The 70,649-nt window shown below is 47.2% G+C and overlaps 2 protein-coding genes across 2 annotated transcripts; both read left to right on the plus strand.

The window, feature by feature from the left end:
• Positions 1-724: 724 nt before the first annotated feature.
• ZC3H11A (zinc finger CCCH-type containing 11A) lies at positions 725-17,977 on the plus strand. Its single transcript, XM_065402749.1, has 18 exons — positions 725-888; positions 1,161-1,226; positions 1,355-1,542; positions 2,842-2,961; positions 3,882-4,005; positions 4,845-5,048; positions 5,784-5,900; positions 6,995-7,075; positions 7,713-7,823; positions 8,978-9,040; positions 11,044-11,136; positions 11,308-11,373; positions 11,929-12,450; positions 13,690-13,769; positions 14,371-14,695; positions 15,768-15,937; positions 16,423-16,490; positions 17,391-17,977. The coding sequence occupies exons 3-18, from the start codon at positions 1,489-1,491 to the stop codon at positions 17,647-17,649; spliced, it is 2,457 nt and encodes an 818-aa protein (XP_065258821.1). The 5' UTR covers positions 725-888; positions 1,161-1,226; positions 1,355-1,488; the 3' UTR covers positions 17,650-17,977.
• Positions 17,978-20,797: 2,820 nt separating this feature from the next.
• On the plus strand, positions 20,798-25,491 carry SNRPE (small nuclear ribonucleoprotein polypeptide E). The gene is made up of 5 exons (XM_065403252.1): positions 20,798-20,966; positions 21,718-21,744; positions 22,915-22,977; positions 23,330-23,408; positions 25,096-25,491. The coding sequence occupies exons 1-5, from the start codon at positions 20,913-20,915 to the stop codon at positions 25,149-25,151; spliced, it is 279 nt and encodes a 92-aa protein (XP_065259324.1). The 5' UTR covers positions 20,798-20,912; the 3' UTR covers positions 25,152-25,491.
• The last annotated feature ends 45,158 nt before the right edge of the window (positions 25,492-70,649 follow it).

Here is a 70,649-nt window from a genome sequence, read left to right on the forward strand (position 1 = left end):
TCAAAACTGAGCGTTTCCCTGCTTCTTACAGCTTGCTGTATTTTAGAACTGCTATCTTTCTGCATTTGATTGCAACTTTAAATATCTGATCAGAGCTACAGATTGTTCTTTACAATATGGATATCAGACTATGCATACTTTGAACGCTTTGAGCACATAAATATGGATATACTGTATGCATGTACATGTGTATATTTGTTCCAGATCCAAACTTGCCCATATTATAAAGCATTGGCCTGAAAGTGTATTTGTGTGACACTTTTATAACCCCTCAATTTTTGCCATTCCCCCAAATTTTGAGACACTTTATGATGCATTTTAAGTGACAAATAGCCCAATTATATCATTTTTATTACCACATTTGAATATATTGGTGTGTGTATAAACACATTTGTATATATGTATATACATATGTATGTTTATACATACAAATATGTTTTTGCTATACAGGTAATAAAGATGGGGGAAGGTTTTTGTGTTTTCTTAATAGGTGAAGAAATCTTGAAGACCAGAAATTGGAACTTATTGAGTTTTAAATTAAAAAAAAAAATTTAAACTGTCCGGCTGTGGAAGATGGATCTTCATTTTTGCAGCCGCTTTGACTCACAAGTTCATCTTTAAGTGAACTGTTTTTTGAAGAGCTAACTAACCCTCGCTGTCTCCAGTCTGACAGAGAGTATTCAAATGGACTTGCTTCCTCCAGTAGTTGTAAGATGTTTAAAAGCACAGCCTGTGTCTGAATTGTGGATGAGAGATTTCCTTGGCAATGTGAGGAGAAAATTCTTTCTATCCCTTTATTATTAATTCACGGATTGAGTGTTGGTTCGGCCTACAGGAGAAATTAATTGGAAGTCTTTGAAGACCAACGTTCTTGCCGAGGTTATCCAGGTATGTTAATCTATAGATGTCTAATTTCCCCTTGGAATAGTGTGGGGGTGGGAAGGGAGGGCTCATAACTGAAACTGTATTTTTTTTAAAGAATATGACTTATAACAATAGTTAATCATCCAGAGATATTTCCCAGGCACAATTAATTCCTTCAGAGGTAGGCCCCCAATCCTGCACGTAACTCTGTATGGAGCACAGTTTGTTCTATACTAATAAAACTTTTTAATGTCAATAAGGACACAGAAAAATCATTATTTTATTTTAAATCACAGACAAAACTCATGTGACTTGAAAGTACTTCAGAACTGGGATTTTTTTTGGAACTGGTCAGTTTCAAGGTAGTCAAGTTAACACTGTCCCTTCAAACTCATTAAATGGCATTGTTGCAAGGAAGAAGGGAAGTTACTTGTCACTTGATGATCTGATTTATTTATTTTTTTATTCCCCTCAAACCAACTTCTCCAAGGTTACTTTTTAAAGAAGATTTCACTGATCACGTCTGAAGAAGAAAGGGTGAAGCCCGTTTTCACTAAGAGAGGAAGAAGTCTGTGTGGAGCAATAGCCCTGATAACTTGAGCTTATTCTAACAATCTGTCCAGCATGTCTAAACAAGGAGATGATTGCTACTTCTATTTCTATTCCACGTGTACCAAGGTGTGTTATTTTTAAAAACACATTTAAAAAAAACAAACTGAGATGAATTGAGTTTCTCAAATAATTTAATATGTCTCATAGTTAGATTCGAAAGTAGAATCTATCCTGAAGTGTCATAGCTGATTTCATATCCTGTGTACCCATCTTGTTTTGTTACACCTAGCCATTTGTTATGGAAAGGAATAAATTTCAAAGTAGAATAATAATGCAAGATCATCTGTGTAGAGATAGCATTAATCTTTACCCCTGCTCCTGTTTTTATTAAGCAGTAATACTGATTAACACTTTCCAAACAGTTGGTTGCTAATCCTTACGAATAACTTGTGATGTTGGCATTAACTCTTTATAAAGATAGGTAAATCAAGACATGGAATTGAAGCAACTTGCCCAAGCTATGGAGGGAGTCAATGTCAATAATGGATTGGAACTCAAGAGCGCCTGACTCCTTCAGTCAGCTAAACCATTCTGCTTCTCTCTAGAGCTAACTTGCTTATTGGGCCCAATGAACCAGCTATGGGGGAAAAAAATCCATATCATATTGTGACAACTCTGTATGCTGTTTCATTGTTAAATAAATAAGATCCAGAAGTTATAGACATGACTAAGGCCAATGAACAGATGCAGAAACATATATGCCCTTTTTTGTGGCAGCAGGAAAATAATAGTGGCCATTTTTGCAATGGCATACAGTTTTTCAAGAGCTGCAGGCATCATGCTTCACCCACCCCGTGTTGATTGCTGCCTAATTTTTGAATTTCTTAATGTGGCAAATATATCTCAATTTAAAATTAACACTAATAACTATAGCTCTTAAGGATGATACAGTAAACAGAATTCTATCAAGTGTAAATGCAACAGTAAGATGGTTGAGGTTGGCTGTAGGGAATAGGGATGTAGATGTTAATCGTGTGTGTGTGTGTGTGTGTGTGTGTTTATGAAGTGGTTATTGATTTATCTCATTCTTCTATCCCATCCACAATATATCCTGACTTGTTTCATCATGGCCACCTCTAAAGTGTTTGTCTGATGTTAAGATAGTAGTTTAAAATAATGTCAGGAAGGACCTTTCAAAATGTTTCCATAGAATTAATTATTTCTGCCTTCTCCCTGAGAATGCACTTCTCATCCATTGCTCCGTTTCTTCTTCTTGATTCATCTGCCTTTCCATTCCCCACACTAGGATCAGTTCAGTCACTGAGCCTTTTTCCTTCAGTTCAGAAAGTCCCACTTTTACCACTCTCTTTGTACCTGGGTTTTTCAGGTTGCAACCTCTTATTTGCTTTTGTCCCATTGGCACAGGGGGACAGTTGTCCCTTCCGTCATTGTGAAGCTGCACTGGGAAACGAGACTGTCTGCACACTCTGGCAGGAAGGGCGCTGCTTCAGGAGTATCTGCAGGTTTAGGCACATGGAGATTGACGTAAGTGTTCATTTTGCAAGTACGTTTTCGGACAGTGCTTTTTATCTGGTGCTCAGTGAACTGCTTAAAATTAAACTTGTGTTACTGAGGTTCACTGTTGTGGTAGTCTTGTCACAGATGCTTGTGCTGAACATGCAAACACCAAGAAGATGAGAACTGATTTAGAATCATACAAGTGGATCTGATTGGAGGCTCCTCAGTGCAAGCAGGTTACTTTGACACTTCCTAATTTGGTTTGAATTGGAACAATAATTTACAGTAGGAAGCAAAGAGCATAGAGTGGGTTCACTTTTACATATCAGTTTTGCCTGCTCTAAGCAACGCTGGCCTCCAGTGATCAAAGTAAAGGGATGAATTTAAGAAAATTTAAGCCTGTTAGAAAAACAACTCCTTGCTGTGATATCTACTAGACACTGGAATAGTCTCTTCAGTGGAAGTGACAGTAGTCACATTGGTTTTATTACTTAAAATTGTGGTGGCCCTAGCACTGGGGAATAATTCTGCACTGGCCCTTTGGGAGATGAACTAGATGTGATTAATGTGTCTTTTCCATCTCTGACTTCTCCAGTTTTCTACATACTTTTTGTCAGGGGCTATAATAGACTGGAAAGTGGAGAAAGGAAAGAGGAAGTGTAGTGACAGACAGATGCAAAATTGTCGTTGTCGTAGTTTTTGTAAAGATTGTATATGTGCCCAGAGCACTAGATCGGATTTTTGTTTCAGTTATGAGGCAATGTCCTAACGGTATATTGAAATATTTTATCTTTGTGACATGTTTGACCTGTGAAACGAAGTCATAATATTGCATTGTGATTGTTCTGTGAGCATTCTATGCCACTTGGATGCCATCTGATAACTGCATGACTCTGTAGCTTTTCCAAGGTGACTTTAATGTGGGTCTTTGTTTTGTCTGTCTGAAGAAAAAACGCAGTGAGATCCCTTGCTACTGGGAGAATCAGCCAGTTGGCTGTAAGAAATTAAATTGCGCTTTCCATCACAACAAGGGACGCTACGTCGACGGACTCTTCCTACCTCCAAGCAAAAGTGAGTTGTTTCATTTTTCTCCTTCGGCAATTCTTCCCAGATCCCTGAAGCCTTGTAGAGCCGACCTCTGGATTTTTACTTGCACAGATGTTTCCGAGTGCTCCTGCTATTGGTAGTTGAAAAACAAAGGCTGCTCAGTTGTTCATGATAGAAATTAAAATCTGTGGTGGTTTCAAATGGAACACCAGTCTGACCTAAAATGTCAAAAATATTTATTTAAAAATCAGTTCTGAGACCACTGCAACAAATATTACATTATTTGCTTCATTAACAAACAAATACTGGCTCTTAAGGTCGATATTAAAACTTGTTGGCCCAAGAGTCGAAATATCCCTCACCTTGGTCAGTTTTTCTTTGTGAGACAAGAAGTCTTGATATTATCAAAACAGGAAGTAAATTTGTTACTTATATAGCAGCTTCGGTGCTGTACAACGGCTGATTTGTACCAGCCAGCTGCTGATCCTGAACACAAGAAATGGGCCTCCAGCTGTAGTCAAGGCTGAAATGAATAGCTGTGGGGATTTCACCCAATTTTTTTTTATGCTTAGCTGCTTCTCTCCCTTTTATTAACATTTTCCTTCTGTTTTAGGCTACCTTCATCTCACTCAACCTTTCAGTAGGTGCGAAGAGAGAGAACTTTGTGGGGCTGTAAAAATAATAGCCAGACATCTATGCTCTCTCACCTGGCATGTTCATACTGAGCAGAGTCTCTTCTCTCATAGTGAAGGAGAGTTCGGCATGTCTGGAAGTCTATATGCATTATGGTTTTGGAAATGAATGAAGCGCTGGAGTCAAGGTTTTAAATAGGCAATTTACAGGTGTTTCTCCTGTTCTTCTAGCTGTGCTGCCAAGTATGACTGAGTCTGTGGAAGAGGAGGTGAAGATGACCCAAATCTCGCTGCAGCAGAATAAACTGTCTGTCCAGTCCAACCCCTCCCCCCAGCTGCGGGGGGTGATGAAAGTGGAAAACTCTGAAAACGTTCCCAGTCCCACTCATCCGCCAGTCGTAATCAATGCTGCAGATGATGATGAAGATGATGACGGTGAGCAGATTTTATCTCTAAAGCATATTATATCTCTGATATTTAAATAAACTCATACAGCACTGATGCATTTGCTATGTGCCTAGTAATCAACCTTCAGTTTACATGGTTAGTCGTGTGGTGGTTCTAGTCTAGCATTCTGCACTGTGCAGTGGCCAATACCTGGAATATTGGAGGGGAAAGCTTTTCTAAACTCTTGTTGGACAAGGAAACAGGAAGGGAATTTCGTCCTTAAGCACCATCACCCTCCTAGGCAATCCAGGAAGTAGCCTTGTCTAGCGATTAAGAGCTAGGAACTGAGTCACAAGACCTAGCTCTTAGCTCTGGCATGGCCATACTTGGGCAAGTCACTTAGGCCAAGTGGCCACTGTTTGAAGTCAGAGGGAGCTGATGGGTGCTCAAGTTGAGTACCCAAAAACCCTGGCCATTTTGGCCTTAACCTCCCAATACCTTCACTTTTGCATAATGAAGAGAGTACTCACCCCTTTGCACCACTTAGATGAAATGTGCTGCGTAAGGGCATGGTCTGATATCTGAAAGCACAAGATTTAGTTATTAGTTATTTGTACTACCATTGCACCTAGGAACCCCAGGCATGATCCATGACTCCATTGTGCCAGCTGCAGTATGCAACCAGAACAAAAAGGTTCCTGGTTTTCCCTGCCTCAAAGTGCACACAGTCTTGTCCAATTCCTGATGCTAATTGAGTGTGAGCTAACATTTTGTCCCTTTCAGATCAGCTTTCTGAAGAAGGAGATGAAACTAAAACACCTGTTCAACAGCCAGCTACAGAAACCCATAATGGATTGCGGATAATTTCTACTCGGAAATCCAGTGCTAATTCAAAACAAGGTATTTCATGTTTATATTGTAGGAGCTCCTAAAGGTCACAGCCAGGTTGGCTCTTAGACCCCATTGTGTTAGGTGTTGATCAAATGTAATAAATGACCACCCCGGTGGTTTGCCTGGCAAAAACCTTAATTCTAGCTATTGGCTGAGCTGCTTAGTAAGGTGATCTTTGGATATCAGCCACTCTTCTGCAGTCACAAACAGGATAGTTGAGTCAATGCTTAGCTCATTCTTTTTTCAAACGCTTTTGGTTTATGTTGAGCAATCCCAGTAGGCATTGAAACAGGAAATGATAGTTTGACTTTTCAGGTTACCTTTTAAAAAATTCATCTTGGTAATCAATGCTTACATTAAATCTTGCTAGCTTTAGGAGCATATGGAGTGGTCCATGAGTTAGCATGGAGGTCATCAGGCTAGAGCACCTTATGTACACTGGGTATCTCCACTGATTTCAGTGGAGTTATTCCTGGTTTACACTAGTGTAAGACGGTGTAAGATTGCACCCTAAGTCTTTAAATTACCATGCATGTGTAGTTTTGAGGTTCTTACTCCTTAAAAAGACATCACCAAGGAAGTTCTGTAGGGAAAGGGGGTATTTGTATGGTCATGCAGTAGCATCTTCTGACACCTGAAGAAGTGTACCACAGCTAGTTCAGAAAGCAGCATGTTGTGGAAGAACAGTGAGGTGAGGGGTGGAAATGGGAGCACAGAATGGCTCTGGAAGGTGAGCATCTCTGTGACTTAGCTGTCACAGGAGACCAAAGGGGAGTTCAAAGCCTGGATTTCCTCACACAGTTTAAAAAAAAAAAAAAAAAAAAAACCTTAAAAGTAAGCCAAGTGACTAATAGCGCAGATGTTGGTAATTCTTAAAAATGCAGCTTCTGCTCTCTTGTGAGACCAAGCAAGCCAAATTCTGTGGCCATGAACTTAGGGGTGTTTTTTTTCTTCTTTCATGTCTGTTAATACTGATTTTTTTTTTATTTTATTTTGTTATTTTTTTTGGAAAAAGCAGTAAATGTTGAGAAGCTTGGTCTGCATTCATAGACATGCACCATTGCTTTTAAGTTTTGGGTTCATTCACAATTCTGCATTTTCAGATAACCGTTTGAATTTTGGAATAAAAACACTTGAAGAAATCAAGTCCAAAAAACTGAAGGAAAAATCACAAAAACAAGGTGGTGAGTTACTCTCCCTCCCTCCCAAATTCAATGGCACTCCTGTCTCAAGAGAGACAACAGTTTTTCCTGCATGGGAAATACACAGGATGACTTGCAGGGTTTTTTTGGGTTGGGATAATCTGTATTTGCTTTCAGAGAAGGACTGTATTGTTTGAAAAAAATGGCTTAAAAATAGTTCAGGTGTTAAAAGCAGAGTCCAGATGGCAAAAGCTCTCTTGTATTAGTTAGGCCCTCTAAAGCAGGGAGTAAAGTCGAAATGAGAAGGGTACAAGAATATACTCTAATGCTGTTGTGCATTATGTATCTTTTCCCCCCTGTAGCATCTGGATAGCTGGCCAAGCATTGGCTAGGACTATTCTGTGCAGTCCTTTGTATTTACTCTTCTCTTGTGGCCCAGATATGCCATTGATTGAGTGGGAGATCTGTTCATAAAGGTGTTTTTACACACCCTCAATTGAACGATCTGGGCCTTGATTTCAATTTGCATATAAATAATGTTTTTGTTGAAGTGATTTAAAATCAGTTTGCCAGGAATAAAGTAACTCTTGTCTATTTTTCCTCATGTGGTAAGGGAGTGGCTTTTTATAAACTTTCCCCCCCCCCGCTAACTTAATCTATTTTTGTTTGCTGTGATCAGAAGGCCCCTCTGGAGTTTCTGTTTATCCCCTCCAATCCCAGACCATTCCTGGTCCGGAAAAGGAAAACCTACGGACGGTGATCAGGACTGTAACCTTGTCTGCAAAGCAAGGTAATGATAACTGCTGCCTGCTTCCCTGGTTCCATTTTAGTAGCTCCTTAGACTGTAGTGTTGGTCCAGATGTCCTTGCTCTCTCTGGCCAACATGGTGTTCATCTGCTACTGATGGTGCCGAAAGGTGTTTGAAGACTTTATTTAAAGCTTCGAAACCCATGGTTTTCTACAGAAGGAAGAATCCCTGGATATATCGAAAACCTCTGACAGTGCTGGTACTCAGAGAAGCATATAGATTTTTGACTTTTGCATCAGGACATTCAGCATCTGGACATCACCTTTAAAGGGTTACGGAGAAGTGCTCGAGCTAACCATAACAAGCCAGTGTTACAAAATGTGACCATAATGCTGCAAACACTTGAACATGTGCTTGACTTTACTCCCAACAGGTCTGCTGGTGTGAGTAGAGCTACATATGTGCTCAGGTGTTTGCAGGATCAGGACAAGCGTTTGCACAAGGATATAGCTGCAAAACCAAATAACAAAAGGAGAGAGAAATGAATGGGTGCAAACAGGAGAAAACTGAAGGACTAATGAGAGGAAGCAGCTACAGAGAAGCTCTGTGGCATTGGAGAGGGGGCCAGCACTAAACAAGCAGAGAAGGGTGTTGGTGGGAGAAGTGTATGTTCATGAGGTAGTCTGCAGTAAGACACTGCGAAGTTCCATTTTTTTTCAGAGAGAGACTCGTTGCTGTTTGATAGTTGTTTATCCTAGTAAGGAATAAATCTTCAAAGTGTCTAGTAGACTAGAGCCCGAATATGGAAGCTGTGGTCTCAAGAGGCATTTTGCTTGCTTGTAAGAGTAAAACTTAACTTTGTGAAAACTTCTGCTGTAGGAGAACCTCCCTAACCAGCACAGTATATAACTTGCACACTTGTCATCGGAGCCTTAATAGCAGAAAGCTGAAGCGAGATCTCATACTACGATTTTTACTAAGTATACTACAGTACACTTCCTAGTACATTTCCAAACTGTAATTATCAAAATGTTTTATGATGCAATATTATTGCATTTTTGTTTCCTCGCTAATAGGCAAAATCTCATGATTTACAATAGGAGTCTATCACTTGTGTAAACTGGCAAGATTATCTTATATCTATACATGGCTACTGCTTTTTCCAAATTAAAGATGCTTATGTTTCACTGTTCCAGGTGAGGAGCCTCTGATTCGATTGAGTCTCTCGGAGAGACTGGGAAAACGGAAACCCTCCATAGGTAAGAACTCATAAGCTAGAGAAATAACGCTGGCTAGAGTCAGCTTCCTCTGCACAGCTCTGGTAATGCACTTAAGTTGAAATCTGCAACACCCATCTGCCATTACATCTGTAAGGCTCCAGGCAGCTCTGTTAATGTGGTTTGAAAATATATTTTATAGAACAAAATAAAGCTATAGGAATTTAGTTTAAGGAAAAAATGAGTATGTATGAGACTCTCCCATTACCTGAATGCTGGTCTGTAACATGGTGGCAGTTTCTACAGCCCTGCATAAGGTTGCAGAGTAATTGCTGCTGTGACTCATGCTGACAGGTGGGTCCTTAACTCCAACCAGGCTGCAAAGGGGATGGAGTGTCTCTTTGGAAAATGGGGAACAAGGGACTTGGACAGGTGAGGATTTGCAGGGAAACCCTAGGAACAGCCAAACTTGAGGAGAAAGCTTTTAGGGTAAGGTTTATAGTTAGTTAGATATCTCAAGAAGGGGATAATTTTTTGACTCTATGCAATGTGTATACTCTGAAGCAGTGTGGGTACTCCAGCTGCTTACATAGTCTGCTTCTTTAACTTAAGTCAGAAGCCATCAAGTCATCTATTTGGTAATTCCTGAGCTTGTGGCTTCTTGTATGCTTTACCAGAGAAATATGGTGCCCCCAAAACACCAGAGCAAATATATTGCATTTGCCCCCAGGCTTGTGCAGATATATTGTTCTGGTGCCCTTCTCCTTAAAAATGTCTGCATTTCAGATACTGTAGGACAGCGTTTCTCAAATGCAGCCACTGTGGTTGCATGCGGCCACCAGGGGCTTTTCTTGCGACCACAGCCTCTTGGGCAGTGACTGGCAGTGGGGGTGGGGTGCAAAGCAGTGGTCCCTCCCCCAGGGCCATCAGCAGGGGTTTGGCACTGCCCCCCTCTGGAGCCACAAATGCCAGAGGAACAGGCAGTTGGTATGAGTTCCCCACCTTCCATGTGGCAGTGAGGCTCGGGCTTCAGCCCTGAGGTGGCGGGCGGCAGGCTCCGGTCTTGGGGCTTTGGGCTCCAGCCCTGGACCCTGCCTGAAGGTGCCAGCCCTTGTCTCACCACCCCCCTACATCACTCCTGGCCCCCACTGCCTCCCCTGCCCCCCATCCATAGCCCCTGGTCCCCGCTGTCCCCCCACCCACCTCTTATCCAGGGCTTACTGGCTGAGTAAGTCTGCTGTGAAAATTTATATTTGTATGTTTGTTAATATCACTTTTCACAGTCTCCCAGATAGCTAGTAAGTCTGCTGTGGAAATTGATATTAACAAATATACAAATATATCTTTTTGCAGCAGAGGACTTACTAGCTAGCAAGTCTTTTTTAAAAAGCAACCAAAAAGAAAAAGCAACAACAACAAAAGACTGTGCAAAACACCTTATTTGTGTTTCTATTCTGTTTAGGTCCAATAAAGAATAGAGACAACTGTACATTATTTTTAATTGAGTCTGCAAAAAACCTCTACATAAATAAATTACAATGATTTGAAAATGTATATGTGCATATTTATTTGTTTTTCCTAAAGTCAAGTATTTTAGGAAAAATTGTCAGAACGCCCACCAGCAAAAGTTGGTGGCCGCACTCTGAGGCCACCACAAATTTATTATGAGAACCCCTATAAGTTTGTGAAGTGCTTTAGAACTTTCCACCCTGAGAGTCCCTGCCTTGATTTGGCAGTTGCTTCATAAGGGAGAGTTTCTCAGAGAGCCTCTTACCCTCCTGACATCCTTATCTTGTGTTACTTGGGTTTCAAAATGCTTCTTCCACTGAGAACCATTGTGCTATTTGGGAGCTACAACTTAGAAGCAGAAATAGCAGAGATTAGCAGCTGGAAAATAAACACAGAAAAATTAAACTCTGTGAAAGGTAAAGAGAGCAGAGCTTCTAGGCGACTCCTCTGTCTTCAAGTCCTCCTATGTATAAGCGCTTGTTAATACGTTCAGATATTAGCTGTTGACTTTCTTTCCACCATGTTTGGCTTTACAGATGAAAGTGGCCCTCCATTGAAGCGTAGCCTTGCTGAAAGGCTGGGAAAGAAGCTTGAATCTCTGGAGAAGACTGACAAAGCACCAAAGAGAGGTACTGCTGCTTAAGAAATCTTTGGGTTTGTTGCATACAGACTTCAGTTTGTAGTTCCCTTTTGGTTCTTTGTATGTTAGATGAAGCCTCTCAATATAACTTTGAATTTCCTGGAACTATGTGAGAGACAAAGGAGCAGCCCACCTAACTGCTTTGTGTTTGTTCTTGCAGTTCAAGTCCCCAAGTCTCTTAAGGAGAGGCTAGGATTGCCAGCTGAGCAGACTAGCACGGAGACAGGTAACTAGCATGGAGACAGCTGATGCTCCCCTTTTTCCTGGACCTGCCATTTCTCAGCAATCCGCATGACCCTACCCTTAGCCATTAGAGCTCCTGTATCTGCCAGCATGAGAGTTCTGGCTCTTGACAGCCAATTTGATTCCACTTGTGCCTCAGGAAGCTTTGCTTGCCTGTTTATAAGCAGAAGAGTTTAAAACCAGCTTGGAGACAAGTGAAATAGAAATTGGAAACCAAGAGATGGGATTGGAAATGCCAGTGGAGGTACAAGGTAGTGGTAGAATGGGGCAGATTTACCTCTGTGCTGCAGTCATCACAGTAGTAATAGATTGTTTACAGAAAAGGGATCAGAGTGTGCCCTACAATTTGACATACATGCTTCCCTAAACCACATTCACAAGTTTAGGTTATGATTTGGTTTCCTTTCTCTTTGACACACTGACGTTCACAGTTTTTTGGGGGGCCCTAAGTGGCTACTTAATTTTTTTTTTTTTTCAATGCACAGGTCACAGTCTTTTCTTTAAATGTTTTGGTTTTTTCCTCTTTTGGTGACAACAGAAAGAGCTGCAAAACCAGCAGGTGAGATCCGTGTGAAAACACTAGAAGAAATCCGTCTTGAGAAAGCCAACCAGAGACGGGGAGAACCTCAAACCAAACTCAAGACTGAAGAGACTTGTAGAACAGAAGATCCTAATCCAAGGGTGAAACCCTCCCCAACAATTAGAATCAAAACCTTTTCTGAGGTTCTGGCTGAGAAAAAAAACAGGGAGTTGGGGGAGGAAGATCAGCTAAAAGTGGAGGAAAAGCTAAAAGCGGAGGAAAGTCCTACCAAGCCGAAGACTGAGAGTGAGCCCAAGAAGCAGGGCACTGCAGCTCCACCTATAGCCAGCAAAGGGCAGCTGGAGGAGTCAACAGGCAAAGCCATGTCAATAGGGGAGGTGCGCATTAAAACATTGGAGGAGATCAAGCAGGAGAAAGCCCTGAGGATGCAGCAGAGTGGAGAGAACACCCTAAATACGCCACCGCAACCTGAGCTTACTCCCACCGGGAGGAGATTACTGCGCATTACAAAGCTGACAGGTAACAAATGCTTTGGCCATTCCTATAGTACAGCAGGTTCCCCCTTCTTTGCTGGTATTTTCAGTTTACTCAGAAATCACTCACTCCACTACATATTACAGCTAGAAGACTTTCAAAGTCAAAAGTTAAGAAGTGCCAGAATCAGGGTTGCCCATGTCAACCCTACTTGCTGCTTTGTACATATGTAATTAAAGACTGTCATGCATATCGTTTGCTATGTCTTCTATGGGGCTCCTGCCTCATTCAGTGAATGCATAGTTATTTAATGTGGAGGACAAAATGCAATATTGAATGTGTGGCCTCAGGCCTCAAACTTTGTACTGAATACAAAATTCATTCCCTCCTGGGAGTTTCTGTGATTCTCTCAAAATAATATTGGAGTCACTGTTTCATGAACATTAATGTATGTATCTTCATAACACCCCTGTGAGGTAGGAATGTGTGTGTGTGTTCTGTTTTTTTTACAGCTGGGGAACTGAGGCACAGAGAGAGATTAAGGCCAAAATTGTCCACTAATTTTGGGTGCCCAACTTGAAATATCTAGGACTTGCCTTTTTTTTTTTTTTTTTTTTTGAGCATGAGCACTTTGTATGTTCAAAGCACAATTCCACTGATGTCTGAGTGCTCAGTGTTTTTGTGTCTTAAACCACAGGCATCTCATGTTGGGCACCCAGAAAATGGGGAACACACAATTAGTAGCCAGCTGTTAACACTAGTTTGAGTGAGGTGCCCAGCATCACACAGGAACTCTGTGGCAGAGGCAGGCATAGAATGCAGTTTACCAGGGCAGCATTCAACCGCCTAACCATGAGACCATCCTTTTTCATCCTATAGTCCTCTGCCTCGTTCACTATACACTTTCCAACCTCTGCAACAAATAAGGCAGGGGTCCTACAGACAACAGCCTCATTCATTCATTCCCTGCGCACAATACATAATGTGCACTGTAGAAAGTGTCTTTCAGATGTAACATTAAATGGGAGTCTCTTTGGGTCATCACAGTGCTTGGTCAGCTGCAAGTAAAAGTTCTCTGGTGTGTAGCGCAACCCAGACCTCATGATTACAGTGTGTACAACTGAATGGAAGATTATAGAGCACAAGCTGCAGCCAAATTCTTAGACTATTAAACTGGTTCGTTTGCCCCAAAAAGTTGGAAACCAGTAGTGTGAAATGCTGTTCAGGAGATCTGTGGTGTTTGAACTCTTAGAATTAACAGTGTGGGTTTGGGATGTTTTAAAGCACCTGGAAGAGAAGAAAAGAAGTTGGTGGAGTCGAGCATTCCGCCCCTCAGAGCTGGACCAACAGACAAGGCTGCAGAGGTGAGTCCCTAGAGAATATAGGAAACACTATGTGTCAGAAGGTGCCTTGGATAACATTCACATTCTGTTTACCAGCATGACTTGGCACATACCTCCGATGCAATGGGGATGTCTGTACATTTCTGCATCTAAATTCTGGAGATTAATCCAGAGTCCTGTCTTCTGTGGTAGCATTTCAAGACAACATTGCAATGACCAAATGGCTTTGAATTTCTTGCTATTTATACGTAGCAATGAATAAGAAGCCCTGGTAGCAATAGCAAAAGCCAGGACTTTGTAATCAGAGTAATCTGTCTGTTGAGGGCAGCATTGGCTACTTGTGTTTCCCTTGGGCTCCTACTAAGAATGGACTAGATTGCAGCTAGAGTCTTTTGCTTTGATCAAGGGACAACCCATGCTGGGATTTGTAGCCTCTGTGGGCTGCACTTCTGTAGTAAAGGTGGGGGTGTTTGTGAACCTTGATGTAGGTTGCCAAAATGCAGCTGACTGATATTAGGGTGGTTCTGAGCTCAGAGTCCTCTCCATAGGAATTGCTGATTAGGTTTGTGTTCTGAAGTCACCCTAGATTTGTCCCATCTTGTTCCTCTCTTATTTTCTCTAGTCTTCAGATGAGAGTGCAAACAACTCTACAGTTCAAATGAAGAGTTCTCAAGAAATACTGAGGGAGAAGCGGCAGCTGAAGCCACGGCAGAAGGAGAAGCTCCAGAAGGAAATATCTGCTATGTCATCCCCTGGAGAAGAAACGATTGAAGAGAAGAGCCCAGCGGCCGGAAGTCCTGAATCCACTGTGACGCCTGGGGCAACTCGTCGGTTGACAAAGAGACTGACTGTGAAATCAGAGGAAGCAGTGATGGAAAGTCCAGGAACAGAGGGTTCAGTACTACCAGTGAAACATGCAGCTCAGTCTCTGGAGCGAAAGGCTAAAGGTGAATGTCATTTTGTGTAGTATTTTCTGTAAGAGGGATTTAACTTTAGGGGCTGGATCACTTAATCTGTTCCCCAAATCACTCAGTTATTTTGCTCAATATTTTTAGGGAAAGATGACCAGTGCTCATTCTGCAGTGTAGTCATAATTGGACTTTTCTCATCATCACAAGTGCAGCACAGCATATTTTGTTCAGTTGGCAAAATGGCCAGACCTTGATTCAGAAGAAGAATGGAGTAGTAAAAGGAGATACTGCCGGTCTGGCATTGATGCATTGGCACAGTAGTGTAACAAGTTGTGCAGATCCTTGATGTGGGTGGGAGAGAGAGCCTACACAGAATTTGCCTGTTCTGTTTCTGCCCAGCTCTCGTCTGTGTTAACCCTTTCCTTTCTGAGAGCCCTAAAATTCCCAAACTTTAAAAAAAAAATCTAACTAGAAAATGGCTTTCATTTGTGAACGCTGAAATTTCAGTAAAGTTACCCTAGAAAAGTGGTGGTGTTGCTTAGGATCTTGACGCTGTCCAGATTTTCTCTATATTCTCCCTTTTATTTCTGATTGGTTTATGAATTCATCCCTGACCGTTGAGTAGTGTTGCTGTACAGCTCCTACATTCCACCCCAAAGATGGCTGTGTTAATGGAGGTGAAGTAATTTCTCTGAAATGTGTTAGAGCTGATAAGATGAGACACTGTAAGTCTATTAGCATTTTTATAGATTGCTGACTACATAAGAACAGAACAGCCATACTGGGTCAGACCAAAGGTCCATCTAGCCCAGTATCCTGTCTTCTGATAGTGGCCAATGCCAGATGCCCCAGAGGGAATGAACAGTCTCTGGCAAACAGAGACTAGGGCCACCATTCCTGCCCATCCTGGCTAATAGCCATTGATGGACCTATCCTCAATGAACTTATCTAGTTCTTTTTTGAATACATGTATTTGAACTGCCAAAGGGTTAATTGGGGGTTACAAGGTGCTGTGCCTTAAACTCATTGCTGGCTTTACAGAGGAGCAAGGAAACTGCATCAATCCTAGGAACCAATCAGCTTCTGTTCCTTTCCTTTTATTTTCCAGCCAAACCCAAGGTGACTGTGAAGCCATCAGGCGTGAAAACCATCTCCCCTGCAAAACAGGCCCTGAAACGTAAGGTGGCTGAAAGTCATCCTTCTGCCATAGCAGCTGTGAAACCACTAAGCACCACTAGCAGTGACTTGAAGGAGCTCCCAGCTAAAAAAGCAGCTGTGGTAAGGAAACTGGCTTACAAGCTGGACAGCCTATGGTGAAACCTGAACAGAAGTGTTTCACCCTGCCCCTAAGAGAAGACCGAAGATAGATATAGGGATGTCTTATCTCTCTTACGCAGTTCTGTCCAGATCTGAGTCCCTTACCATACCATGGTATGATTTTGATGCATCTTCCTCCATCTTTTATTAGATGAGTAACAGCACTTTTATAATGTTCTTAGTTAAATGTCTTCTCAGTGGAGTGAAGTACATACCACTTACGTGCATTCCAGAGTGGCTAGTCAACTACTGCTGAAGACTTCAGGCCCTTGATAGGCATTGAGTTTTATGCTCACTTTGTCTGGGAAGGCCCAGAATTGTTTTGGCTTGGGGCTCAGGGATGATATGGCTGTGCAAGGATGGGGCAGGCATTATACTGGAGGAAAAGAAATCTGCCGAGAAATATTTTACTTTTGTACCTTAACTTTCATCTTGCTTTTTCCCAGACTACTGTTCTAGCCGTGCCAGAGGATAGTCCGGCCACTGTACCGGAGAGAGCAAAATCCAGAGACAGGTAATGTCTGCAACTTGCTCCTGTTCCTGTTAGAAAAGGTTTTTGTCACTGGGGTTTCGGTTTGAAACTTCAGTACAGTCTCTGCCTGACATTTGGGAAGATGAGTTTGAGGTCATCAATGTTATAATATACCTGTTAAGCCCTGCAACATACCCTGCTTTAATTTTCTAACTATTTAGCAGACTCTCCTTTGGATTATCTTTTAAAACATTTGAGTTGATTTTGTTAATGTTGGTGAATTGGCATCACTTGCAGTAGCATCTTTCTGGATTCCTGTGAGGTCCTGAAAGAGGCGAGGGTGGCGCTGGAGTGGGATGAAGATAGGGGAAGACTTTCCTGCTGGCTCCTCCTCAAATGCTAACTAGTAGCTGGCATTCTCTGTGACCAAATGCATGTCTCAGCAGAAGGCTCTGTAAGAGAAGAGGGATATTAGGTGAAGAAAATAACGCAGAGCTGGATGAGATAAGTTTATGCAGCACCTGGCTGAATCAGGGCTGACTAAAATCCACTGCTGTCAGCTTCTTACTGTCAAGAGCACCAAATTCATCCAAACGTGTGATGGAAAGAGTAAATAGTTGATATCTGTTTTAACAAACAGTTCACAAAGTTTTATCCATTCACATTTTTATAATCTGTTTAGTAAATTAGTGTAAGTGTATTGTCTTTGGAGGCAGAGCATTTGGGGATCTAGGAAAAAGATGGTTTAATTCTCATGGTTGTGTCTAGGTCCCCAAACTGAGAATGTACCTGTAATATTACGTTGGACTCAGAGACAGCCACTGCTTAATTACACAGCAATTCCAAAGGATTGGAGGTGTGGGGGAGAACACTGCAGTAAGAGAGGGCGGTTGGCAAAATAGATATTTTCAATTAAAGAATTGCTCTCTCTCTTCTCCCAAGCCCTGAGTTGCATATAGGAAGCCAAGCAGCCTCTGTGGCTCAATCAGAGATGTCAAGCCCAACCTCTTCACAGGCAGCAGTCAAGACCCGCAGGCTGAGCTCCACCACAGCTGGGAAAGCACCCTTATCCGTAGAAGATGACTTTGAGAAGCTGATTTGGGAAATCTCTGGAGGCAAACTGGAAGCAGAGATTGATCTGGACCCAGGGAAAGATGAGGATGACCTCCTGCTTGAACTGTCTGAAATGATTGACAGCTGAACCAGACTTATACTTACCTTTTAAAACAAAAAACATTTTAAACTCTATTTTGTTGGATACCCAAGATAAACCTTTTTCTTCTATATGAGGCTTTGCCACAAGTCTTTAAGTACACTTGAACTGATAGAAATTGGCAATATCTGCACTCAATTGTCGTTAATTTCCCTGCAGGTCAGAGTTAAGAGCCTGTGTACCCATCCTGTTACCACAGGCGGCTATTTTGAATATGTGAGGACAAAGCACTTCAGAGTTTCAGGCCAGAAAGATCCTGGAGCCCATCTATAAAGCCTGGGGGTGTAAACTTCTTCCACTGATTTAAGGCTGTGAAGGCTTTAAAAAAAAAAAAAAAATTCTCAGCAAGGTGTGCAAAACTCAGTGTGTTTCAAAGCTTTTGGCAACTCTTGAGTTGTATTTGTCCTTACCTTCTTGTTTTAACATTCTACCAAAAAATAATGAAAAAGTGGGGAGAGAAGGATAATTACTACAGTAATGTGGGCCAAACATACTGCCAAAGGTGCGGGATCGGGTTAATCCATCCAGCCTTACTTCCTTTTAATTTTATCAGGGACAACACAATATCAGTATGGAAAGCAGCAGCTATACAGTACACGAAGACTGCCTTCCTCCCTTTGAATCATACTGTTCTAAATCTTGGGGGGTTGGTACTTTTTGTTGACTGAGTAAGGTCCTGGGGCAACTGGTGTAACCCCTCTTGGTCTGCTGCACATCAGTAAATTGAAAATGGGTCTTAAAAGTGCCTCTCATTTCCAAGAATCTCTTCCCTCTTCTGCTGACTTTTCTTCTACTGAGAAGCGGTAGCTGCTGGCACTGATGGGGAAAACACTTTTAGCTTTCTTTGAACCCCAATTCGCTGTATAGGCTTGTCTGATTTGATGTAGCACTATGCTGGAATTCAGCCAATAGGAAGCATGTGTCAAGTCAGGCAAGTCTTAGAAGTGTCAGAGCAAACTCTGTTCCCTCCCCTGTCCTGTGGATACCTTTCTCTCTTCTCACCCTTCATTTCTCTATAACTCCCCCCTCCTCCCCCCCCCCCCCCGGCCTGAACTAATCATTTAGGAAGTACACACCTGGGGTTGGGATGTTAGGAAAACTAGTCTTCTGTGCTTGACAGTCCATTTGTCTGAACTGTGTACATGGAGAGAATGATTGAGATTGGGGTGTATTGTGTATCCCATCACCTATGTTCATTTTGACCATAAGATTTTTTTTATTTTTTTTTATTTTCTTAAACCTTCAACAAACTAGTCCCTTCCGACTTTGAGCTGTGAGGATATAGGTGTGGCAAGGCTTTTGCTGCTGGCAGGCTTAAAAACAAAAAGTTTAATTGTATTGTAAATATTTTGTCTTTGAAAGAAAACACGTACATGATTTGATAATCCACTGTGATGTCTTAGTTCTTATAGGGAAGATTTGAACCAAAACCAATTTTTAAATTAAAAAGCCCACTCCTGAAGAAACTGCTGTTATAGTTCTAGGAGGGACACCATGCAGAAAGCTTCATCCCAAAGAAGCCGAAAAGCAACAACCCTCCATCCTGCTGAAGGACTTTTCACAATGAGACTTCTGGTTGCTTGTGCACAAATGGAAGCAACTTTCAGAGAGAGACATATGTATGAGAGATTGTGATCTAAAAATCTTTTCCCTGCTGCTTGTTATCTCCCTGTGTTTAAGCAGAATATTCCGTTCCATTGTCAGCTTTGTTCACTTCCTTCTCTGGATGAGAAGTCCTGTCTATGAAGGCAGAATTTTATGTATGCCATTACTTCTGTAAATATTTTATTCTTTCATTTTCTATTTAGTTTGTATTTAAGGCATTGTCTTACATGTAATCTGAACCATACATGTTCACCATGAGTTGGGCTGTTCATGAAAAACATTACTCGTGTTTTTAAATAAAGCTGATGTAGGAAGTCTTATTTCAGATGTTCTCCGTGTATTTGGGTAAGATGCAGAGGTGGGCAGTAGGTGCAAACAAAAGGGTCTTTTGGTTTCTACAACCAATAATTTCTTTAAAATGTTAGCAGTAGAGGAAATGGTATGTCCCAGTGGTAGGGTATGCAGAGAGGAGAGTCAGGGTCAACTTGCAAACAATGGAAGAGGCAGTGTGACTGTGTGGAATTCACAATACTTAACTCCTTTAGTCTCTGTCTCTCCCAGTTTTGTAAAGTGCTTTGAAAGTGAAGTGACTTGCCCAAAGTAACAGAGCAGGTTGGTGCCGGAGCTGGGCATACACTTAAGCCTCCAAATGGAGGGGGTGAAGCCACTTGAAAAGTCTTAATGTATTTGCATTCCTCAACTTCATCATCATATCTTCTGCAAGTGAGAGCGGTTGTATTACTCCAATGTACACCTGACAAACTGCAGTGATAACACACATGTATAGCCGCCTGTGGCTGGGGACAGATCTACTTAGGTGTGAGGAACAAAAGGACAGCTAGGCAGCCACACTTCACCCACCATGCAAAGGTTCATCTTGATCTGAGCATCCATGATCCACTGCAAGGCTCTCAGTGAGGATGCAAGGTCAAGTGAGTGGAATTTAAGGGTGGTGTCTCGCTGAGATGTATGGCTATGAACTATGCAAGTGGCCTTGAGTCTCATCTTTTGGGTCAAAAGCTCTCTCTCTCTCTCTTTTTATTGTTGAAAATTACTCCTCAAAGGATCATGGTGCAAGTGAGGCTCCTGTCCTAGTTATCTCTGCAAATGGCAGCCATCCTTCAGCATTTGGACTTTCCTGCCTAAATAAGGGGGATGTCAGGGTCACTCAGTGCACCCCACCTGGCCTTGCCCCATGCCTGTGTTGCATGCACCCTGCAGGCTCTGGGCCTGTGCTCTGCAGGGGCTGAATTCCCAGGCTGGGGGGGCTGGTCTGCACCTGCGCTGGGTTGCTGGTGGGCTAGCATGCGCTGCGGGGCCTGGCCTGCAGTGGGGCTCGTGCCCCCAGCCAGAGGTCAGCACGGGCCTTGAACCTGGCTCGGAAGGCCGCGCACCGCCGCTGGACGGAGGCACTATGAGAGGCGGGAGCAGTCGAGGCGGGATGGAGAGTCCTCCAGTGTGCCAGAGTGGCCGGGAGAGGGGGCGGGTGGGAAGGGTTCCCAGCGTTCCACCGGCAGGCCCCGGCGGCTTCCGGTCTGCACCGGAAGTCTGAGCTGCTGCGGCGCGCGCGTGCGGGCTGCTGGTGGTAACGGTTTCTTTCCGGTCTCTCTCCCCGTCTGTTGGCTGAGGCTCGCTCGCTCGCGGCCATGGCGTATCGCGGGCAGGGCCAGAAGGTGCAGAAGGTGATGGTGCAGCCCATCGTATCCTGCCGCGGGGAAGTGGCGGGGGGGAGAGGGTGAGGGGGCCGGGGTGGGATGAGATGAGGGGGACTGGCGGGAAGGAGAGCAGGGAATGATGGGGTTGGCTGTGGGGGGGAGGAGATGTGGGGGGCTGGCGGGAAGGAGAGGGGGGAGTGAGGGTGCTGGTGGGGAGGAGATGTGGGGGGTTGGCGGGAAGGAGAGGGGGGAGTGAGTGGGATGGGGATGGCTGTGGGCGGAGGGGGAAGTGAAGGGGCCGGGGGGAGGGAGGAGATGTGGGGGGCTGGTAGGAAGTGGGGGGGCTGGGGGGAGGAGATGTGGGGGGCTGGCGGGATGTGGGGGGCTGGCGGGATGTGGGGGGCTGGCGGGAAGGAGAGGGGGGAGTGAGGGGGCTGGGGCTGGCTGGGGGGGAGGAGATGTGGGGGGCTGGCGGGGAGTGAGGGCGCCGGGCAGTGGAGGCCGAGATCGGGGTTGCCATGCAGCCCCTCACCCGGGCATTACATGTTGGGGGTTGGGGGGTCTCCTCTCCCAAGCGCCTGGGAAGGGGCCGCTTTTTATCAGAATCCAAGGGGGAATCGGTGTGTTCAATGCCAACCAGACTTCTTCCCCTCCCCTCCAAGAAACAAACGGTGATTTGCCTAAAAATAAAGAGCTTGTAGAGTGGGAACTTTGGTTATAACCAGATGAGTTGTTACAGTGACACATGTTGTGCTAGGAGCTGCTTCTGTGCTTTTCCTTAAGTGCCGTGCTACAGAACCTCATCTTCAGGTACCTGCAGAATGTAAGTAATGCTGTCTGTCAGCTCCTTGTGTGATTGTAAATATGATCCAAAACATACTTTTAGCCGTGGTAATGTTGCTGAGGTTTATATCTGATCCATCCTGTCTTTGGGATGGGGAAGGATTCTTTCTTCCTTCCTTCTTCAGCAAGGAGCTGGGATTCATAAACTGATCAGTTTCTTCCCTCTCTAGCTAATAATAGTATTGATAATATTTGACATATTAGCTCTTAAGGGTTTTTTTTGGTGTTTGTACTGAATTAGCTTCCTGCCACCCAACCGCACTGTGGGTCTAAGTTTAATATTTTGTTAGCATGCCAAGAAATAGTAATGAATACTAAAGGTTTGATCCTAAGGTAAAGTGTACAGTGATGTACTTGTGTGTATAGACCCTGGCAACCTGACAGGATCTGAATACAGATGTCAGGTTCAGGTTAGGTTGGGTGTTACTTGTATAACATACATTCAGGCGCAGCTCAGATCCGATAGATTCTTATCTCTGATTGCGTTGGCTGCCCTAGACCCTTGCAACCTGACCTAAACCCAGTGGGACCTGACTACAAGTGTTGGAGTCGGGTATGAAAACAATTAAATACACGTCTACCCCGATATAACGCTGTCCTCGGGAGCGAAAATAATCTTACTGCGTTATAGGTGAAACCGCATTATATCGAACTTGCTTTGATCCGCCGGAGTGCGCAGCCCCCCCCCCCCCCCCCCCAAGAGCGCTGCTTTACCGCGTTATATCCGAATTCGTGTTATATCAGGTCATGTTATATCGGGGTAGAGGTGTACTCTTGGGGTCGGGTTGGGTTAAAATTGGCTGTGGTCTAGTTGGATTTGGGTTGGGCTTTAAAATTAGGCCCGAGCAGACTTCTGCTACTGTTTATCTTCTAAAATTTATTCCTTTACGTGCTCACAAATCCTCAATAATTGGAGAGAAAACATGCCTTTTTATTTATAAGATGCCTCAGGGCAACATTGAGTCCTAATTTGGGTGTCATATCTTGTGTCTTCTTATAGAAACCGCAAAGAATATTTTTAATAACTACTTACAGCGTGTCAAACAGATAATATTATCATGTATACCAATGAGTAACGGTTGCTTGGAGTACTTGTGCTAATAATGTGCTTTCTTATCTTCCCCCTTCCTCCCCGCCCATGATTTTGCAGAGGTCCAGGATTCAGGTGTGGCTCTATGAACAGGTGAACATGCGGATAGAAGGCTGTATCATTGTGAGTGTCATGTTATAGGCACTTTGCATCGTTAATTTGTTTTTCCCGTTCACAAGTTCCATTTGCAACTCCCCAAGAAAGGGTAGTACAGTGAAGTAATAACATCCTCCGCCCCCCCCCAGTTTTCCAAGCAGTCGCCTTACTCAGATCCATTTAATCATAGCATCATAGGACTGGAAGGGACCTCAAGAGGTCATCTAGGCCAGCCCCCTGCACTAATGGCAGGACTAAGTATTATCTAGACCATTCCTGTCAGGTGTTTGTCTGTGCCCCTTAGTGAAAGCAACTCCTGCTGTTGAGGCTTGAGACCAGGCGATTTTGTTCACTAACCACTTTTGTTGTTGGTTCTTAGGGTTTTGATGAATACATGAACCTGGTTCTGGATGATGCAGAGGAGATACACTCAAAAACAAAAGCAAGGAAACAGCTGGGTAAGTCTGCATGGTTTAAATGATTTATGGCACCAAGCTGCATACATGAACCTTATGTGCAGCAGCGATATAAAATACAGAGCAAATGAATAGCTTTGACTGAAGGATAGTGAAACCCATTGGGAAGATTCTTGGGTCTGCTATCTGCTGTAGGTTAACTGTGTTGGGATTAGAGAGTTGATGAATGTTCCATTCTGATTAGCTGTGTGCCAGAATCCAGCACTTCTCAAAGAGTGAGTGAGTCCTAAAATGAATCTGAATCTTTAAAAAGGTGGCTTAATAAACAGCAGCTCTCTGCCCTCTCTTGGGTGTCAGGGTGACTGGAGGAGGCCAATCTAAACTCCATACTCCCATATCTATCTCTGTACGGTTGTATTAATTGGAAGTGTAATTTACCCCTTCACGTAATACTGAAGCTAGGGGTGACCCAATGAAATTAATAGGCAGCAGGTTTAAAACAAATGAAAGGAAGTATTTCTTCACACGATGCACAGTCAACCTGTGGAACTCATTGCCAAGGGATGTTGTGAAGGCCCAAAGTACAGCAGGATTCAGAAAATAATTAGGTAAATTCATGGAGGATATGTCCATCAATGGCTAATAGCCGAGATGGTCAGGGACAAAACCTATTTACTGGGTGTCCCTGAACCTCTGACTGCCAGAAGCTGAGATTGAACAACCGGGGATGGATCACATTTTTAATTGCCCTGTTCTGTTAATTCCCTCTGAAGCCTCTGGCAACAGCCACTGTCGGAAGGCTGGATATTGGGCTCCATGGACCATTGGTTTGACTTAGCATGGCCATTCTTATGTTTTTAATTAATTTAAATACAACAGTCCTAATACCCTCCCCACGCACTCAGTATGTCTACACAACAAATTAAAACCTGTGGCTGGCCCATACAAGCTCACAACGGCTCGGGCTGCAGGGTTGTTTCATTGCTGTGTAGGCTTCTGGGCCTGAGCTGGAGCCTAGGCTGTAGGACCCTGCGAGGTGGGAAGGTCCCAGGGCTCAAGTTGGAGCCTGAGCCCGGACATCTACACAGCAGTGAAACAGCCCCAAAGCCCTAGCCCTGTGAGCCCAAGGTGGCTTGCATGGGCCAGCCACGGGCGTCTAGTTGCTGTGTAGACGTACCACTGTCACCTTGTCCCATCACCCTTCTGAGTCAGTACAGGAAACCCTTTTGTTGCTGCCATCCCCACCATGTTCGGATTTGGTATTCACCATTTGCCAAGTACCAAAGATAAACAGTAAATCTGAAAACAGCGGTGTCTTCCGATTCCCAACCAGGATGGCTTTTATTGCGATACACTCTGGTTTATTTTAAGGAAGCAGAGTACGGGGCTCAAGATAGTACTGATACCCTGCAACGCAGCGAATCTCAGATATATCAGTCATATACTGTGGAGAGAGGTTCACCATAGATTTATAGGCTTGTAGCTCTGTGCTGCATGCAGAGGGATAGTCTGTCTATGTATTATCTTAATTTACTGTACTGAAAGGAAACTTCTGATCTGTACTGCAGTCTTTCCCATGGTAAGTGTTTAATAGAAAGAAGCACTATACAGGCACCATGCAGACCTCTTTTTGGAAGCTTTTCTGCAACAAAATTTTCTGCATGTTAGACATTGCATGACCTGAGGATAATCTCTCTAACTGCCATTTCCGTTCTCCTTTGTGTTGCAGGTCGGATCATGTTAAAGGGGGACAATATTACTCTTCTACAAAGTGTTTCTAACTAGAACTTGTCATTCAGAGGGTGGAATGCACTAAAGAGTGTTCCAAACTAGAATTTTCAGTTAATGTGTGGGGTGGACTAAACATTATTATAAACAAGAGTCACTGTGCTGGGAAAGTGGATGGCGTTTTGAAAATAAAAACTCCAAATGAGCCTGATTTGAAAAGAGTAAAAACTTAGCTGATCTCTTTCCCTACCTTTGATAGTAACATTTTTTACATTGCAGTACTTAAAAATTGTAACTGTGAACTTAAATCTATTTGATCTCATGCCTACATCCCTCCCTCACTGTTTTTGTTGGGGGGAAAATATGTAATCTGAAATAAACCTTTTTTCTTAAAATGGATCTGTTCAATTTCTGATAGGGGAAAAAAATCTTTGTACGTTCTGGAACAATAACAATGCACCATCTGAATTGTTCAGTAGAATACCAGAGCCACATGCAGTCTCTAGACTGTAGAGATCCAGTAAAATTAGGATGGAATTTATCTAGGAACTTAGCATTACTATTCTCTACCAACATATCTCAGTTGCGTGAAGAGAGCTTTAACTGATAAAACAGTATAAAATTTCTTGAGAATCTACATAGATGTACTTGTTGGTAAAGGATTATTTCTACAGTTAAGTATGTTAATATGCTGGGAAGGCCTCCAGGAATTTCATCAAAGCATTTAACAAACAATGCTCAATCCTCACACTTGCCAGTATAATTAAGTATTATCCTCTTGTTTGAGTGGGGAAATTTAAGCAGAGAGGCTAAGTAGTTGACCCAAGATCACAGAGAGGGAGTCAGTGTCAGAGCCAGGATTAAAATTCGAGAGTTCCTGTGGTCAGATCACTAAACAATTTGGAAATATCTGAGATGTTTGGGTTTTTAATATTTTCTTCAATTTTTAATTTGGGAGTAATGTGCTGTCTGTATGGGGATCTGCTGGATGGTTTGCTTGGGGATCTGTGAGATGGATGCATTTTCTTTTGCTCCTATATGCTTCCTGGCTCAGATACCACTATTAGACCCCTTCTGCTGCTTTTCCAATTTAAACAAAAAAAAAGTGTAGGTCTGATACCTCTGTGATGGAGGATTTCTTGGCGTTTGTTTTGAGGGCTTGATTTGAGGGCTACAGTAACAATCATTTAGACTGGAGTAATTTAGTCAGCATTCAGTTATCAAAACATAGTTTTACGTATAGTTGTTATCCTGCAAACCAGTGAATTCAGAGAAATTCAGAAGAAAAAAACTGCCCCTGTTCATGGAAATATAACACATGCAGTTCAACAGTGGACAGTTAAAATACCTGTAATCTATTTTGGCCCAGTCTACGGCAGGGATCATTGGGAAAAATGTTCTCCCTTTCAAGTTTAAAAAAAAAGCCATGCATTTTTTGTTGTTGCTGCTGCTATCAGCTACTTCTGTCTCTCTTATTATTCATCCCAGACATGCAGAAATACAGCAACTCAGGCTTTTCTGGATTGTGTACTATTATTTGTCTATCTTGTTTGCATCTGAAAGAATTTTGATGCAGTTCCAGCATAGGTACTTTCACCCATTTCACTAAACTATTCTACAGAGAAATTGTAACACCTCTTATCAGGCTTAAAGCTATGATGATCGAATGGGACATGTTACCACAACATGGTAGCTGAAACAAAATCAGGCATACTACCTGCTAACAAAAGAATTGGTATTTTTGTATCAGTTTTCATGAGTTTCAAAGTGTTCTGCACAAACAGCAACAGAAAGGTACATGTCTTGTGCAGACACAAATGTTAGACCATCTGTGGATGAATGCAGTTAAACATTGCCAAGGACTAGGTATGGAAGGCATAGAATAGTAACTGGGTTCCCCTGTGTCTGCTTTACATGGATCCTCAAGATGCTCGTTGAAGTTTTACAGAGCAGTAAATAACTACGGGATTCTCTCGATTAATAGTTATGGAGCTACAGTTGCTGGGTATTTATGGTACCTCACAGTGCCTGCAAATTCCACCTGATTAACTAGATGCAGGTGCAAAGGCAAATCAGGGCCTTGAGATTAATCCTTATGCCTAAAATATTTCAGCTCCGTGTTTCTGAAGCAATACTTTTTCTCTCCAAATATGTGAGAAAAATGTCATACAAGGATAAAAGGGCAGTGTGAAATGTGGAGATCAGAAAAGGATATTTACCAGAGGGGGGAGAGCGTAAAGATGCATGCCATGAGTCCAATGAACATAAGGTCAATGAAATAAAAAATGTCTCAGTGCTCATAAAGGGGTCTATCCCTTTCCAAAAAGAATGAGGAGTACTTGTGGCACCTTAGAGACCAACAAATTTATTTCCAGTCGCTGTTGCAGAAAAGTAGACTGGTAGGAGAAACAGCTCTCTGTTACAAGCAGTGCTGCTTCCTGCTCCAAATCACGCATTTCAAGATGCTCTCAATGCTGCATGCTGTTCCTCCACTGCTTGATGCTATCAGACTGATCCTGTATCTTAAATTCATTTGCAGTAGTCCAGTGATGAGTGGAAGGAAGTCTAGACTAATCATAAGGCATGTCATAGCTGATGATAAACATTCTACCAAAATAGACTGATTGTATTGTAAGTGAGCTGCAGGGCTAATTAGAAGCTTCCTCAGAGGGAAGCTGTGAAAAATGCAGAAACCCAGTATTGGAGTGTAAGCATGTCTGCACATAGGGGATCTGGTCCGTGAGTGGGGCTTCTAAGGCACTAGTGAAATACCTGTCCTTATAAGGGACATCTGTGAGAATGGTACAAGTCTTCACAATTGTACCTTGTTTATTTCATTGTATGTTAATCCAAAACCCCGCTTCTAATTTTTTAAACCAAGAGCTGTATACAGCCAGAGGGTCGTGTCTGTGTCACAGATTACTGGATTGGGTGTCTGGGTTCTGAGTTTTATTTTTGGCTCTGCTAGCTCACTTGCTGATGACATTGGGCAAGTCAAGGCCCCACGTTGTGCCTCAGTTTCCCCCTCTCTAAAATAGAAGTCAATAGTACTTACCTTCCTCAAGGGGTGGAGTGAGGTATAATTGTAAAGTGCTTTGCGCTCTTGTAGAAATGAATTGGAGAATATCTATCTCCAATTGAGATTGAGCTCTCCAGGGTAAAACCTGCAGGTTGAAACATGGCCACAGTCTTGGACTACAGAGGGCGCTGCTGCCCCTAGCAACACCCTCCACCACAATTGCAAAGTGTCATAAGCCTCTGCTGGAACATAGAGTTCTCCAGCATTCATACGGCTTTATTGGCTCCAAAACAACCTGGAAGAAAGATAAAGCCGGGCTGTAGAGTGGGGGGCTGCTCTCATCCAGTACAATAGCCAACGAGCGGCCCTGCCTATTTCTCACCCCCACACCTTCTACGATGCCTGTGTTCCCTGAGAACTGACGTGTCCCTGCCTCAGAGAGGGATGAAGAACGGAAGGGTCTGTTTTTGACTGAGCGAGTGGCAGGCAGAAGGAATAAGGTAGAGTGAACTCTTACAATTGGGCTCTGTGTTTAGGAGGCTCCTGTTGCTTGGCTTTCTGCTCTCTTGAAGCCTGTTGTTTGCTTTGCAAGTCATGTTTTTCCGTAACGTGCAAATTCCTTTCCACCGAGCAGAGGTGGGTAAAAACGCCTTCCAAGGAGGATGCACTGAGTGGTGTTAAGGTTCCTGAAATGTGCAGTTAACTCTGAGTGCCGTGGGGTTGACGGATTATTGCAGTTGAATGCCCCACTGCAGGGAGCAATTGCGGTGCTACAGAGCACACAAATCTCTAGGTAGAAAAGTGCTAGTAATGGAATTTGTCAGAGAAACTTTTCTTGCCCCAACCAGAGCTCACATGCTACAGAAAAATCCAAGAGCCAACCTCAAATAACCTGGTCCCTTTGTAGAAATAGTGTTTCCAACCTTTATTTATTGGAAACAAACAGTTCAGCGTTATGAATGTAGGTGGCATGATACAAGCTAATTGAGAGGTGGTCTCTGCCCCGCCGAGTTTAACATCTGAGACTACAGCATTAACTTTACAGAACAAATCAAGCCTGCTCCCAGCAAGGAGCCACATTCCCTAGCAAACACTCGTGCAGTGTGTTTTTATTAAAGATGAAGGTGGCACGGGGTTCAGGTTAAATAGGAGTGCCCTTGTTTTGTCCATGGCTACGGTCCTGTGTACTGAAGTAATGAAATCAAAAGCATTCCAACCCTTCCAGTTCATGGTCTAAACTCGATTACCCTAACACAGACCCTTCCTTTAACGGGATCTTGTTTGCGAGATCTCTGCTCCCTTCTGTGATTACAAGGGGCTTCGGTGCACGGACGGCCTCTTCATTTAACAGACCTTCTTGTTCCCAATTTCTACTGCATTTAACCCCTTGACTCGGGAAGTTCGTTCCTTTTAGGAACGTGGTTTCTGTGGAAAGCTCTGTGTTTTCGTCTAGTGGCACTATACTTATGGTTCTTCCATTTTAAACGCTGCTTTTTTCCAAGAGACTCCACTGGGACGAATGTTTTCCTGCACGATATAAGTCAGAATTAAATCTGTCTGCTGGGGGGGGGGGGGGGGCGCGTTGTCATTTGTGTGAAGGATAAGCTTTATTTTCACACAGACTCTCAGTGGGTCATTCTTTGCCTAGATGGTTATTTAAAATGAGTTTCACTGTGGCTCTTTGATATGATCCCTGGATTCGCACAGAGGCTTTCGTATGTGACTGAAAACAAACCCATGAACTGTTCGGATGCTAAAAATCTCATTAGCGTCAGCGGAAAGACTCAGGGTTGTTTCCTAGAGTAATTGCTTGTTGTCCATATGCTCATATTTGAAGCCAGGAAATGAATGCCGGAGCATCATGCCAATGGGCTCTCTGGGTAAGAGTGCGTGTGCTGGTGCCCTGTGCTGCTGCTTGCAGTGGGATCAACCCCAAGGTACAAGGGCAGAGGCTTTGTGTGGCTGGCTGGCTGCCTGCTGATCTTGGATTAGCTCCACCATTTACACCTACAGCCCCCTAGGGAAGAAGAATCCATTGGTTTAGAACCAGGCGGTGTTGGAAGGTCAGAAAGGATCCTGAAGAGTGGGGGCCAGTGCTTTGTGCAGCAGTCTGGCCTGTCCCAGCCAGGTACCTGCTCACAGCAGCCACGACACAGTGAGCAACCGTAAAACGTGTTGCGGTGATGATTCCTGAAAGCCCCATGCATAGGGTCCTAGGGCCTGACTCATCCTGCTTTGCCTTGCTGCAAACCCAGAGGCCTGATTTCTGCTCCTCAGATGGGCTCGTTGTCCCAAAGAAACGGACCGTGGCAGTCGTTAGTGTCCCCACTCTGTGGCTGGATAGACAGGGGGACCTGGAGAGGTGGGTTAAAACGGAGAATAGGTCACTTTTCATCAAAATTATGGTAGATATCATGCCTGGGGGAAGTTTATTGGGGCCTTTATGATGGCCTTGGCCGCTGTTTCCCCCTTTCCTTCTGTCTAGCCCCCGGCCTAAGCGCTCTGACTGTAGGATGCTAAAAGGCCAGATTCAGCAAAGTTACTTAGCATAGGCAGCCTGTCCCGAAAGGTGGCCAGGATGGAAGGTGGACAGTGCAATCTCCTCCCTGTCATGTACTTTCACATTCTTACCCACCAGAGCATCATTATCCTGGCTGCAGCATTTCTTGGGAAAACAAGTCAAGGGCATGTTGCTTCCTCTCAGCCACACCAGCAAGAGGAACCGCCATGCTCTGCTCCGACGCTTCACGTTCACATAAGCCCTTTGACGCATGGATCAAATGTTAATTCACTGAGCTTCACAAGACCCGGCGGGGAGGTGGACGTTAACCCTAGCTTCCAAATGAGCCTCGGAGCTACTGCGGGACTTGGCCCACGGAGTGGTAGCAAGTCAGTGGCTGAGCCTGACTCCCAGGCCCTTTCAAGGCTGGGACTCAAACTTGGGAGACCTCAGTCGCCTGCTCTAGCCAAGAAACCTCATTCCCTCCTGCAGCTTGGGCTTGAAGTCTGGAGTCCTAAGCATCTGCTGCACTGATCACTCTCCCACACTACTGTGGGTGCTAACACCAGCTGATTCTTACAGCAGGGAGGCCATCTGGGCGGCAACAAAAATGGACTTCTGTGCCCACTGCGATGACCTTTCCACTCAACATTAATGACTCCCATCTACCTGGAAGCTGCGGGACAGAGATGTGGTGAAACAAAGCTAGCACAAGAGACTGAAGTGTACTGTCTTAGGCCAATCTAGCCTTTTGTACCTGTCCTCCATCGTGTTCATGGAGGGGTGCTGCCCGCTGATGCGAGCAGAGGACTCGAAGCCAGACTCTTGGATTCTAGTTCCGGTTCCACCACCGCTCACTGTACAGTGGGGCCAGAGTCTCAAAAGTACCTAGCAACAAGCAGCTGCCATAGGGACAGGTCCAGGTTTTCCAAACGCTTTGGAAAATTCTGCCCTTAATGTCTATTCTTCAGTTCCCCAAACTGTAAATATTTCTCTCCGCCCAGGGGCTTTCATAACGCTTGATAAAGAACTCAGAGATCCTAGGCTGGCTAAAAGGTACTGTGAGGAGCAGTGTATTACTGTTACTTCAGTTTTGCTGCTGGCGGGTAACACATTTGCTCTGTAAATAAATCAAAGCTTTCTAGGGCGGTCCACACTGCCCCCTCTGTGCTGCACAGACCTCTGTTATACCTGTGCCAGGCCCCCGAGCTGCACCAGTGTCAGTGAGAAGGGAACTTTGGCTTCTCTGGCGTGTTTGCTAACTGAGATCAGTGGCTATTTAATAGTACGAAGCTGGTGCTTTGGAACAGAGCTGAGCTGTGTCCTGCTCAGATGTCTCACGGGTAGTGGTGTCTACAGAACCGCTACCGTGCTCTCCTTTCCTTCCAAATTTTGGGGCTTGTCCCCTGCAGCTGCTGCACCTCGGAGCAGAGCTCTAGGCTACCCCTGCTTGCCCAGGTGCAGATGTCTGGGCGGGATTCATAAGGCATCATCGGCGGGTACCAAACTCCTGGTGAAGATGGCCTTTTAAGTCAAGGTCGCAGCAGGCAGCAGCATCCGCTCGTCTTTCAAAGGCTTTGTTCTTGATTGGGGCACATCACAGCGTGTCTCAAAACACCTCCCCCCCGAACAGTGTCTCAGAGGCTTATCCCTTTATCATAAATCAGCAGCAGAGCTAATATTCATGTCTAGGAAGTGAGATCGTATCAGAGCCCCATGCTGGGCTTCGAACTGGGTACGTGGTGAGGCATGCATGGGTTTGGGGTGTGAGGGAAAGGGGGGGACTGCGGCAGGAACTCTTTATCAGAGAGGAAACTGTACTGTACTTAAGCAGGAGAGAGAGAGTTCTGTGTGCATGCAGCACCTTTGTCACGACCATTAAAGAACAGCTGCTGCAGGACACACTCTGCCATCTCTTGTTAGTACCCTAGGCAGATCGGTGTATTGCATACATGCAATAGTGTCAATCACATATCGGCTAGCGAACAATTAACTAATGGCTCAGATTATACTCAACTTTCAGAGGACAGGGTAATTCAAATAGGCAGCACCCAAAATACCAGAAGTTCTGAAGCATAAAGCTACCTGTCTGTGAACTGAAATATCCCTTAAAAATAATTTTTTCAGCTGACACGATGATTGACTCCTATTGCGCTTTTCATTCATAGATCTCGACATGCCATTAGCCCCATTTTACAGAGGGGAAAACTGAGACATGGAATGAGAGGAAGGGATTTGCCCAAGGTCACCCAGTGAGTCAGTGGCAGGGTTAGAATTCAGATGTCCTGACTCTGAGTGTCAGGTCTAGCTCCTTCCCCACACTGCCTCCCTTAACTTCTGATCATACTAATTCTGAAGGAAATTCCGCTTTTGAAACTAGAGTTATAAGCACTTTTGAGGCAGATTCTGCCCTGATTTTCACCCCAATGACAGTGGGATTGCTGTGAATAATGGCAGAATTAGGGGTTTACTGATTTTCTTAGCTGAGAATGTGTTCCTTTCCTTTTAACAAACAAAACAATGTCTTTTTGTGTTTGTGCACAAGAAGACCTGATCCTGATGGGCACTACTATCATATAAATGCTTAATAATAATACATTAGTAGAAGTTCTGCCCAGATGCGATGGGCTGACCACACAGAAGTTACAGATCTTCTGGGACATTTCCATAAAGGTGTAGGAGCTTATGCTTGCTACCTGCTTTCCCAGGGAGAGAGGCCCTAATGCATATGGCTGTATGTGAACAGCGTGCATAACACAGTGGACACCACTATAAACGGGGCATTTGTCTCCAGCGGTCACTCCTAAATTGGCTTCGCTCTTTGCAGCAGCCCCCCCGTGCTAAGTGCCGAGACCAGCACGGCAAACAGAAGTACTATGGGTGACATTTTCAGAAAGGTTCAGCCCCCTGGGAACGCACTGAAACAAGTGGCCAGGTTTTTCAGAAGAGCTCATTCAGCACATTGGCAAATTCAGACCCAGCTATGGGGGCTGAGCTTTTTGGAAAATCTGGCCCCAGAAGATGGTGACCAGTCACATTTTAAGGACACCCACCGGAGCTGTTGTGTTTGCTTGCAGAGTTGGATCCAGTTAGCACAGCCAGCCAGACCTGATCCCCCCAAACTTTTTGCAACACTGAGAATGTGAGGAAACCATACGGACACCATTTGGTTCCCAAGACCTGTATTTACTGACTCTAGACAAAGCTACAAGGCCTAGCTAGGTAAGTACACTGTTGCCCTGTTAGCTTCTGGTGGGTTTCGCAATAGAAGACAGAGGCCCACTAGAGAATCCCAAATTATCTAATGGATAATCCCAGTTCCTATACACTACACTAACCCCTAGGAGAAGCACATTCACATCCCTAAGGTTATTTTTGGGAACAAAGGTGGCAGGATCGGTCCCATGGTTCATAAACAGGTCAGTTACAGCCTCCACCCTGCCAGCTCAATCAGCAGGGCCTGGAAAGTCCAACTTCCCTCCATCACCAGGGTGGCCCCAGGGGCTTATTGTATAGGGCCTTTATTGTTGTTTCCTTCACGGCGCCCTTCTGTCTGTGTCGCTAGGGGGCTTCACTCTGCCTGTGGAGCCAACCCCAGACACCTTCTCTCCAGCAATAGGCGGGCCCAGGTGTGTGGGTGTGGTGGGTGGAGCAATGATGCTAGCCCCATCTCAGGTAACTACAGGGCCACCCGGGGGGGGGGGGGCGGGCAAGTGGGGCAATTTGCCCCGGGCCCCGCAGGGGCCCCCATGAGAGTTTTTCGGGGCACCTGGAGCGGGGTCCTTCACTCGCTCCGGGGGCCCCGGGAAACTCTCGCGGGGCCCGGCCCCCCGGAGCTTCTTCCGTTCCGGGTCTTCGGTGGCAATTTGGCGGCGGGGGGTCCTTCTGCTCTGGGACCCACCGCCAAAGTGCCCTGAAGACCCGCGGCGGGGGGGTCCTTCCGCCCTGGGACCCGCCGCCGAAGTGCCGGGTCTTTGGCGGCAATTCGGCGGCGGGGAAGACCTCAGGCCCCTTGAATCCTCTGGGTGGCCCTGGGTAACTATATAGATGGGATTGCAGGCTGTGCCTCCTCCCTAAGGGGGGCTACCTAGGCACTCCCAAACACATGCCTTCCTGTATCCAGGCTTGGTAGCAGCATCTGCTCCCCACCCAAGGTAAGCGCAGGGGAGAGGTCTCCCTGTATTCTCATCTATATCGTGTTCCCAGTGTGAAGGGGCTGGTGCTGCAAGGTGCAGGGCGCTGTCTGCACTCAAGGAAGTCAGTGGGGAGGGAAGGTGGATTACCAGGTACCTAGGCAAGGTCCAGGGAAGGAGTCCAGGACTGAGAATCTAAACGTGCAGTTCCACATCTCAGCTCGTTAGTGGGCAGCGAGCCACCGAAGAGCTGCTGTTTTGGCAGTGTGCGCATTCAGGGGGGCTGTTGGCTTTTGTTTATGGCTGTTACCCAGCTCCTCTAAAAGGGCCCCTTGGCTGCAGTGAGGGATGGAGTACCCCTGGGGGGTCTGTGTGTGCGTTACCTGGAATGCCACATATGTTCCAAACCGAGGGGGCCTATTGTTGCCCGGAGTCTGGCTCTGAAGTGTGTGGGTGGCTGAGGGTGTAGGTTACAAGGCAAGGCAATGAGGCCATCCCAGGCTGATCGAGTTTCACGAGACCTGGCATTCCCCCTTCCCCCTCAAGTTTATAGGATCACTGCTCTGTCCCCTCATCCTGCTTCTCACATCCACGGCTGAGCGTCTCCCCTTCCCCTGCCGTTGTGACCAGGCTGATGGCAAAAGTGTGCCTGCAGGGAGGGCAGTTTTCTCTCACTGATTCCTAGGGTGGGAGGGACCCTAGTGATGATCAATCCTGGGCCATCATGCTCAGGGGCTGCTGTACAGGACGAGAGGCAGTCCTCACTCTGTCATCGGCCCCAGTCGGTTCTGTTCTGTTCAGGTTTTTGTCCTACACTCGTCACTAGAGTATCTGAGTCCCTGGAGGGACTTCTGAGCCTTTCGCGTGGAGACAGAAAATTGCTCTTGTGTTTATTTTCACCCCTTTGCATAGGGCTCAGGTTTTTACATAGGAGAGAACAATGCAAATAGGCCCTCAGCTGGGGGTGCTGTGCAAACAGATGCAAGCTACCAGGACTGTTCCTCCTTTCCCCTCCTGGGTGAGCCTGGGGCTATAGATCGCAGGGCAAGGAGCCCTTTTTTGGGCAGTGCTCTAAGTGGGTTGGTCTTCAGCAGCTTTTGTACCAGATTAGAAGAGGCATCGGGGAAAACACAGAAGCCAGGCCTCCGCTGGTGTAAGGGGACAGAGCTCCACTAGAGTCAATGGAGCTACGCTGCTTTACACCTGCTGAGGATAGCCAGGTGCTACCAGCAAACTCCTTCCCTGGCAGGCAGGACATAACTCCCTGTTTTCAGACCTTCCCGGACACCGGCTCCCTGGGATAGCCCCAGGAGAGAGGCATCTGGTTTTCATGAGGGTCGCTGGGAGACCACAGTCAGACAGTCCTAGTCCAGCACCCTTCAGTGCAGCCAGTCCAATGCTGGGCACTTCCCTGAGACAGCTGGTAGTGCCACTGAGCGGACTCAGTCGCAGGAAATTGGGGGGGAAGGATAGCCTTGTGGAGAAGGCACTGGGCTGGGACTCAGGAGATCTTGCTGCAGCTCGCGGCTCTGCCGCAACCTGCCTGTGTCGGCTTGGGCAAGTCACTCTATCTCTCTGGGCCTCAGTTCCCCATCTGTAAAATGGGGATAATGATCCATTCAGCCCTTCTTTGTCTTATCTGTGTAGAGTGTAAACTTGGCATAGCAGGGGCTGTCTCGCACTGTGTATAGCAGGTGCTACAGCAGGGCAAAAAGACTATTATTATTTAGAGGAGGAGGGACGGAGAAGCCGGTATCACCGTGATGCACCACACAGGGTCAGATTCTGATCCCCTTAGTTCCATGGCACAGTGCCTTACTTCTCAATGGCACTGCTTAAGCTAAGGTGCTAAATGCCCCATGTGGTAGGAGATCAAGATCTGGCCCTGGGGGGTGTATTAGGGCAATCTGTGCTTCTCAAACTCTCTTCCTTCAAATAATAATCAGCCTTTGTTCTCTCTTGCGCCGTTCATCCCAGGGGCCCGGTGTGCTGCCCAAATGTGCTTAGTCAGCCAAGCTTCCCGTTTTACTGTGAGTTGACAAAATCTCACACCAGCCGGGAGTCCTGATCCCAGCCCCATTGCTTTAGTCACTAGGCTCCACTGCCTCGCAGTAAGCGTGAGAATAGCTGCTCTCTCTCTCCTCTTTCTTCCCACCTTTCCACCTGCTGTTTCTGCTGGCTCCATCTTTGCATCCATTTGTTCTCTCCCCAGCTGGGAGCATGAAGATGCTATGGGCAAGTGCTAGGAGGGACCTCCTGCTGGGATACAGATCAGCTCAAGTGCGAGCCAGAGCCAGCCGGGGTTCCCCTGGATGTTCGCTTGCTCTGACTTACTCCTTACTTCCTGGTGTGGATGGGCCTGGGCACTTCCTTCCAAGCTGTTACCCTGCTTCCTGGGGAGCAGAGGCCTGGCAGGAATCTATTCAGGGCAGGAAATGAGTCTTTTTCACAGGTCTGTTCCTTTACAGCTCATGGCCGGGGGCTCCGTGCTCTTTAGGGACTAGGTTTGGGTTGTATGCAGAGGACCAGATTCTGCTCCTGGTCACGCGGGTGTCTCCACCCCACACTGAGATCAAAGGTGTAATGGAGTGCAGAGTGCAGGCTGGACCCTCTGTTCCTTGGTGTTTCACAAAGGTGCCCAAGTCCCTTTCACTTCCTGGAGGTCCCTTGGAAACTGCCAGCCCTGCTCCTGGAAGGGGTTAATCTCCTACCGGCTGTGGGGGAACTGAAAGTCTCTCTGTCACAGGGAGAAAAAACCAAGGAGTCCTTTGGGCTTTCATAGCTTATGCCCAAATAAATTTGTTAGTCTCTAAGGTGCCCAAAGGACTCCTTGGTTTTTTTGCTGATACAGACTAACACGGCTACCACTAAAATCTGTCACAGGGGTATCCAGTCCCCTCCTTTAACAGGCCTTCAATGCAAAGGGCACCATTTGCATGTCTGTGGGTGTTTGCTTTGGTGCCTGGCCAAACTCACTGCGGTGAGGGAGGCGGGGAGCAGACCCCTGCCAGTCACCATGGGTAAGGAACAAGCAGGGGCAATTTCAAAGGGGTTTCCGCCTTCTCTTTGGTCCCCACACTCATCGGCTGGAGTCTCCCCCGGTGGTAAAGCCATTCCCTTGCTGGGGGTTAATTTTTGAGCAGCTTTTAGGGTGTCTCACCCTTGCTAGGAAGGATTTTGCAATGGGGGGGAGGGGACATAAAAATCTCGCTCATTCAGACTGCCATGGATTACCTGCCTTGGCACGCTTGCCCCTGCACCAGGGCCGGCTCCAGGCACCAGCCCACCAAGCTGGTGCTTGGGGCGGCACCTGGAGGGGGGCGGCGCGGCGCTCCGGCCCGAGAGCGGGTCCGCGACTGGGCTCGCTGCCCTCCCCCCGGCGCTGCCTCTGGCCGCGGCGGAGAGTGGAGCCCCAGCGGGGCTCCCCGCCCTCCCCCCGGCGCTCTGGCCGCCGGGGCTCCGCTCTCCCCGGCGGGGCTCGCCGCCCTCCCCTGCGGGGGGGCGGCGGGAGGCTTTTTTGCCTGGGGCGGCAAAAAAGCCAGAGCCGGCCCTGCCCTGCACTCTGGTGCTCTGGCACGCATATGCACACGCAGACACATGTGCACACACAGTCAATCACATTCTGGAAAACGTGCCTGCCTCCTTCTTCCACCTCCCCCACACAGAGCCTGCCTGGCCCTTGGGAAACCTCTGGCCACCACGCGGCTGGGCTCTGCAGCGAAAGCAAACAATGGGATCCCCAGAGACGACAATGCTCCATTGTCCTTTAAGCCACAACAATGAAACAATAGCCCACAGTCTGCTTCGTTCATTCCCGGGCCCGCCCCCTGCAGCAACGCCCTGTATCCCTGCTGCTGTCATATTCAGGGGTTCATGCTGTCCTCATAGAACCTCCCAGGCTCTGATTTGTCCTGTATGCCCTGGCTGACACACATGCACCCCCTATGTAGCAGGATGTTCCTCGGAGGAGAAGGAAGCAGCCTCTAGCTAGTCTTTTATTGTGATGATTTCCCAGACACTAGAGATGGAAAAGTCCTATGAAGTCATCCCGTCCCTCCCCACCCCGGAGGACAATGGGGCGTTGTTGTCTCTGGGGCTGGCCATTGTTTGCTTTCACTGTAGCTATGGTCCCTTGAGGTTTGCTGATGCCTCATGTTCTTGATGATGAGGCAGAGGCTGTTATAACACAGACTCTTCTCCCTCATGCCTGTCGCCCTCTGTGGAGGGGGAAGCAAAGCTGGTGCTGGTGACAGAGCCACGAAGGGGCAGAGGGAACTTGGTACGCAAGGGGGAGAGTGGGGATGGGGCGTTAGGGGGCACTGCTACAGTGCCGTGCGTGCCGAGGGAGTTTCACCATGTCAGGTAGCTGGAGCAAAAAGGGCCAGAGGGCTTTAGAGCAGAAATCGTAGGGGAAAGATGCTTGCGGACTGCAAAACCCCTGGAGTCCCCCGACCCAGCACTGCAGCCCCCTTACCCTGCACTGCCAGGCCATTCGTCCGGTTTGAACCTGGACAGCCCGCTTTTTCCGTGGTTTTGTCCCCTGTCCGCTACTGAGACAAAAAAACAGATGTGGTTTTGTCCGGGAGGGCGGCCGGGGGATGCCGTTTTGAAGAGCGCGCCGTGCCACCCCTGCCAGTCTGACCTTGCACACACCGGGTGTGTGGGGTCACACTGGTGGGGTGGGAGGAGAGAGACAGTTCCTGGAAGTGCCAGAGCGTCCAGTATTCTGGGGATGTGGCAGTGGCCACCCTACCATCCCCAAGAGCCAGAGCTGCAGGAAATGCCATGCTGTGATTTTTGCTTCTTTTCATCGCACAGGCGTGAATTCCCTTGAAACACGGGTTGCAGCTGCCTACGGGGATGCTAGCACTTCCCAGTGCACTGGCCCAGTTGCCCCATTGGCCCTGTCTGCGGCACCTGGGTCCGGCGCACAGCAGCAGGAATTTGAATGTGCAAATCACCAGGAGGAGCTGGTATTGTTTCAGGCCCTATGGAAATGCAGAAAGAAGACAGGGATGGATGGCAAACAAACAAAATGAAAATCTGCTGCAAGGAAATGTAACTAGGGCCCTGATTTTTGCTGTTGTTAAAATCCCTTCCCCACTGGGTCCTGGCTTGCACACAGAAAACTGGGGTGATTCAGACCAAGAATCCATTTTATCCAGAGATAAGCATGAAATTGGAGGCATCCCTGGTATCCAAGGGTCCAGGCGGCCCTGGCTGGCATCAGGGCTCAGTGGCACCATTCAGATCCAATCTCTATAAAGGGTCAAATCAAAGTCCTGGATCCAGCATGGCCCAGCGGACAGAGCACTGGGCTGGGAGTCGGACCTGCCCTTGAGCCTGCTATTTAAGCGTGGACAGGTCTCGGTGCTCAGTTCTGCCCTCTGTAAAATGTGGGAAATGCTAGCTGTCCCCCTCTGGGGTGCTGTGCCATCAGTGGAGGAAAATGACCATCTGAGACTGTCTGTGCAGCTAAATGACCCCCTGACTGGCTAAGAACCGTGCACACTCCTGCTGTTTTTGTCTCCTGCTTGTCCTATCCTGTTGATCAGTGCTTCCCAAACAGTTGGTCCCGACCCACCAGAGGACTGCGGGAAGGGTCTAGATGGGTCACTACTTCCAGGCAGATTAACCCATCACTCACTGGTCCCTGGCTTAGTGTAGGGGGGTTGGAGAGTGAGCCAGCCCTGCTCTCCCCCAGCAGCAGCCACTCCTGTCCCGCAGGGCTGGGCCCGGCTCCCTGCTCTGGGCGTTGTGCCCTGACGCACAGTGTCACAGCACTACTCAGATTTGGCCTGGCCACCCCTCCGTGTCAGTACAGCACCTAGCACAATATGCCACCCTATTGATTGGACAATAGACACTGCCACGTGATAAGTGTTTAAAACTTCTCTGACTATTTATTCAGTAACCTTAACCTCTGGGGAGATTTGAATCCAGCTCCGTACATACAGGATTGCTGGATCTGGGATTCTGCTGATGGCGGGGTGGGGGTAGTCAGCTTCCCCCCCATAGCTGACATCCAGATGCCATGTTCCCCCAAAGTTTGGGAGGGTTCATATCTGCGGGAGGTGGGGCCAGGCCCCTCTCTGCTTAGTACCTATCAGCAGCCAAACCCACCTGAATAGGTAATGAATGGAGGAGAGAAAAGCGCCCTGAGTACATTGTGTTTCCAATGGGCCGAGAACAATTGCTAAATACAAATCACACAGAGAATGGAGAGAGAGAGACAAAAGAGAGAACCCCAGCACAAAGGAGAGGAATGAAATGGCAAGTAAAGTCAAACAAAAAGGAGCCAGGCTGAGACAAAAGAAGGGAACAATATCCCCGAGGCAATCGGCTCCCGAACAATAGGGGCAGTGACAGCAGCACAAAGGCACCAGTGTTTGCAAGTAGACGTTATCTCACACAGCCACTGGCAGGCCTGGCCGCGGCGCTTCTATTTTCAGGGATGCTTTTGTGCGGCGCTGAACAATATTCCTTGCATGGTTGCAGATATAAAGATGAGGGGGGTTTGGGTCGCTCTTCCCTTCCTGGTGCCAGCTCGGTTATAAAAACAGACTCAGCCCTTCTGAGGACGGGGATGGGGGAAAAACATTTGGCTCGGCGTAGCTGGTTCCGTTTCTGTTCCGATGCCGCGGGGGGCCCAGTTTTGTCGGGTCGGGGGTTAGCATCTTTCAGTTCCTGGCCTGTTCTTTTCCTTTTGCCTGTCTGGACAGTGCTTGCGAGGTGGCTGTAGAAACACAGCTACCCGCAGTCTTGAGTTCCCTGGCGGGGATGGGGAATGGGCGAGCAGGCCTTGCCTGCATGGGAGATTTCAGCCAGGGGTAGCCAGCCACTGTCATAACTGTGCTGGTGGTGCTGTGTTCTGGGTCAGTTCCAAATGGATGCCTCAGCCACTATCAAACCAATGCCTCGGGGTAATGCCCTACGCCCTCAGGGGTAGGAGGCACTCATCTGAGTCAGTGCTGAACCAAGGCTACGGCTAATACCAACCCAGTGTCTCAGTAGGGTGTTAGAGGTTGTGGTGCCGTTGAGTTTACCATCTGGAGGATACTTAAAACTGAGGCCCTGACTATTTGTGGTCATTAAAGAGTCCATGGTACTTTTTGCAAGTTTATGGGTGTTAACCCCAGTGTCCTGCCCAGATACCGAGGAAGGGGATACTTTCTGCCTTCTGAAATTCCCTTCTCCTCACCTTGCAATGTCAGTTGGACACGGTATTAGTTTTGACTTCCTGACCTAAACCACTGTGTTCTTGTGCATTACTACTCAGCTGCTGCATCCTTTCCCAGAGGTGGCTGTCGGGCAGTGATTGGTTAAGCAATTCAGTAGTTTCTGCTTTCTCTGTCAGTCAGTTTGGAGCCTCCTTTGGAATGAAAGGTGCTGCTCTTCTTGGCTCCGCTCCCCAAACTGCAAATTCAGCCGAGCGCAGCTCGTGGCCTGGAAAGCACACCTGGGCAAACCAGAATGATGGCTTTCAAATGTTTACATCTTCACTTGGTTGGCGCTGAAGGTTGACGCCTCCCAAGTCCTGCTGGAGTCAGCTTTGCTACTGGCAGGCTTGGAAAAACTCCCTGCCTTTGTCCCTTAACGTGCCCCCTCACCCCCCTGCTTCCTGGCCCGTTACCCCTGCCCTGCACCAGTGACATCGCGGGCCCGTGCTTTGCAGCATTTCAGGCTAGGCAGGTGGCGAGATGTACTCATGGTGCAAACGTCGCTCTCTTTCCTGCTAGCGCCTCCTTCTCCTCCCTTCTCCAGGGGTTTGTTTCATCCGCTCTTGCAATTCGTCATAGGGCACTGGACTGGGACTCAGGACATGTGGATTCAGTTCCCTGCTTTCCCACAAAATTGTTCTTCCGTGGATTCCATAAAGCCTCCCAATTTCTGCTTCTTGGCTGTGACCCACTCTAACACGGCTACCCCCTGATACTCTACCACAGTTTGGCAACAGCCAGCTTGTTTTGCTGCGTGTTAGATTGCAGTAGTAAAGTTTTCTCTTCTTTTATTCAACAAACAAGTAGCCAAGTCTCCAGGACTGAATCTGTGACTGGGTCCAGCCATCTGGGCATGAAATAACGTTCCTATATCCACTCCAAATCATCCACTCCCCTTTTCAGACCTCACATGGGACCTTCTTGTGTCACTTTCTGTGTCCATCCCCCCTCTCCCCCGGCCCCTTTTCATGATCATCCCACACTTTGAAAACCACGAGCCTTACATTGTGTGAAAATAGACTGCCACAAACTGAGGAGGTTTCATCAAGCTACTGTAAGTTATACAGAAAAAAAGTTGTCTTGTGGAAAGAGAAGTCAGGGTGTTCAGAAGAGTGCTATAGAAGCCCCATATCAGCACCGATCTCCTAAGACACCCAGCTTTAGCAGATGGGTTTAGCTTTCACTTGAAAGGCCTTATTTCTGATATTGATCGTGTTATCTGAAGGATACATCCTGTTGCTAAATTTGGCTGTTTCCTTAGTTTAACAGCTGCTGTTGCAGTAAGCTAAATGGAGTTTCAGTGGAGGTGAGTTTTGCATATTATGAACTAAAGATGAATCCCTGATTTCACATTGCACTGGAGAACAGAGAACCAAGACTTTCTAGAGATGCTGCAGTAAGCGGTGTTGCACCATGCCACTTCCTGCCCCATTTGTAATCACAGCATGACCATACTTAAGGACAAAATGCTTTCATGGGAAAATTTTTGGGACTTTAAATCAAAACAAACTAGCAGCTGTTCTTAAAGTGGAAAGTGGCTCTCTAAAAATGACAGTGAGACACGAACATGTAACGCCACAGTGCTGTCCATGCAAGGGCCTGATTATGATCTGAGCTAAACCAGTGTAAATCCGGAGTCATTCCACAGAAGTGATTGGAATCACACCAGTGTGAAACTAGGGCGTGGGGGAGGAGAACCAGGCCTATAAAACAGTATCACTTTAAGAGTCAAAATATTTTTTTCTACCTGTGAGCACTGCAAATTCCCCACTGAGAAGCAAGCTGGGTTCTTTCTGTCCTGTGCACCTTACAAGCTCTCACACCTTCACTGTTAAATCTTTAACAAAGACATCCTTTATCTCAAAGGTTATTTGGTCAAGGAGTTAGATGGGTATTAACAAAGTAAACAACCAACAAGAAATTTTAACAAGTCTCCCCACAAATCCCTTCCCATCTCAGTTGCTCAACTTTCACTCCTGTAATGTCACTAGTTCTGTAGACCTCCATAGTGTCTTTTGGGTAGGTAAGACCTGAACGTCTAATGTAAAAAACAAGCAGAAAGAAAGTGGTTTTCACTATCCATCATAGAGGAGGAATAAATAAATAAGAACCCATCCCTCCCCTCGCCCCCCCACCCCCTTGTTTGGGACAAGGAAATATGCTTGTTGGAGATGGTTGCTTAGTTCAGGTTTCAGTGACTGTGTCAGTATTCTGAATGGGTTTAATAAAAGATATCACCTCACCCACCTTGTCTCTCTAATATCCTGGGACCAGCACGGCTACAATAACACTGCATGTATATACATTTGCAAGTTAATTTGATCTTGTTCTACAAGCCATGGTGGTGAGAGAGAATCTGGCTGTTTCTGATATTATTTTGCTAAGCAAGCACTCTTTGCTACAATTAGCTAGTATTTAAATCCTCCCTACGCCTTAATATAATATTAACAATAATAATAATTAGCAATAATACTCTGCACTTCTCTAATGCCTGGCATCTAAAGAGTATGCACACTAATTAATTAAAGCCAGGCAATCCTCATCTACCTTCCACAGTGAGGGAAAATCATTGCTAAAGAAATTCTTAAGAAAGACCACAAAAGCAGGGAAATCCAGGCACTGAAACAAGACAAATGCGGCTTTAAAGACAATCAGGACCAAGACCATGTGACACGAGAAGTGGACAAGGCAGGAGAAAAGATAAAAACCCAGGCAAATGGCGGAGGCAGAAAACAACCAAAAGCTTAAAAAAAAAAAAAGTGAAAGAAAGGAACCAAGATGAAGGGAGCGACAAAGCATCAAAGAGAGGAGTACCCAGAGGCTGAACAAAGACATCGGAACAAAGAGTGAGCTGGCACAAAGGACCAAAGAAGGGAGAACAAAGAATGGAGAACAAAGCGACTAAATAGAAAACAAAGACACAGGACAAGAAAAGCCCCTCTGTTAGGGTTGAGCTTTTGAAGGGGTCCCAGGACACGTGGGGCTGGGTGGGTGGGTTAGATGTGGGGAGATGCACTGATATATGTTGCGTTGCTGGATGAAAGGTTCCGTGCTGTCCAGTGCGGGTGGGGGGAAGGGTTTGTTATGGGATGCGTTGGGGCTGGGAGCAGAGGACCCAGGAGCATTTGATTTGCTTTTGAATCAATAGGCCCAAACCAGAGCTCTTGTGAATTTAGGGGGAAAGACAGATCTATGTCTAGTCTCTATGGCTCTGCTTTTCTCTGGGCTCCTTCAGCTGCCTTCTAGACTGCTCCTGACGCCAGGGTGGATGACTCTGTGATCACATCCTTTGTCTGGCCCAAGCTGCTCACCAGATGTTTCCAACTATCCAAAGAGTAGGTTGGCTTGGATCTGAGTTCAGAATTGCCCCATTCTCTAGAGTAACCGTTTCCGGTCAGTTCTCTCTCCCCATCTCTTCCAAGAAGATCATACCACTCACAGATCCAAAATTGTTGTGTTTCAGCCACTCCTTCCTTCCACCCTGCAGAGTTCCTCATGCAAAGTTAATACAGCCAGCCCATCCACCCCAGTATGTTGGGATTTGTTCTTGAAAGGGGATCCCCAAGCCAGCTGTGGGTGAGAGTCCTGCCTGCACAGCCCAACTAAGCCATGGCCGGAGAATGTATGTGTTGGAGCGTTGCTGCCTGGGACACATGAATTGCTCAGGTCTCCCTCTGGTCTGTTAGAATCTAGAGGGATCCACAGGGTTTATGGACTTGCTGCAGGGGCTGGCCTTGGAATGCAACAGAACAACTGCGGGCAAAATTCTGCAAGGATTTCTTTCATTTCACCCCTCCCGTGGGTTTTCTTTGCTGTTCAGGCCATCTAATTCAGATGGGGCTAACCTGTATTACCAGGTGAAAACCCATTCTTTTGCCTGGAGCTAAAGCACATTGTTATCTTTAACCTGGCGATCAGACAGTTTGGCCTCACCCAATGGGTCAGACCAAAACATTTATATTTTGTTTCAGCCAAAGCAGATTTTTGACAATACTTAACTCATTTCTTTGGGCTGTCCAGAGAGGGGCAAAATGCTGTCAAGATAAAAAGCATAAAGGAGCAGGGAAAGACCTATTAGATCATCAAATCTACCTCTTTGTCATGGGAGGATCTAGTCCCCTGATAGGGGATATATCAGATATTCAAGATCTCAGGAGATCTTGTTCTAACCTGGGTTAATAATTTCATCTCTGTTTATTAAGACTAAGTCTACACTAGGAACTTCCGCAGGTATAATAATGTTGGTTAAGAGTGTGATAAAAATGACATTTTGTAATACTGGCAAAAGCCCTAGCGTAGACGCAGTTGTACCAACAAAAATTGCTTTTGCCAGCATAAGTTATTTTGCTTGGAGAATTGGTATGAGCTATACCGTCAAAAGCCCATTTTTGTCAGTAGAAGCTGCGTCTACACTAGGAGGGTTTGCCAGGGTAACTATACCAGCAGAACTCTTCTAGTGTAGACCTGTCCTAAGGTCTGGACATGCGCATAACCCCACTGCAATCCGTGTGGCCACAGTGTCTGATCCATCCAGAGCAGCTTGCAGGATCAGGGTCCAACAGACAGAATTTCCAAAACTCGCCTTCATTTCTCCCCATTAATGCTGTTGGTCTGCTTTACCTTGGTTTGCATTCTCGGGAGAGTGAAACTAGCATACTCAGTTTCACTTTCTGAGGGCCTTTGGGGGCTAGCATGAATCTAAGGATATGGCCACTGTCTGGGTTCTCCTGCACTGGCCCAGCGCTGATGTCTGGGTTCCTAACACTGTGAGAACATTTACATTTTTTAAAAAATCTGTTGTAATTGGAAATTACAAACTAACCATGGAAACACTTCAGTTTGTAGTGGCCTGAATTTGTTCCCTATCAAGTCTAAATTTGGAACCAAATCTTTTTGATGGCATTAGTGTAATAACCCAGTGGTCAGTGTGTGTTATGTGTCCCACTTTGTGCCTCTTCGTAGCAGATGTGAGTCTGTTACAGCTCCTAGCCTACAGAGCTTGGCCCTTTAGAGACTCATGCCTTTAGTTCTGAAGATCTTTCACTCATCCCCTCTCCCGTCCCGCGCCAGACAAGATGATTGCTGTCTCTTTGCCTTTAAGGAAAACTAATAGCAATGAGCTCTTCTGATGCCAATGGCACCAGGGCACATCTGAACCACTCCACTCCATGGAAGTATGTGGAGTTACACTGGTGGCTGTGACCACAGAATCTGGCCCAGACACATTTTGGTTGCTAAGGGCCAAGGTTTTCCAAAGCGACTAGTGATTTTTAGATGCTTCCCTTTCTGGGGGGTGCCCAAGCTGAGATGCTGCAAAGTGACCACGTGGCCTAACGGATAAGGCATGTGACTTTGGATCAGGAGATCGAGGGTTCAAGTCCCTTCATGGCTGTGCTTGTGCCATTTTAGGATGGGGAGGGATAGCTCAGTGGTTTGCGCATTGGCCTGCTAAACCCAGGGTTGTGCGTTCAATCCTTGAGGGGGCCACTTTTAGGGATCTGGGGCAAAAATCTGTCTGGGGATTGGTCCTGCTTTGAGCAGGGGGTTGGACTAGATGACCTCCTGAGGTCCCTTCCAACCCTGATATTCTATCATTCTATCAAAGGGTATTTTCACAGTGGCACTTTCTGCAAACTGGGCTCCTTTTAAAGTATCTCTAATGGGGCCCCCAAAATGGGAGGTGCCCCTAATTCCGAGTCACTTTTGAAAATCCTGCCTACAAAGCATAGGTGATCCTCTGAGCTGCGTGACTTTGTCAAGAATTTGATTTTCTATGGCAATCATTTGTATGTAATGCTAAGGAAGCCCTCCCTACCTCCAAGTGAGGTATGGCTAAACAGTGTGGTGCTTGGTAGAAAAAGGATTATTACTTGATTGGTTCCTGCTGGTCTGACTCTGTCTGCTAACCACATGCTGTCCTGACTCACCGCAGCTACAGGTTACCACCACTGGCAGCAAGGAGCTCCCGGGGTGACTGGAAATGACTCTTAAGTGGCATGTGCAAAATGTGTCAATGAGAGAGGAAGTAATTTGCAGTGGTGCCTTGTTCACGGTGGCTTCACATACCTCACCCATTTCACCCCCGCCTGAGAGTTCTATGGTGAGACTGAAACCTACTGACATGCTGTGTGGGGAATGACATGCTCCCATTTGGACTGAATTTGTGAATTCACCTGATGCAGGGCCTTCGTAAATGGCCCTGTGCTGCCCCCATCACATGCTCAAACATAGGGGACGGGCTGAGGGCATGAGAGGGTTGGTCCCATGGCATGTGGCACTAAGGAATTCTTAGCTACCCCATGGCAGCTGTAAATTAGACAACCCCGGGGCTGCTTAAATTTACACCGAGGGCCATTTCTCAGCCCCCAGGGCAGCCTGGAACTGGGGCAGCCCAGAGGTGGCAGAAAGCCACTTTTCCGCCTCTGCCTCGAGCTGCACTTTCTAAACTGAGTCTCCTGCAGCACAGAATCGGACTTGTTACACCTAAGGAAGATGCTTCCAGGGAGATGATGCTGGTGATCTCAGGTTGGCTCCGATTGCGTTCTTTTCACGTAAAGGAACCTTTTACTCCCCCACCCGGCAGCAGATGTGTGTTACCATTAACACACACCACACAGAAAGTGCCTATAAATCACTGTTCAAATGATGGCAAAGATTAGATACAAACTAACACGAGCAAGGGAATTCTTCTTTATAGCAGTTACCCTGCTTTTAACTTAGTAGTTGTCTTAGGACTCTGAATGTGATGGGCCAAATGCATTCCTGGTGTAACTCTATTGCCTTCAGTTGGCTTGTACCAGGAATGAATGCGGACTTGTGTGATCCTTCGTACCATATCTGCTGAAAGATTTAGATACAGTAGGGTGACACTGAATTTCCAGACACTACAGTAGTGTTGTTTTACCATATTTAATATGTTACAAATGCATGTTTGTGTGTGTGTGTGTATATACATTATACACACCATATAATCTATGATATGAATGTGTAAGTTTCCAAATGCATCACTAGAAATGTATTCACGTGGCTTTGATACGGCTCCTATCTGAGAATCTCTAAGCTCTTTACAAAGAGTCATTAACGGAACATCATAATCTCTTCCCCCCAATGAGGTAGCGAAAGAAGTATCCCGTTTTACAGATGGGGAAACTGAGGCAGGGCTACGTTAACGGTCATGCACTACTTTGGGGTATTTCAGTATTTGAGGACCAGTCTGAGACAACCAGGGTCTGATTTTCAGAGATGCTGAGCACCAGCGAACCCGGTCGAAGTCAATGGGAGCAGGGATTGCTCAGCATCTCTGCAAATCAGGCCCACGGTGTTTCCATATGGACACCTAATAATTGAGACACCCAAAATCAGGGGCCACTTTTGAACATTTTGTCCGTAGAGACCTGTCTAAGGTCACATATACAGTCAGTGGCCAAGCTGGGAAAAGAACCCAGGAGTCCTGAATCCCAGCCCCCAATTCTACCCAACGGAGCACACCTAATGCAAACCTAGATTTGGCGCTGATTATTAATACTAGGCTAACTCCTGAAGATATTGCTAGCTTTTTTATCCATCACTGATTTGGGTAAAACTGCTGCTGAAGTCAGTTGGAGTTCTATAGTAATAATAGCTAGCTCTTTTCAAAGGAGGTCAGTATCATTATCCCCATTTTACAGGTGGGGAAACTGAGGCAGAGAGCGGTGAAGTGAGTTGCCCAGAAGGCAAGTCGCAGAGCTTCAAATTGAAGCCAGGTCTCCAGATTCCTAGTCCACTGTCCTATCCATGCCACACTGACTGCAGAATCTGGTCTATGCAGATTAGAAATCCATTAGATTATCAAGTCCCCAGGGGTCAGGGCAGGAGAAGCAAAGGAAGCGCTATCAGTTGCTCACGCCATCTCTTTGCACTCCGTTTTGTTTCCAGGATTATGTGTTGAAAAAAAGGGTAGCTAACGCAATAAACAAAATCTGTGTCAGCTGCTCCTGGTCAGGGAATTCTGCTTCTCATTTTGCAGCTTCCCTACAGTGGGTGAGGAATTAAGCACATGCCCACTTCCAAACAATGGTTCACTTCCTCACAGGAAGCGAGGTTCGAGTTCTTCTCGCCCTCTCTGACCAGTGACAAAAGGGCCAGGCCATTGTCTGAACCATTCCCATGACTCAGTCAACTGTATCCTGAGAGCTGGAGGCTGGAATATTGCAGCCGGCGCAAAGGGGAGACGCACTCATCAAGCTAGAAGGATGGTGCTAGGCTCCCTTGTGGGGGCTCGGGAAAAGGAAAGGAACTGGGTGTCTCTTCCCATCCATATCCCCTGCTCTAGAGACAGCAGGATCCTTGCCCCTGCTAAACCTCCCCATCCCTCCTGATGGTCCCTGGTTCCTTCTGCTGAGTAAAACGGAACACTGTGAAATGAACCAGACTCCACCTCAAAGCAGGGGGCCCAGTCCTACCTCCTTGCTCAGGCTAGACTAAGCAGAAGCTAAGTGACAGCTTCAGGCCTAGTGGTATTTGATTTAATGAAGGAAGAAAATGTTTGCTCCGTTATGTCCTATCTTACTCGTGCAGACAGGTCTGCTGATTTTGGTGGGATTCCTCATCTGAGTAAGCAGAGCAAGGTTTGTCCCTGGCTTGAGGAACTACTTTGAAACAGAAGGTGGAAAAACATTCCAACAGGGAGCAGTCCTTAGCAGGGGTGTCAGTTCCTTTGGGACAAGGGGGGACAGTTGCTCCCCCCCCCCAGATCTTGGTGTCCCCCCCCCAACTTTTCATAAGTCTATATGCTCCACGTTTTGCCCCTGCCCCTAACTTTGCAGGATATAACCACATATAAAGTTCTTTATGCCCTCCCTCCCATGCCCCCCCGAATTTTTCTAATCATGACACTACTGGTCCTTAGTTTCGCCCGTGTATAACAATCAGAGGGCATAACAAAGACTGCAGTCTGCTATTGAGAAGCAGAGCCAATAAGGAGAGAGACTCTTGCCTAGAGAGGCTGCAACTACCTTGTAACATCAAGGACAGGAGCAAAACCTAGTGCGTACATCAACTCCCATGTGGTGAGTGCCTGATCCAAAGCCCATTGGAGTCTTTCCATTGACACCAAAGGGCTTTGGATGGGGCCCATGGTGTCCAGTGGGCTTTTGCCAAACTCTGAGGAAGGTGGAGGAGAAATGAACAGCGCTAAGAGCAGGAATGTGCCGCAAAATACCTGAAAATGCCATTAGGAGGGAATCTAGGGCCAGATTCTGATCTCACTCATGGTGGCTGGCGGTGCCACTCACTGGCTTCGATGGAGTTACTCCTGATTTACACTGTAGTATGGGAGCAAGGAGTCAGGTCCCTAGTGCAGAGCTGACCAGCTTCTGTTCCCTGGGGCAGGCAGGGCAGACAGAGTCAGTGCTGGCTACACAGAACGTCACCAAAGACACAAATCCTGCTTTCATCTGGAGCTCCCTGGACTGTTCCCTGTTGTCTGTTCCTCGTTCTGAGGCCTTGTCTACACACACAGGTTGCATGGCTGTAACTGTAGCCGGATAGTTAATGCAATTAGGCTGCTGGTGAAAATATCCTTTGGGGGCACTGAGTCCCCACCCCTGTGCCTGTGCGGGGGGGAGCCCACCCTCTCGGGGTGGGGGGAGGTAAGGCCCTGTTCTCTGATTTGTGTGTATGGGGGGTGTCACTGTTTCTATCCTGGCTTGGTGTGATGGGGAGGCCCTAGGCAGGAAGGGGGTGGGAGAGTGAGCCTGCCCCTTGTATACCCTGCACCAGTGTTTTTTGTCCCTGCTGCTAGGCCCCGCATCAGGCCATTGACTCTTGCTGATTCAGAGGAGCCTGCCATAGCATCACTTGCTGCGTCCTCCCCTCTCGGTGCCCCACCCTGTCCCCTCCCCGTTGCCGCCAGATGTGGGGCTTTACCTGCCGAGCTGGGCATGTGTGCGGGCAGCAGGGTGGGATGGCGGAGAGAGAGTTGGAGGGGCTGATCCCTGTCTAGCTCTAGCCATGTGCCGCCTATGGGTACAACTCTCTAGTGTGGATGTAGTTGTGTATACCCAGCTAACTAATTCTTGTGCAGGAAGGAGAATAAACAATGTTGGTATAAGGCACCTTTTTACCCATATAACTGCATCCACACTAGGGGTTCCACTCGTATAACTAGATTGATTAAAAGAATCACACCTCTCATTGGCATAGTTATACTGGCACAAGATCTATGAGCAGACCAGCTCTGTCCCATGCAGGGAAAGAGTCCAATCCTGATAGCTTGTCCTTCTGTAAAGTGAGCGGGAGACACCACCAGCTCAGAACGGTAGTGCTTGACACCCCTCAGGCACGAGGGTCGCCATCTCTCCAGTTTTCCCAGGATCAGCCCTTTTTTGAAGTAGCTGTCTTGGGAAATCTGTAAGGATGCTCAATACACGCTACCAGCTGTCTAGTCTGCTGAACTCAGATCCCCCCAGATGTCCTGGTGTTTTGTATCTCAGAGGAGGCATCCCTCCTTCTCCACACTCAAGGCACAAGGGCAGTGGAGAGCCAAGCCCTAGCATCCCTCCCTCCACCAACCCTTAGCCACTTCTTCAGTAAATCCAAGGGAGAGGGATTGAAAGGAAAGTGAAAGTATAGGGAGCGGACTTTGACTCCTCCCTTGGCCCTAGCTGTTGCTATGGAGACCAGAACAAAGCCTTTCTCAGCCCTCCTTTTGGATTGTCAATGGCTATTGTTCCTCCCCGGCCTCCTGGTTAATTGTTCTCTGTCCAATTTGTTCTTTTTGACTCTGGGTGGGTGTTTGGCCCCCACCTCACCCAGCTTCCCCTTTCCCATCAAGGCAGGATCAAAGGAATGATTGTTAAATGCTGGCAGGCTAAAGGTGATGGTGGAATTTGGAGGGCTGGCCCCCCAAAGGTGCAGGGGACTGTTAGAAACAAAAGCCAGAGGAATATTATGGGGGAGACACCCTACAGAGAAAGGGTATTCCAGAGCCAAACATTCCCAACGCCTTTATCTCTTGGGCTTCTTCTCCCAGCCTTGAACGCTTTTGCCTACAGCCAGCACTTATAATATATAATAATAATATATGGAGATATACCTATCTCATAGAACCGGAAGGGACCCCAAAAGGTCATGGAGTCCAGCCCCCTGCCTTCACTAGCAGGACCAGTACTGATTTTTGCCCCCGATCCTTAAGTGGCCCCCTCAAGGATTGAACTCACAACCTTGGCTTTAACAGGCTAATGGGCAAACCACTGAGCTATCCCCATTAGCACTGAGGTAGTCCCACTGATGGAACATGGTGATTAAAAGCTACAGCAGATGCTCCACACAAGTGCACCTGCTGGTGGAGCATCTCTGCCCTTTCTGCTTCTTCATGATGGAACCAGAAGGCATGAAATGTGTGTCTGATTTTTAAGCGCCATCCCCAGGATGTGTTACCTGTCAGCTCTCTGTTCTTGGGGAACCAGGGCACAGTATCCATCCTGTCTGACTCATGAAGGACCACCCCCCCCCCCCTCGGACTCTGCTTGAACCAAAGCTGATCAGAAGAAAGACTTACAAAAAGCAATGAAAAGGCCGTGGGAGACACACCTAAACCCCTCTGGACAAGGGTGACAGGATTAAGGCAACTCACCTAGCCTCATTTGCATCAAAGATGGGACGGGGAGCAGGGCCCGCTCTAGGCACCAGCAAAACAAGCTGGTGCTTGGGGCGGCACATTTTTAGGGGCGGCATGGCCGGCGCCAGAATGCTGCCCCTAAAAATGTGCCCCAGCTGCCCTAGCTCACCTCTGCTGCCGCTCGCGCGCCGCTACTCGCCCTCCCTCCCAGGCTCTCAAGCCTGGGAGGGAGGGGGAGCAGCGGCGCGCGAATCAGCTGTTTTGCGCGCCGCGGCCGCTCGGGGTCTCCCCCTCCCTCCCAGGCTCTCAAACCTGGGAGGGAGGGGGAGCAGCGGCGCGCGAATCAGCTGCTCCCCCTCCCTCCCAGGCTCCCTCTCCCTCCCTCCCAGGCGGCCAAAATTGTTTTTGCCTTGGGCGGCAAAAATCCTAGAGCCGGCCCTGACGGGGAGGCATCTCCATTAGCATACAGAATGGAGAACAGCGATTCCAAGGCAAGAACCGCACTGAACTCTGGGACCAGAAAAGCAGGGAAGCACTGCAGGATGGGGGATCTCTGCTCCAGATGTTAATAAACCCACGTCTGCACACACCCAGCTCAGTAGTTATCAGACCAATTCTAGTAATAAATCCTTTATTGGTATCCAAAATTCTGAAGCTTCCTAATTGCATTGTGAGCTCCCTCTAAGGAACACCGCCCATAGCCAGGAATGATCAGTTCCTATTGTCTAGCCTGAACAAAACAACTTTGGTATATTCCCTTGAGCCATCAGTTTACACACAAACAAATCTAGTGTTCTCCCTTGAACCATTGTTGTTTCTCTACAAAAACCCCCTACCCACGCTCAAGTAAGTGTTCTGATGCCTGGATCCAAAATCTGCATCAGTTTCATGGGGACTTCATCTTCTCCTGACTGATCGTGCTGGGGGCTCTGCCTGTCCCCAGCACTCCGGACCCTCAGCTACCACCACCACATGGGAACCCCAACCAGTTCAAACTTCACAGAGTGGTGAGAACCCAACTCTCTCTCTCTCTTTTTTCCCCCTACTCTGACTTGTGATCAGGTATAGTTTTCTAAACCTGACTTTTGTAATCAATTTTAAGCTAGATTTAATATTGTAACTGTTTTGTTTGTTTGGCTCCCCTTGTATGGTTATTACCTGGCAATAAATAACATTTATGGTTAAGCTGGTTGCTTCCCTCCCTCTCTCTCTCTTTTGTGTTTTTGGCTTCCCCATTTGCTCTGCAGCAATGCTCCTCTTACCTAAGCTAAAGATCCCTGTACCGCCCCAAAATCCTGTGGGGTTTGCTCATCAAGTGGTACTTGATGTACTACCAGAACAATTGTAACGTGAAAGTGGGGATAGGGACGTGCTGAACCTGTGGCATAGGAAGGTGGCAGCTTGAAAGTGCTGTTCAACCCAGCCTGCTGAGTCCAGGGACATATAAGGGGTCAGCTTGGGAGTGCTGATTAACCTTGTCCGCTCTGTTAGTGTGTGTGTGTGTGTGTATGTGTATGTGTGTTCATCTGATTCTGGGGCTGGAGGAACTCAGCCCTGGGGAACCTAGGTCCCTGTCGGATAGCTCCATTGGGAGGGAACTTGCAGGAGGGGGAAGTAGAGCTCTGTATGAAAACACAAGTGACACAAGCAGTACATTGGTAGAATTAGAACCCCCCCCCCCAGTAGAGTAACCCTAAGAAATGAGCGTACCCCAAAGCAACGGGCAAATCTAGTAACAGATATGTCTGTGTTTTTTAACCTTAGAAATTTTAGGACAGTCAAGTCTGCTCATCTGTGGCTTGGCTGGAGGACTTGTTGCTCTTTAATTGAAGGAACATACTGAATCATTAACAAAGACTTCTTTTATCCCAAATGTTAATTAGGCATTGATGTGAGGTGTCAAGAGAAACAAACAAAACCAAAGTTAGAAACACCCTGACTACAGTGGAGTTATTAGACTGTAAACTCTCCAGGGCAAAGACTGTCTCTGTTTGTGCGGTGCCGTGCACAATGGGACTTTGATCCTGAGTGCGGCCCTTGAGTGCTACTATGATAGAAGTTTTTATTATTAACAATGTTAAAGGGGCTTCCCAGGGCCTGGTGGGAAGATAGCACAGTTTGTTGTGGTTGGGATTTTCAAAAGAACCCATTGAAATGGGATTTAGGTCTCAAGCTCCGCTTGGCTCCTTTGAAAATCCCAGCTTTTCAGGTTAGCATGTCTAGTGCTGGTGAATGGTATTGGTTTGAAAGCAACACAAGGAAAATTCTGCACGTTCAACTCCCCCCCACCCCCCCTTCATTCTTGAAAATGAAAATTTTTGAAATTTCTCACAATCAAAAGTCCGGGGGGGAAAATAGGTTTGGGTCAATCAAAATGTTTTGTTTAGATAAAATGTTTCATTCCAATTTCAACATTTTCATTATATATATATATATATATATATATATATATATATATATATATATATATATATATATATATATATATTCTCAGTGAAAAGTTCTGCTCTGAAAAGGTCAAAACAGAATATTTTTGACATTAATGAGAGGTTTTTTTCTTGATTTGCCCCTCCCCCCCCCCCCCCCCCAAAATGAAATTTCATCAGCATCGACATGTTTCCGCAGTTTGCATCCTTGTGGAAGCCGTGTTGGTTCTGCAGCATGTTTTGCTTTGGACGAATTGGCATTTTCCAGCACAAAAACGTTCAGCTGGAAAATTTCCAACCAGCTCTACTTGATAGTTCTGGAGATTGGCAATCTAGCTAGAAAACAAGCAGCAGAAGTGTAGGCTTCCCCCACAGACAGGCCTCACCCCTGACCTAGAGGGACCACCTCTAAGGGTCAGAGGGCAGTTCAGTCTGACCAATTTAATCCTTGGCGCCTTTGCTGAGCCTGAAAACAATAGAGCCACTTGTGGTGGTGTGTCCTGTGATGTGGATACCTGTGTGCTGCAAATGAGGCCCGTTCGGAACTGGCCACCCCACAGTCTTACAATGGTAACACAAGAGTGTTTTACGGGGTGCCGCTTTTTAGCCTGTTTTATAGACTTGAGCACAGTGGTCTCTGCTGGCCTTGAAATCTATGTATCTGTGCACGCTTTCCATCTGGCTAGGAGACAGAGTTGGAGACTCTTTGTTTTGGTATCTCGCTCTAAATATACACTGCCTTTTAGCAGCAAGGCAATTCGGAGTGTTACTCTGCTTGCTAATAGACTGGACAAAGGAACTAATTAGTCACCGGGGACCTAACAGGACAGACTCAGAAAGATGGGCTGTTTCCATAACTTTAACAAACCAGGCATGTTCCAAGGAAGTTGAGCTCTGCTTTTGGGACTCCCCAGCTACTGGAATTATAATCTCCTGGGGAAAGTGCTCCAGATTCAAAATAGCTTTTCAGTCTATCTCTGGGAATGAAAACGTCCTCCATGATGCTGGTGCGGAGGGAAGGCAGATGTGATCGCTGCTTTTGCAAGTCGGCAGGATGACATACTTGTTGTTACAACAGGAAATTTAAAAATTGGGCGTTCGGACATGGGCCTGTCGACACCCGTGTGAGGGAGCGTGGCCTGAACAGCAGCCCCCCCCAGCAGCAATGTGAACTGGAGATTCCCTCTGTGGCCTTCCCCAGTGCATCAACAGGGCAAGACTTGGCTAAGTCCTAAATTTTCAATCCCTGATTGTCCCAAATTCTAATAGTAGCTTTTGGGTGCCGTGCCCAAGCAATAAAATAACACCTAGTGTCTTTCAGCCATCTCAGAGCGAGTAACACCGCTGGGTAACATCATCCCCATTTTACAAATGGGGAAACTGAGGCACAGCGGGGGTGGGGGCCAGGACTTGTTTGAGGTCATACCGCTGTCTTTTGAGAGGTTTTTACACCATGCCAACCATCATGGGGCCTGAGAGCCTTTCCAGCAAGCCTGTGGCAGAATGGGGAATAGCACCCAGGGGCTTGATGCAGAAATTATTGGTTGAGATTTTCTGGCCTGTGTTGTGCAGTCAGACGAGATGATCATATTTCATAACAGTCTCTTCTGGCCTTAAAAGCTAGGGATCTATGAACCTAGGTGTGCTGGTTCCCCGGCTGGTCTATGATCGACAGGCTCAAGCTGGTGTGCAGGATGTAGGGCCTCTTAAAGGCTCTTCTCCATCTGATTCTACCATGAAATCAAGATGGGAGGAGTAGACAGGGATCCCCAGCTGTCTGCATGGGGGCAGCAGCCATGTACGTCACATCTGGCCCAGGCCAGCTCCTGAAGCTTTACTCCATCCCAGTGTGACCCTGGAGTGCTTTCAGATGGTCCTTGAGGTCCCTGAGGTCCTTGCGACGGAGTGGGATGTACCTATCAACTGATGAACTCTGGTGTGGTACTATGGGGCTGCCCAAGTCTAAACAGAGCAGCTGATTGCACTGCATCCCAGACAGCTGCCCGACCTGGGCGAGGGACGGGACACCTTGGAGGACGATCACGGAGAAGCCATCAAGACCGTGATCTGGGCAAGCCTGGTGGAGCCCATGTCTCACGGACAGAGCCCCTGATTAAGAGCGGGGTCCTGCTCTGTGCAGGCGCCAGCCATTGCCACATGTAAGCAGGAGATGGAGGAGAGAGAAGCCAGGAGGGACTCTGCCCAGCCTGAAAGGCTGACAACCCACAGACAGGGTGAGCTCAGACGCGGGGAGGGGACACGTCAGGACTTCCTTGTTTTCCAAGACCTGTAACTCTGGAGAGCTTTAAAAGTAAAGGGAGTGTGGCTAGGAGATTCCTTGGCTAAGCCTGTGTTGTGTTCCTTGCCTTCCGGACACATTGCAGGGGTTAAACTAGAAGCCCAGCATGACCACAGCCTAGGTGGGGCTCTGGGGAGCATGTGTAAGTGACCAGGAGACTGGGGGGAGGGCGCAGATGCTGATTGTGGGGTCTGGGGGAGACAGCACCCCATGTCCCAAGGGAGGACACCCTCCAAGAGGCCTGAGCCAGGGAGTGTGCCCTAGAGACCCAGAGCTAGCAGCAGTGACTGGCAGGGCCGCCCGGGGGGCAAGTGAGGCAATTTGCCCCAGACCCCGGGCGCTGCAGGGGCCCCCACGATACTATAGTATTCCAACTTTTTTTTATGGAAGGGCCCCCCAAAATTGCTTTGCCCCAGGCCCCCTGAATCCTCTGGGCGGCCCTGGTGACTGCATGCTACCCAGACCCAGTTGGCTAAAGCACGTGGGACCCCCGCAACTGGGTCCCCTTGTGGCAGACGAGTGAGGGCAGGGAGGGGCGCTGGGGTTGGCCGCTGGTTGAAGTGGCTGGAGGGGGGCCGGGGACTAGGAGGAAGCCGGCTGGCTGCACTAGGGAGTTGCTAGCAGCCGGGCGCTGTCTGGAGGGGGTGAACCAGCGTCTGGCAGGGACAGGGGGCAGCCTGGCCCGGGACTGCTTCCATTGCAAGCCCAGCCCCTGCGCTAGCCTCTGGCCCACCGCGGAGCTAGCCCAACCCCGGTGCGTGGGAGGGGGGATCCCTCGGCAGCCTCCCCTTCTCCCTCCCTCCTCCGCGCTGGGGCAACTCCCCTCGGAGGGGAGGGGGCTGGCGCTGCACGGAGCCCGCAGCAGCCGCCGCGATCCGCACCGGCCGCAGCATCCCAGTCCGCCCGGCCCGGGGAGGGAGCCCGGCCCCAGCCGCCGGCGCCGCCGTCTCCCAGCCCCGCCGGCCCCGCAGGGGGGCAGCCGAGAGAGGCGCCCGGCAGAGCGCAGCGCACAAGCCGCGGGCGGGGGCTGCCCGAGGACGCAGCCCGGCAGAGTAGTAAGTGCCGCCCGCTCCCCAGCGGGGACCTTGGGAACCCCGGCCCCGCTTCTGACCCCTGCTGCCTTTAACCGCTCCCGGCCCCGTGCAGTGCCCCCTTCACCCCACTTCTTTCCCCCCCCCAGCCCTGCTTCTGACCCCTACTCCCTTTAAATCCGCCCCCGGGCATTGCCCCCTTCACCCCACTTCTCCCCCCCCCCAGCCCTGCTTCTGACCCCTGCTCCCTTTAAATCCGCCCCCGGGCATTGCCCCCTTCACCCCACTTCTCCCCCCCCAGCCCTGCTTCTGACCCCTGCTCCCTTTAAATCCGCCCCCGGGCATTGCCCCCTTCACCCCACTTCTCCCCCCCCAGCCCTGCTTCTGACCCCTGCTCCCTTTAAAACCCTCCCTTCACCCCACTTCTCCCCCTCCCCCCTTTTACCTTCTCTCTCACCCCCCCCCGGCCCCGTGCACTGCCCCCTTCACCCTACTTCTCCCCTTCACCCCACTTCTCCCCCCAGCCCCGCTTCTGGCCCCTGCTGCCTTTAAATCCCCCTGGCCCCCGTGCAGTGCCCCCTTAACTCCCCCTCCTCTCTCATCTCTCCCCCAGTCCCGATTCTGACCTCTGCTCCCTTTAAATCCCCCTTCACCCCACTTCTCCCCCCGCACCCCCTTTTACTTCTCTCACCCCCCCATGGCCCCCGGCCGCGCTGGGATCCCCCCCTCCTGAGCCCTGCCAGCCCCTGTAACTTGCAGGGAGTTGGGCAGCTCTGGAGCTCCCATGCCCCGCGGGCACAAGGAGGGATTTTACAGTTCTGACCCCCGCCCCTTTCCTTGCGGGGCTTTTATTTCCTTGTGCAAATCTTAACTTGATTCCTCCTCTCTTCCCAAACCTGCCAAGTCTCCCCCGGCTTTATGGGGGAGGGGGAGATCCACTTTTTTTGAATTAAACCTAAAACAGCTTAAAAGAAGAAGTTTCTCCCTCCGGAAAGTCCACTCACTGGTTTGCAAACTCCTATTTCTCTAGTGTCCCCCAGTGTGCCCGGATCTTTAAGACACACGTAGACCTTAGACTGGGGACTACATCAGAGCTCTTGTAATAGTCCCGGCAAGGAAGGTGTTAACCCCTGTATTCTCCCTCTGCTGCCCCCCCCCCCTTCATAAAACCAGACTGTCAGGTTTTCTGTTGCTTCTCACATTTTTCTGTTTAGCCTGGCCTGGCCTTTCCTGTTCCGTAACTGGACATTATAAAGGCCTTGATTATTGCCAGGCGTCACTGGATTTAGTAGGTTACTGACTTAATGGTACAGGTCAGGTGTAAGGGATTCTGTGGGATGGGGTGGGAGCCCAGGGGAAGGCTTTGTGTGGGGCTCTACATTTGGGAAAAGAAGCAGATACTTTCTCCGCTTGCTAGTCTCCCCCTCTGCCCCCATGGCTTATTTATGACATTTCTCACTGAGCAGGGGCACCGTCTCGCCAGCCAGTCTGTGGGGCTGCGCAGTACAATGATTTCATAGTAAAATGGGCAATAGATTGGGTGACACTCTCTATAGACACAGGCACCAGCAGAGGTCACCATGCATGTTGAAAAATAAACAGGCAGACACATACTGACTAAAATGGTAAGGTGCAAGATGAGCTGGTAGCTGGAATCTCCACTTGGATGGAGTGATTTATTTTTTGCAATTATTTTAAAATTCTAAACACCGCTTATTTCTTCCCTCCACCCTTCCAAAAAGAGATGTGATGGTGGTACATTTATGCAGCTTTTATTTACTAACATGCTGCATCTTTGGGGACTGCATGTACCAGAATCCTAGTCATTGCTCCTATAGAAAGTGTAGCAGAGAGAGAGAGAGCCATACACAACTTGTAAATATCCCGCCTGGTCCTTTAACTTATTGTTTGTTGCTGGCTTTTTCATGAGTTTTTTTCCCCCCAGTGATCGCATCAACTCAAATGATTCCACAAAGGAAATATTTATACTGTGTGTTTAGAGGCAAGGAAGAGTGTTATGGAATCCATGCAACAAAACTTGATGGCTGTGTGATGCGCTCAGATGTTTGGCTTTGTAAACAGTTTTTTTTAAATAACAAAATTACAATAAAAGGGCTACCAACAAAGAGGATTTAGTATAATAAATACTGAGCTGTGTCACTTTTGCTGGTACTTAAACAAAAACAAACCCAGCAAGTTTAATATTATGATCTTCCTTTAGTGTGAATTGTCATCAAGCCAGCATTTATGACCAGCTTGAAGTGAGTTTCAGTACTTTAGAGGCCCAAATTCATTCCAAACCAGAAAACTCTGTGTATTGGGCAGGGACTGCAGATGAAATCCTGACCCTACTGAAATCAATGGGACCAGGATTCCCCCCATGCACATCCGCCGCCTTTGTCCTTATTCCTGTCTCTATATAGCACGCTTAGCACAACTGTTGGTGCTATACAAATAATACATATATGGTGTCAGTGGTGAATTGCAATAGTGCACTGGGGTGAATTTCACACACTTTTTGGAATTTGGAGTGGTTAGATAACAAATTAAAACAGACAGTTACGGCCATCAGTTTTGGTGGTTAAGTATACCAAATTTCACCTTGGATAGCGTATTTCACCCATACAGCACCCTCAAGGTGCTTTAGAGTTAAATAATTAAATAAAAAAATTAAAATAATAGCGGTAGGAGAGAGAAATGAAGAGATGTATGGCTAAGGGAGAGGTGAGTGATAGGTTTTCATGTGAAATGTGCAAACAATTAGAAAGCTGGCTCATTTCCACCTCAGGCTAATAGCTTCCAATATTTTATGCTAATCAGGGATGCCACCCAGGAAAAACTTGCTGACAATAGTCACTTATTGTTTAAGTCTTAGCTACATCTTCTAAGATACTTTAAGGACAGAAAACGTGATTTGGGATTATAGATTTTAAGGCCAATTATATCATCTAGTCTGGCCTCTATATAACACAGGCCTGAGAATTTCATCCAGTTAACCATGTATTGTGCCCAGCTGCTTGTGTTTGTGATTCATGCAAATTCGTTTCAGTTCATTTTAATGGTTACACACTCCATCCTTTTGACCATCAACTTTTTTTTTTTTTTAAACATCAAAGCTTGTGAACCCATATTCCACTTTAAAAATACAGGTGAAGTCTGGAAAATGTAAGGGTAAGCAGAAGAGAGATGTTTCTAAGTGATCCTGCCCCTTTACAGAGATTTTTTTTACTGACCCTCCGTTTTCGATGTAGGTTTGCTTAATCTCTGTATTGACGGTAAATCTGCCGTGGGTTGAGAATCCAGAATCACTTTCTGTCATAAAAGAACTGCCCACTCCAGATCTACCTTGGGAATCTGTTCTGTCCTTCTCCATGTTAACTGGATACTCTTTGTAGATGGGTGGCAGTAGGGTTGAGAGGACCATGACATTTCCTCCCTCTCAAAGCAATTTCCTGAGGAGGAGATGGCTTTGGGGGCTGTTTACTGAGTTTGTCCTGGCAATTTTAAAATCTCCCTCTCTGAAACAAATGTCCTAGCACGGTCTCTTAGCTTTATCCAGCCAAGTGTCTCTGTCTGTGATGCTTTCTCCTTCTATGCTTGCCAAACCAAAGCACCCAAACAACCCCCTACAGAAAGCATTCTTGACAAGCAAAGTTTGTTCCAACCAGTGGAGGCAAAAAATAGCTTGACTTTAAATCACGCTAACTGACTGTCTATTATAAAAGGATTTACATGTGCAGCTCTGACCAGTCTGGCATTAGGTAGCTAGTTAAACTGGAGCTGGCTTTTAAAATTGTTCCTCACTTGAGAAGTTTAATTTGGTTCCTGGGGTACTGGAAAGGGCACCGCTGTGAGTGCAAAGTGCGTGGCGACGTAAGCACAGTAAATCTATTCTTTCAATGGGTTTATTTTTACATTTGCTATTTGTTCAAGAGGCCCCCAGAGCGCCTGTCTGAACTTGCCGTTTTCACACTCTGTCTGTGTGCTTCCTGGAATCAAGACTTGTTAGGCCGAGCGACAGTCACTAATATTAAAAACAGCTTGTGGGGAGAGGGGTGACTCAGGGAATTGGAAATGAGCCACTGGGATTTTTACCTCAAGGTCACAGGTTCAAGTCCAACCTGCTGACCTTCTGATGGTTGTGAACTGAGATTGTGGGTCTCAGTTTAGTTCCCTGCAGGGGTGTCACCATCACAATTGGCTCCTTGGAGCTGGTACACAATAGAGGCCAAGGGCCCAGTGTGCCATGGTGACTGGACTCCTCTCAGTCCTACATCCCCGTACCGTGGTTGAGGCCCATTAGTGTGGCAGCATGAGCCCCAAATGAGCTGGTCTTAGATGGGGGGTGTGGAGCCCTTCCTGCTAGGTCACTAGCTATTTGTAGAACCGTACAATGTTCAGTGTATTGAGAAGGGAGCCCAGTCTGTAGAACCGAAGGGCTGGAGGGCCAGCGATCTGCAACGCCGAACATAGATCGCTGACTCCGGTATCCTGCGCTTGCCAGCGCAAAGCGGATTGAGTCGGGCTTGGTCAGACTGCCGTGAGAGCACCTTCCTGTTGGCTCTAAGTCTTCAAGTTGTAAACACTAAATGTTGTTTTGGGGTTTGTGTGTATGGGTAACAGTGGATATTGAAATAGCTGCTATTACGCTGGAGACGGCATTTAACAAAAGGGTGCTGCTGGGAGCATGCACGCATTGCTTTTAGAGCTCTGGTCTAGGTTTACATCTTCCACTGCCGCATCCACAAATGATCAAATACGTTGTTTTGGTGGGGGAGGTGTATTTGCTGCTGCATTTTCTAAAAAAAAAATGTATTTAAAAAAACATTCAGAGATGAGCCATACGATTGCTAACCCATTGCGCCATCCACCACTATAGAAATCAATGTATAAAAAGCTGGCATTATTCTTTTGTCGAGTGTGGACAGTATGCTGAGTGCAGTGCAGAACATGCAGGAGAGACAGAAATTATTACCACCCCAATAATGCAATCCATTGTCACAATGCGATAAGTTATAGCCCCATTTGCCCTTGTCCCTTGCCTTTGGGAAATATCCCCTGCGTGCTAAATAGGCTCTCTACAGCACACTGTAAAGCTACCTCTGACTTCATTGAGAGCTGGGTACAAGTATTTCAGGCCAAATTTTGCCCCGCACTCTAATGAGCTTCTAATCATTGGATCCTCCTTAGGCTTGGCTGAGAATCTCTTGGGTTTGGAGCGCTGCTGTCATTTTAAAAAGGAGGGAAGTTGGCAGAGCCAGAGGCAGCCACTTTTGGAAAATTTTCTGTTATTTGGAAGCCCTCCCTCCCACTCCGCACTTAATCCACCTGCTCTAAGGCCATATGTCCGATCCTGGAACGGGTCCAGTCCTACACAATGGCCTTTGGTCTGAATGAGTTCCACCAGCTCAGTGATAAAGATGAGATAAAAATGGGACTGGATTTGCCAGGCAGAATGCGGCTGCTGCATTTTGCTCTGGCTCATGACAAAAGCCATTTGGGCGGGTCAGTTAAAAAAAAATAATAATAAGAGCAGGAAACGTTTAATCTTGTGACTGTTGAAGTCAAAGGGACTTAAACATGTGCTTAGAGTAAAGCATGTGCTTAAACTGTGCTCAGTCAGAGCCTGAAGCCCTCCAAACGTTGAAACTAATACCCCAGACTTTGCCCAATGCTTTTGCAGTGGTCTTAAGTAAACATTTTTTTCAAGTGGAAGCCACTTCTGTTCATCATTTGAACGGGGGGTAACTGCATTCTTTTTTGCCCCCTTTCAGTTCCTGCCATGATTGGCAGCCATATAGCTGAAGAATGCACATTGGGAGACGTATCTGAAATTCTGCCTTTCCATAATTTAATGCTCCATTACCATCTATGCTGGCTTTAGGCATGTGGCCATTACAAAAGATGCAGTCTAGTGCCTTTGGAGTCCAGGGCACCGCCCCCTTGCCACACACCCCAGGGTCTCTTATCATAGAAATGTGTGAGGTAAAATGGCTTATAATTAAAGCAACCTTGAAAATTTGATGTGAAAATTTACTAGTCCAGGCACAAAATCTACTGGCCTGGCCTTTCATGATGATTTAGTGGTGGTGGAAAAAACCCTAATAATACTTTACTTGTTGGAAAAAGGAGAAAGCAGCCGAGTTGAATTTTGCACAAGTGAGTTAAAGGGATGGTGGGTAGTACAGATTCTAAAAGTGGTTTCTGGGGGCTCTGATTCACCTCGCTCTTACCCAGGTGAAAATGCTGAGTGATTCCGTGGGGTTAATAGTAAAAGTGAGAGGAGATTCGGGTCCTGTGGGGTTTTTTGTTTGTTTGTTTTTTAAAAGGTCTTCCAAACGCTTGTGTTAATAGAAATGTTTCAAGAAATTAACAAAATTGCTCGCTGGCTTTTGTTGTTGCTGTCGCATGTTTGGATTGCTGCCCTTCCCTGAGGTTTGCTACCCAAATGGTTGCAGCCCTGTGTTAACATGCAAAAGACAGAAATCGAAACTGACTAGTAACAAGCGTCAATCTAGTTCAGTGGTTATCAAACTTTTGTACTGGTGACCCCTTTCACACAGCAAGCCTCTGCGTGCGACCCCCTTTATAAATTAAAAACAGGGTTTTTTTATATTTAATACTATTATAAATGGCGGACGTGTTGTGATCGGCGCAGTCTTAACGACAGCTGAAGACCGATTTGGTCCAGGTGATAAATGCTGGAGGTGCAGTGGGGTTTTGGGGTGGAGGCTGACAGCTCATGACCCCCCATGTAATAACCTCATGACCCCCAGTTTGAGAACCCCTGATCTAGTTAGTTTGGAGGATGTGGTGGTTAAAATGCCAGGGGCCAGTCTACCCTAATTCTCTCCCTCTGGTGGAGCTATTGTGGGGATGGAATTTCATGACACAAAATCTAGTGTAGACAAGCCTTTTCAAACCACCTTATTAGCAGCATTAGCGCTGTTGTGGTCACATCTATTATTATTTAACATTTATGTCACGGCAGTGTCTAGAGGCCAATGTGCATGAGTCCCCTTGTGCTAGGTGTTGTAAAGACAGAGAGGTAATAGCAGGCCCTGCCTCAGTGAGTTTAAGCCTAGGCTTCCAGATGAGCAGACGTCAGCCCGTTTGCTTCTTGCTTGCTCCCCGCTTGTTCCAGATATCGGGGAGGTGACTGGATTCACAGACTACAAACTTAGTGTTAAACAGCAAAAAAAGCCCAAACCAACCAAACCACGCTTGGCTTGGAAACAGTGCCCTGGGATTGGCCAATTGACTGATCCTGGCTAGGGATTTGGGGGTTTTAATGATTTGCCCCTCATTGGAATTGGTGGAACAGAGGCTATGTCTACACTGCGAGCCTGGGATGCGATTACCCTGCTCGTGTACACACACTTGTGCTAGCTGTCCTCGAGCTAGCCTGAGTATAAATAGCAGCATAGTCACAGAAGCACGGGTAGAAGCAGAGAAGGCACGGCTGAGCAGGGCCAAGTACAAACCTGCCTGAAACTTGTGGGTGTACTCGTCATGGCTCAGCCGTGCCTCCGCTGACGCTGTCCTGTGCTACCACATCTACACTGCTATTTATACTCCGCAGACCTGAGAATGTGTGCATGTGTAGGGGACCTGCACGCCTAGCTCGTAGCATAGACAGAGCCAGAAAAGTCTCCTTTGGAGTGCTGCCTCATCTTACCAGATCCTACACTCTTCAAGGCAGATGTTCTCTTTTTGCTATTTGTGTATGTACAGCTCCTAGCACAATGATTCCTGATCGGGGCTTTTTGGTGCTCCTGCAGTACAGAATAATGGTTAATAACACATTTGGATTGGGCTTGGGGAGGCCTGGAATAATTTACTCTAATTCTGTGGGGTTTTGTGTGAAGTTCTCAGCGCTGCCGGTACATTAATCTTTGCTACATATACACTTTTGAACCCCCTTTTGCAGATTGTGCTGGGATGCAGAGAGAGGTAGCAGCCTGCGGACTACAATATAAATCAGTGGTTCTCAACCAGAGGTATGCGTATCCCTGGGGGTACACAGAGATCTTCCGGGGGGTACATCAACTCCTTATCTAGACATTTACCTAGTTTTACAAAAGGCTACATAAAAAGCACTAGTGAAGTCAGGACAAACTAACATTTCATATAGACAATGACTTGTTTATACTGCTCTATATACTATACACTGAAATGTAAGTACAATACGTATATTCCAATTGATTTATTTTATAATTACATGGTAAAAATGAGAAAGGAAGCCATTTTCCAGTACTAGTGTGCTGTGACACTTTTATATTTTTATGTCCGATTTTTGTAAGCGAGTAGTTTCTAAGTGAGGTGAAACTTGGGGGTAGGCAAGACAAATCAGACTCCTGGAAGGGGCACAGTCGTCTGGAAAGGTTGAGAACCACTGATATAAATAACCAGTCAGACTTTGTTCTGGAGCTGTGTGGCAGACCAGGAAGTGGAACATCCTGGGCCCAGTTCTTGCACCCCTCCTGTTCCATCGGATACAAATCGCTCCCACTGAAGTCTGGGGGCGTTGCTTGCATCCTGTGGTTGGTGGGGTGGGGGTGGGGGGAGAATTGAGCCAGAAAGCCCCATCCATCCTTGGCTTTGGGCACTTATTAAGCATGACCTTGACAGCAGTCAGGCCCTGTTCATCCAAAGAAGCTCTGGCACAGTGGCACATATTTGCTCAAAATAGGAGCTGGTAGGATGTCTGCTCTGTCACAGGTTACTCTAGTGAGTGTCCAGAGGACTAGCCCCTCTCCAGGAAACAATAGAGCCATCAGTGTTGGGCAGAGATCCCATTTACTTTACAGAGTGGGACCAGCAGGGAGCCATGGGATGAGCCAGGCCTAAGAAGGAAGAGAAACATCTGGGTATGGGGGGAGGGGAGATGGAAGAAGCAAGAGGCCAAGGTGTGGGAGTCTAAACAAAGAGCTTTGGGCTGATAAATGGTCATGGGAGCCCCCCTTGTTCTCTCTTTTTGAGGCCTGTTTGCCCTGCCAGAGTGCTATAAAGGGGCCTTAATGTCACTGAGAATCAGGCCCCTCGAGACTTATGCTATGTTGCCAACTTGCACTATTTTGCGATATTTGATGGTTTCTAAGTCCCCAGCTCCTGGAGTCATGTGATTTATATGAGAATCTCTGCTTTAATATATGAAATAAGTCATTTTCTAGCCATTGTGGAGAAAGGCTGGAAAACATGATCCCTAGCGTCTCAAAAACAAGAGGGTAAATGAATGAAACCAAGATATGTTGGTTTTTTAAGTCAAGCTCAAGATTCTTGAATGGCCCCACTCATGATTTTTGAACGCTTGTGGTTGGCAATGCAGGAACCCAGTGTTGTTCAATGGAATTCACCTCTCAGGGCATGAAATCTCCTGCAGGACAGGTGGAATTTGAAAGCTGCAGGGCTGTATTCCTTGGAGGGAGGGAGCATTGGGAAGTTTTTGGGAAACTGCCATGGTGGGTGAGGCCATAGGTTGCAGGCAGTTTCTGCGGGTGTGGAGCATTTATTACGGGCATGCTGCAATGGGATGCCAGAGTTTCTCTTTTGTTAGAATAATAGAGAGCTGTGCTCTATTATTGTACCTTGCTTTGATGGCAGGAAAGAGAGATCCCTTGGGGCGAGAGGTTTGTACATGAGCGTGCCTTAAGGCCTTGTCTATCTACCAGCAGAAGTATACCCCTATAATTCTACTGATGTAGTTACAGTGCTATTGGGCTGGGCTGTTGATGGAGGATAACAATTTGGACCTTTAACTAGAACCTTTCTGGTGCGGATCTCAAACTGCTTCATGGACAATTTAGTCTCTCAGCTCCCCCTGTAAATAACACGCTGATTTTACAGGGGTAAACTGAGGCACGCTGAAGGGAAGCAACTTGCCCGTGGCCGCGCTGGAAGCTTGTGACAGGACTGAGACTAGAATCCAGGTCTCCTGGGTGCCAGTCCTATGTCTTTAACCACAAGCCCAGGCCCTTTCTTGACTGTATATAAGCTCTGGAGGAGACACTGAAATGATTCTTATGGCTAGAACAGGCAAGAACGCAGTATCTTGCCTTTTATAAAGTATTACAAGAGCACTGTGGGCTCAGCGGGGTGGAGTGGGCAATAAACACAGACTGGTCTACAAAAATACAGCCATGTCTGCTGGTCACACTTAAAGCAGTGTGTGTGTGTATCCGTCCGTCCGTCCCTTGAGGGTATGCTGGTGCTTCTCCTCCCGGGCCAGAGAGGGGTGTGTTTTGGGGAAGGGGGAACCCTAGAGTGATTGATTGGTAGGGACAATATGGCGTGTGATAGTGTGAGGCCATTAAAGGTTTACAGCCTCCTTGACAACTGGTGCTGGCTTTTTGTTTTGTTTTGTTACCTAGAAAATCCTTGAGCTAGGAGGGAGGGAAGGGTAGGCGTTTTCTCCCCAGCTCTTGATCTGCAGTGCTGGGATAAAGCTCTCCCCTCCCCAGGGCAAGAGAGCGCTCTACAGCTACAGCAGCCTGGCTAAAGCAAGAGGGAAAGAAACCTAGACACAGGCATTGATTCTTCAGTCTATTGCTGACTCTCAGTGTGTAACTGAAATGGACGCACAGTGTGAGGTTGGAGCAGGAGGGGATGTCTCAATGCTCTGAGCCTTGGGTTTTACATACCTCCCAGCCCTGGAAGGGCAGACCCCCATTGACTCCAGTAGGCTTTGGATCAGGCCCTTGGGGCCAGCTGAAGAAGCGCTCAACACCCATGGTTTGGGCCAGATTTTCAGTAGAGCACTACACCCCGTGTGCTGAGCTCTCCTGATAACCCAGCTCCGGGTGAGCTCGCCCTGGTCCTCATTTACAGCGCGAAGCCTCGGGAAAGCCTGTGATGCCCTATGCCAAGCTGCAACGACCTAGTCGATGGGGCTGACCCCTCTTGTGGAGCTTTCAGAGTGCAGCTCTCCTGCTGTGGCCCCGATCCCTCGGGGGTCCCAGCTCCGTGTTCTGAGCCCCTCTCTCAGGCTGGGCCATGCAGAGAACAGCGGGCGGCTTGGCAGCTGGGCGGCATTATGGCTCTAGCGGCCAAGTGCGAATTTGTCAGGCCGGTGTTAAATGCCTTCACTTGCTCTCATCCTCCCTGCTCCGCCCTGATTCCCTGCCCTCCCCCAAATAAACAACTGGTGTAAACGTGTGTGTGTGTGTGTGTGTGGCAACTGTGCCTGCCCTCGGACTCCGCTGAGCCGGTCCCCAGGCGCATGCCAGGCCGAGGCAGGTGTAGGCAGGGGCTGCCAAAGCTCTTGGCTCAGGAGAACATGCTGCAGCACACGGGGATAAATAAGGACACACCGGGAGAATGGGGTGGCAG

The sequence above is a fragment of the Emys orbicularis genome, chromosome 4 (genome assembly GCF_028017835.1).
Source record: "Emys orbicularis isolate rEmyOrb1 chromosome 4, rEmyOrb1.hap1, whole genome shotgun sequence".
In the NCBI taxonomy this organism is placed as follows: Eukaryota; Metazoa; Chordata; order Testudines; family Emydidae; genus Emys; species Emys orbicularis.

Excerpts from the sequence above, each read along its gene's own strand:
- ZC3H11A (XM_065402749.1), top strand. The coding sequence starts at position 1,489 with ATGTCTAAACAAGGAGATGATTGCTACTTCTATTTCTATTCCACGTGT. Across the intron at positions 4,006-4,844 it reads CTTCCTACCTCCAAGCAAAA|CTGTGCTGCCAAGTATGACT; the intron begins GTGAGTTGTTTC and ends CTGTTCTTCTAG. Across the intron at positions 16,491-17,390 it reads AGAGCAAAATCCAGAGACAG|CCCTGAGTTGCATATAGGAA; the intron begins GTAATGTCTGCA and ends TCTTCTCCCAAG.
- SNRPE (XM_065403252.1), top strand. The coding sequence starts at position 20,913 with ATGGCGTATCGCGGGCAGGGCCAGAAGGTGCAGAAGGTGATGGTGCAG. Across the intron at positions 21,745-22,914 it reads TCTTCAGGTACCTGCAGAAT|AGGTCCAGGATTCAGGTGTG; the intron begins GTAAGTAATGCT and ends ATGATTTTGCAG. Across the intron at positions 23,409-25,095 it reads AAAAGCAAGGAAACAGCTGG|GTCGGATCATGTTAAAGGGG; the intron begins GTAAGTCTGCAT and ends TTTGTGTTGCAG.